This window comes from Pongo abelii, chromosome 22, assembly GCF_028885655.2.
Source record: "Pongo abelii isolate AG06213 chromosome 22, NHGRI_mPonAbe1-v2.0_pri, whole genome shotgun sequence".
NCBI classification, from domain to species: domain Eukaryota; kingdom Metazoa; phylum Chordata; class Mammalia; order Primates; family Hominidae; genus Pongo; species Pongo abelii.
This window is the reverse complement of record NC_072007.2, coordinates 23423273-23487896: the sequence shown is the minus strand read 5'-3', so window position 1 is coordinate 23487896 and position 64624 is coordinate 23423273. Positions and strand designations below refer to the sequence as shown.

At 42.5% G+C, this 64624-nt stretch overlaps 2 protein-coding genes and 1 pseudogene across 5 annotated transcripts; 2 read left to right on the top strand and 1 right to left on the bottom strand.

Moving 5' to 3' along the window:
* Window positions 1–20122: 20122 nt before the first annotated feature.
* Window positions 20123–24370, top strand: LOC134759349 (uncharacterized). Of its 4 annotated transcripts, none has more exons than XM_063720853.1 (4): window positions 20123–21035; window positions 21201–21341; window positions 23338–23469; window positions 23587–24370. In XM_063720853.1, exon 1 carries the CDS (start codon window positions 20212–20214, stop codon window positions 20815–20817), a length of 606 nt encoding a protein of 201 aa, XP_063576923.1. In that variant the 5' UTR covers window positions 20123–20211; the 3' UTR covers window positions 20818–21035; window positions 21201–21341; window positions 23338–23469; window positions 23587–24370. The 4 variants fall into 4 exon arrangements, with proteins under 4 accessions (XP_063576923.1, XP_063576921.1, XP_063576922.1 ...); XM_063720851.1 differs by having other exon boundaries at window positions 23584–24370; XM_063720852.1 differs by having other exon boundaries at window positions 21172–21341.
* A 3712-nt stretch (window positions 24371–28082) lies between these two features.
* On the bottom strand, window positions 28083–57556 carry LOC100431411 (general transcription factor II-I-like; annotated as a pseudogene).
* On the top strand, window positions 49832–50237 carry LOC112130512 (cytochrome c oxidase subunit 6C-like). The gene has a single exon (XM_054542819.2). It carries the CDS (start codon window positions 49879–49881, stop codon window positions 50104–50106), a length of 228 nt encoding a protein of 75 aa, XP_054398794.1. The 5' UTR covers window positions 49832–49878; the 3' UTR covers window positions 50107–50237.
* Window positions 57557–64624: the final 7068 nt, after the last annotated feature.

The following is a 64624-nucleotide window of genomic DNA, read 5'->3' as shown; positions in this document are numbered from 1 at the left end:
TTATTCACAATAGCAAAGACTTGGAACCAACCCAAATGTCCAACAATGATAGACTAGATTAAGAAAATGTGGCAAATATACACCATGGAATACTATGCAGCCATAAAAAATGATGAGTTCATGTCCTTTGTAGGGACATGGATGAAATTGGAAATCATCATTCTCAGTAAACTATCGCAGGGACAAAAAACTAAACACCGCATGTTCTCACTCATAAGTGGGAATTGAACAATGAGAACACATGGACACAGGAAGGGGAACATCACACTCTGGGGACTGTTGTGGGGTGGGGGGAGGGGGGAGGGATAGCATTAGGAGATATACCTAATGCTAAATGGCGAGTTAATATGTGTAGCACACCAGCATGGCACATGTATACATGTGTAACTAACCTGCACATTGTGCACATGTACCCTAAAACTTAAAGTATAGTAATAAAAAAAAAGAACTAATATTCAGAATATATAAAGAACACCTACTAACCAGTAAGAAAAGTGTAGAGTACCCAATGGGGAAAAAAAAATAGGCAAAAGACCTGTACAGGTACTACGCCAATAGAAAGAGCAGCAAGTTCAGGCCAGAAGGCCAGAATGTTAGGAGGCAGAAGGCCAGGCCAGAGGGCTGAACACCAAAAAGACAGAATGCCAGAAGGCCAGAGAGGGCCAGAAGGAAAAAAATAGAAGGCCTGGAGGGAGAAGGCGAGAAGGCCAGAGGACAGAAGGCAGACGGCTAGAAGGCAGAAGGCAAGGAGAGAAGGCAGAAGGCAAAAGACAGAAAGGCAGATAGCCAGAGGGACAGAAGACAGAGGACAGAAGGAAAAAGACCAGGATGGAAAGCCAGAATGCAAAAGCCCAAGATAGAAGGCCAGAAAGTAGAGGGGCAGAGGGCCAAAAAGCAGAAGGCCTGAAGGGAGAAGTCAAGGCCAATGCACAGAAAACCAGAAAGGCAGGCCAGAGGCCGGAAGGGAGAAGCCCAGGCCATAAGGGAGAATTCCAGGAGTCCAGAAGTAAGAAAGCCAGAAAGGCAGAGGCAAAAAAGGCAGAAAGCCAAAGGGAGAAAAAGCAATGACCAGAAGGCAAGGCCAGAAGGCAGAAGGTAAGGGTAGAAAGTGGGGTGAAGTGGAGTCAGAAAGAGACCAGCCTGGAAAGACTTGGGGCAGCCTCATAGAGAGGGCTTAGTGTTCTTTCTCCCCAAAGGGATATAGCCTGGGGATGGGGTGTGGGGACACATTCATGGATGATGTATCTTTAAAGGTAATGCCACAGCCCTCTCTAGCCCTGACTCAGTCTAGAAAGGTCAGAAAGAAGAAGGCCTGAGGCCAGAAGGGCAGAAAGAAAGAACAGAAGGACAGAAGGCAGAAGGCCAGACCAGAAGGTAGAATACCAGAAAAAAAGAAGACCAGGCCAGAGCACCAGAAAGCCAGAAGGCCAGAGGGATAAGCCAGAATGCAGAAGGCCAAAAGACAGAAGGCCAGCAGGAAAGAAGGCAGAAGACCAGGCCAGAGGCCAGAAGGCAGCAAGTGCAGAAGGCCAGATGGCAGAAGACAAGAATAGAAGGCAAAAGGCCAGATGGCAGAAAGCCATGCTAGAAGGCAGAATGCTAGGCCAGATGGCCAGAACGCACAAGGCCAGGCCAGAAGGCTTGGCAAGAAGGCCAGAAGGCAGAAAGCCAGGAGGCCAGGCCAGAATAGGGCCAGAAAACAATAGGTCAGACCAGAAGGCCAGAATGCCAGAAGGCCAAACCAGAAGCCAGAAGGCCAGAAGATCAGCAAGCAGAAGGACGGGAAGGAAGGAAGCAAAAAGGCCAAAGGCCTGGCTAGATAGCCAGAAAAATGAAGGCAGAAGGCCTCATGGCCAGAAGGCAGAAGACCAGGACAGAACGCCAAAAAGCAGAAGGCCAAGTCAGAAGGCAAGACTGCAGAAGGCCGGGCCACATGGCCAGAAGGCCAGAAGACAGAAGGCAAGGCAAGAAAGCAGAAAGTCAGGCAAGAACAGAAAGCAGAAAGAGGACAGAACACCGAACAAAAGAACGCCTGGAGTTCCAGAAAGCCAGGAGGCCAGAAGGCAGAAGGCCAGAAGAAAGAAAAACAGGCCAGAGAGCCAGAAAGAAGAACAGGCCAGAGAGCCAGAAAGCCAGAGGCAAGAAGACAGGAGACCAAAGTCAGAAGGCCAGGCCAAATGTGCAGAAGGCCAGGCCAAATGTGCAGAAGGCCAGAATGCAGGAGGCCAGGTCAGAAAGCAGAAAGGCAAATAATAAGAAGGCAGAGGACCAGGGAATAAGGCAGAAGACCAGGACACAAGGCCAGAAGGCAGCAGGCCAGATGCCCAGAAAGCAGAAGGCCAGGCCAGAAGGCAGAAGACCAGAAGAAAGAAGGCCAGGCCAGAAAGTCAGAAAGGCAAAGGCAAGAAGATAGAAGTCCAGAAGGCAAAAGTCAGAAGGTCAGAGGGCAGAAGCCCAGGCCAGAGAAAAAGGCCAGAAGGCAAGAGGCCAGATGACCAGCAAGCAGAGACCAGGAAGGAAGGAAGTGAGAAGGCCAAAGTCCCAGCCAGATAGCCAGAAGGCAGAAGACCAGGGAAGAAGGCCAGGACGCCAGAAAACAGAAGGCCAGGCAAGAAGGGTGAAAGCTAGGCCAGAAAACAAAATGCTGAAAGGAAGAAGGCCAAGCTGGAGTGCCAGAAAGCCTGAAGGCCAGAAGTAAGAAGGACAGAAGAACAAAAGGCAGCAGGCCAGAAGGCCAGAAAACAGAGGGCCAGGCCAGGAAACAGCAGGCCAGATGACCAGAAAGCAAAAGAGAAGCAAGAAGGCAGAAGAACAAGAGGAGGAGGCCAGGCCAGAGCACCATTAAGCCAGAGGCCAAAAGGAAGAAGGCAGAGGCCAGGAGGCAGAAGGTCAGGCCAGATGGCCAGAAAGCAGAAGAAGGCCAAAGACAGAAGAAAGCCAAAGCCAGAAGGCCAGAAGGCAGAAGGCCAGGCCACATGAGCAGAAGGCCAGAAGCCCGAAGGCCAGGGGTCAGGCCAGAGAGAAGAGGACCAGAACAAAAGGCCAAAGGCCCAGGAGGCAGAAAGCCAGAAGGCAAGAAGGCAGAAGGCCAAGAAGGCAGAAGACCAGGAGAGAAGACAGAGGCCAGAATGGCAGATGGCAGAAAGCCATGCTAGAAGACAGAATGCCAGGCCAGATGCCCAGAAGGCAGAAAGCCAGAAGGCCAGGCCAGAGGGAAGAGGTCCAGAAAAGGAAAGGCCATGGAGAAGGCCGGAAGGTAGAAAGCTAGAAGACCAGCAAGCAGAAGGGCAGAAAGGAAGCAAGAAGGTGAGCAGGCTGGAGGCCTGGCCAGACAGCCAGAAGGCAAAATATCAGGCCAGAAGGCCAGAACGCAGAAGGCCAGGGAAGAAGGCCAGAAGGTCAGTAGGCAGCAGGCCAGAAGGCCAGAAAACAGAACACCAGGAAAGAATGCAGAAGGCCAGGGAAGAAGGCCAGAAAAAAGTAGACAGGGGAAGAAAGCCAGAAAACAGAAAGCGAGGCAAGAAGGCAGAAGGCCAGACCACAAGGGAGAACACCAAAAGGAAGAAGGCCAAGCCAGAGTGCCAAAAAACCAGAAGGCCAGAAGGTTAGAAGGAGGAAGGCCAGAAGAAAGAAGGACAGAAGGCTGAAGGCCAAGCCAGATGAGCAGAAGGCCAGAGGCAGAAAGCCAGAAAGATGGAAGCCAGAAAACAAAAGACCAGGCCACAAGGCCAGAATGCCAGAAGGCAGAAGACCAAGCCAGAAGACAGAACACTGAAAGGAAGAGGGCCATGCCAGAGCACCAAGAAGCAAGAAGGCCAGAAGACAGAAGGCCAGAAGACCAGCAAGCAGAAGACCAGAAGACCAGCAAGCAGAAAGCCAGGAAGGAAGCAAGAAGGTGAGATGGCCAAAGGCCTGGTCAGACTTCCAGAGGGCAGAAAACCAAGACAGAATGTAAGATGGCAGAAGGCCAGAGGGTAGAAGGCCAGGCTACGTGGTCAGAAGGCCAGCAGGCAGAAAGCCAGGGAAGAAGTCTAGAAGGTCAGTAGGTAGCAGGCCAGAAGGCCAGGAAACAGAAGGCCAGGCCAGAAGGCAGAAGACCAGAAGGCCAGCGAAAAAGACCAGAAGCAAGAAGACAAAGGAAAAAATCCAGAAGGCCAAGAGAGAAGGTCAGAAGGTCAGAAGACAGCAGGTCAGAGGCCAGAAAACAAAAGACAAGAAGGCAAAAGGCCAGGCCAGATGGACAGAAGGCCAGAAGGCAGAAGGCCAGAGAGAAGAGAGCCAGAAAACATAAGGCCAGTCCCAAAGCTCAGAATTCCTGAAGGCGCAAGGCCAGAAGGCCAGAAAGCAAAGGCCAGGCAAGAAGGCAGAAGCCCAAGCCAGATGGACAGAGGTGAGCAGGCTGAAAGTCAGAAGGCTAGAAGGGCAGAACACAGAACGCCAAGCTATAGAAAAGAAAGCCAGGAAAGCAAAAGCCAGGCCAGAAAAGGCCAGAAGGCAGAAAGAAGGCAAGACCAGAAAAACAGACTAGAGGGCAGAAGGCCAGAAGACAGCCAGCAGAAGGCCACGAAGGAAATAAGAAGGTGAGAAGGCCAAAGGCCTGGCCAGATATCCAGAAGGCGGAAGGCCAGATCTCAGAAGGCAAAGACCAGGACAGAAGGCCAAAAGGCAGAAGGCCAGAGGGCAGAAGGCCAGGCCACAAGGTCAGAAGGCAAAAGGCCAGAAAGCCAGGGATGAAGGCCAGAAAGTCAGTAGGCAGCAACAAAATACAGAAGACCAGGCAAGAATACAGAAGACGAGACAAAAAGCCAGAACACCAACAGAAAGATAGTAGATGGTCAGGCCGGAGCGCCAGAAAGCCAGAAGGCCAGGCCAGATAAGCGGAAGGCAGCAGGCTGGAAAGCCAGGCCAGGCCAGAAGGCAGAAGGCTACGAGGCCCAAAAAAAGAAGACCAGAGGGTAGAAGGCCATAAACCAGGAGGCCAGAATGCAGAAGGCCAGGTCAGGTGCAGAAGGGCAAATGACAAAAGAGCAGAAGGCCAGAAGGCAGAGGGCCAGAAGGCAAAAGGACAGAAGGCAGAAGGACAGAAAACAGAAGGCCAGGCAAGAAAGCAGAAGACCAGAAGGAGGAAGGCCAGGCCAGAAGACCAGAGGGCAGAAGGTAAAAGACCAGGGAACAAGACCAGAAGATCAGTAGGCCAGAAAACAGAACTCCAGGCAAAAATGCAGAAGGTAGAGGGCAGAACACCAAAGGAGGAACACAAGAAAGGAGGATGCCCAAGCTGGAGTGGCAGAAAGCAAGGCTAGGAAGTTAGAAAGAAAGACAGGAGGACAGAAGGCCAAAGGCCAGGCCAGATGGGCAGAAAGCCAGAAGGCAGAAAACCAGAGGCCAGGCCAGAGAGAAGACAGCCAGAAAACAAAAGGCCAGGCCAGGGGGCCAGAATGCCGGAAGGCAGAAGTCCAGGCCAGAAGACAGAACACCAAAAGGAAGACATTATGCCAGAGCTCCAGAAAGCTAAAAGGCAAGAATGCAGAAGGCCAGGCCAGATGGCTGTAGGCCACATGGCCAGAAAGCAGAAGGCCAGAGGCCAGAAGGCAGAAGGCCAATATGACCAGAGGCCAGAATGCAGAAGGCCAGGCCAGAAGGCAGAAAGTCAGATGGCAGACAGCCAGATCAGATCATCAGAAGGCAGAAGGCCAGAAGGCACAAGACCAGAAGGCAGAAAGCCAAGTCAGATGGTCAGAAAGCAGAAGTAAAGAAAGCCAGAAGGCCAAATGCAGAAGGTGCAAAGGCAAGAAGGCAAGGCCAGAAGGCAGAAGGCCAGGCCAGATGGCAGCAGCCAGAAAGGAACAAAGTAGAAGGTCAGAAGGCCAGAAAGGCTGGAAAGCAAAAGGCTGGAAGCCCAGAAAGGAGTGAGGCAGAGTTAGAAGACAAGAAGGCAGCAAGTGAGGCCAGAAGGCAGAAAAATGAAGGCCAGGCCAGAAGGCAGCAAAATGAAGGCCAGGCCAGAAGGACAGAAGTTTGGGTTGTATGTGAAATCTTCCCCAGGCTCATTACATTAAAAAAGCTCCTCTCTGGTAAGAAATCTCTGCTCTTGGCATGGAAGGAAGAGGTTGTGGGAGGCTTGCTCATGTACATTCCTTCATTCATTCCTTTGCATATTACTTCTGAGTTGGCCCTTCAGTGATCCTCTCCAGCTTAAGTCTCCCTGAGTCAGTTATATTCAAAGGGAGTGTTACTTTCTTACATTCGCATAGAGTTTCTAAACTTCAGCCCATCACCTGCATTGCTTTCCGGTTAAGTTTTAGGTCTTGTTTATGTTCCAAATGCTATATATGTGACGTATGATTAAGCAGCCTCCATTTCATAAAAACTCAGATTAAAGTTTGACTTTAGGCCAATTTCATTCCAAAATTCAAATTATGCAAAATTTGCTGCTGGGGCAGCGCCTATGTTCATCTCTATTTTCAGGCAGGTGGTTGTGCTGGGTTTCTAACGCATCCCATTCCCAGGTCCCTTAGGTGGACAGGCAGGGTCATTCCCTGAGACTTAAAACTGAAGCGTGGATGAATGGGAATTTCCTGAAGATATCCTGTGTGACTATCATTTCATGCTTTTTAAGTTCACTGTCCATACCTGAGAAGATGTGAAAAGATGTTTCTTTAAGAAAAGAAACAGCTACAGTGGCATTAGCGGAAGGAAAATTTTATAAAAGCAAGCAAAACATGCGTGGGTATGTTTCAAATACTGATCTTTAACAAAGAGTAAAGAGATGAAATAAAGGAATATACCAGCGATCAGAAGAATATTATAGGACATCAACAACTAGAGAATACTATTAAGACTAAAATGAGAGGGAAAATTAAAAGATAGGATGTTGGGGAGATTAAGACAGGGGAAATCAACAAAGGGAGGGCCAAAAACAAAGGGTGCTGTGTAAAGTTTAACTCCAGTCATAGAAGAAAGATGCCTCCCTCTGAGGCCAAGGAACATGCTGAAGGTTAGATTAAGAGAGAGGGAAATGTTTGAAGAATTATGACACTACTGGACAGGCATTTTTACATTGGCCTCAATATGACATTGGAAAAGCCACTCCCTCAAGGACACCTGAAGTTGACATGGCCCCGGTCCTATCCCTCCTGGGCAGCTCTTCACACCAGCTCACAGGACCTGGAGCTCACCTGCACTCGGGATGGGGGCAGCCTCCTCCTTCCCTCCGCTTCTCCTCTCCTGGCTCTGAGCACTCACGTCTGATTTGGAGAGCTGATAACCTGTTTGCAGAAAACACGTGCCTGAATGGTTCATTCTGTGCTGAGATCTGTGCCTGATCTTCAAGGGCAGGGAAGAAAGGAGCACAGCACACATGAAAGGGCAATGCCAGGAAGAGCGCCCTGAATACCAGAGATGTGGGTGGCCCCTCCCAGAGCAGGAAGGGCACCTGGCCTTGAGCTCAGAGACTGGAGGGCTGTTTGCTAATGCCCATGCCCAGGGCTAAAGACAGACTGCATGGCCAAGCATGGTGGCCCCTGCCTGTAACTGCAGCACTTTGGGAGATTGTGACTTGAAGCCAGGAGTTCTAAGGCCTGTCTGGGCAACATAGAGACCTTGTCTCTGAAAGAATAAAAAATTAGTTAGGCATAGTGGTATATGTCTGCAGTCCCAGCTACTCAGGAAGCTGAGGCAGGAGGATCAGTTGAGCCCAGAAATTTGAGGCTGCAGTGAGCTGATTGTGCCACTGCCCTCCAGCCTGGGTGACAGAATGGGATGCAGTCTCTTGACAGGCTGCTAAACCTTCTCTTTTTTACAACCAGGATGGGATTTTTTTCCACAGTGGATTGGATCTTATTTTCAAAAGATGTCCAATAGGCATAAGCTCAGTTAGAACCCTGAGAGGTCTATTTTAGAGAACATTCTCTGCTATGTTTACTACTGGGGTGTCAAACTCCACCACGGTTCACAGAGCAGAACAGTTGTTAGTAAATACTTAACAGTTTTTCCTCCTTTTAACAAATACCCATTGAGTGTCCAGCATGGTTCTGGGTGTTAGATATGGAGTAGCAAAAAAACCCATAAATCCGTGGTCAGGAAGTGGGCATTCTCATGAGATGACAAACTACACATAAGTAAATAATTCAGCAAATTCTGTCCAATTAGCTCTAAGTGCTATAGGGGTGCAAAGTGGTCCTCCCTCAGCTAAGGTGTTGCTTTTGTGGCTTCAGTTACCTGCAGTCAACAGTGGTCTGGAAATTAAGTATCATGCAATAAGATATTTTAAGAGACCACATTTACATAAGTTTTCTTACAGGGTATTTTTATCTTATTTGTATTACTAATTTTTATTGTTAATCTCTTGCGTGTGCCTAATTTAAACCTTATCATAGGTATGAATGTACAGGAAAAAACAGCATAAAAAAGGTTCGATACTCTCTCATTTCAGGCATCCACTGAGGATCTGGGAACATATTTAAAGCAGATAAGGTGGGGACTACTGCATAGGAGCCAGGGCAGAGATGGAGTGGAATATGGGGAAGCTTTTCTGGGTAGCATTTGATGAAGTAAATGAATGTTGACAGATTCCCACAGGTGCCATAGGACTCAAGATCTCCAGCATCATGTCTCTGTGCTTCCTCAGGGCTGTGTCCAGCAGGGCCCACTCCTCCCTGGTGATGTTCATAGCCAGATCTTTGAAGGGCACCGACTTTTTGAAGGACATGGTGGTTCAGACTGTGCTACTCCCCATCAACATCCACAGGCTGCACCAGTCAAGGATGACATCCCTGAGAAAGCATGTATGAAAAGCTCAAACTGACTGGGCACAGTGGCTCAAGCCTATAATCCTCAAACTTTGGGAGGCTGAGGAGAGTGAATCGCTTGAGCTCAGAAGTTCAAATCTAGCCTGGGCAACATAGTGAAACCCCCATCTCTCAAAAAATACAAAAAAAAAATTAGCTTGGTGTGGTGGCAGGCATCTGTAGTCCCAGCTACTCAGGAGGCTGAGATGGGAGGATGGCTTGAGCCTGGGAGGCAGAGGTTGCAGTGAGCCATGATTGCACCACTGCACTCCAGCCTAGGTGACAGAACCAGACTTGAGGCACAGGGATAGAGACAGGGAAAGGGACAGGGACAGGGAGGAGAGGGAGAGGACGAGAAAAAGAAAAGGAAAGTGACAAGAGGAGATGAGATGAGAAGAGAAAATGTCAAACCCCATCAGAGACCAGGCCATGGTTTGGTTCCTCTGGGCTGCCTCGGCAGATGTCTTTTTGATACATCCAGAGATATACTCTTATTTTATTTTATTTTATTTTATTATTATACTTTAAATTTTAGGGTACATGTGCACAATGGGCAGGTTAGTTACATATGTATACATGTGCCATGCTGGTATGCTGCACCCATTAACTCGTCATTTAGCATTAGTTGTATCTCCTAATGCTATCCCTCCCTCTTAGCCCCACCCCACAATAGTCCCCAGAGTGTGATGTTCCCCTTCCTGTGTACATGTGTTCTCATCGTTCAATTCCCACCTATGAGGGAGAACATGCAGTGTGGTTTTTTTGTCCTTGCGATAGTTTACTGAGAATGATGATTTCCAATTTCATCCATGTCCCTACAAAGGACATGAACTCATCATTTTTTATGGCTGCATAGTATTCCATGGTGTATATGTGCCACATTTTCTTAATCTAGTCTATCATTGTTGGACATTTGGGTTGGTTCCAAGTCTTTGCTATTGTGAATAGTGCCGCAATAAACATACGTGTGCATGTGTCTTTATAACAGCATGATTTATAGTACTTTGGGTATATACCCAGTAATGGGATGGCTGGGTCAAATGGTATTTCTAGTTCTAGATCCCTGAGGAATCGCCACACTGACTTCCACAATAGTTGAACTAGTTTCCAGTCCCACCAACAGCGTAAAAGTGTTCCTATTTCTCCACACCCTTTCCAGCACTTGTTGTTTCCTGACTTTTTAATGATCGCCATTCTAACTGGTGTGAGATGGTATCTCATTGTGGTTTTGATTTGCATTTCTCTGATGGCCAGTGATGATGAGCATTTTTTCATGTTTTTTGGCTGCATAAATGTCTTCTTTTGAGAAGTGTCTGTTCATATCCTTTGTACACTTTTGATGGGGTTGTTTTTTTCTTGTAAATTTGTTTGAGTTCATTGTAGATTCTGGATATTAGCCCTTTGTCAGATGAGTAGGTTGTGAAAATTTTCTCCCATTTTGTAGGTTGCCTGTTCACTCTGATGGTAGTTTCTTTTGCTGTGCAGAAGCTCTTTAGTTTAATTAGATCCCATTTGTCAATTTTGGTTTTTGATGCCATTGCTTTTGGTGTTTTAGACATGAAGTCCTTGCCCATGCCTATGTCCTGAATAGTAATGCCTAGGTTTTCTTCTATGGTTTTTATGGTTTTAGGTCTAACATGTAAGTCTTTAATCCATCTTGAATTGATTTTTGTATAAGGTGTAAGGAAGGAATCCAGTTTCAGCTTTCTACATATGGCTAGCCAGTTTTCCAAGCACCATTTATTAAATAGGGAATCTTTTCCCCATTGCTTGTTTTTCTCAGGTTTGTCAAAGATCAGATAGTTGCAGATACGCAGCATTATTTCTGAGGACTCTGTTCTGTTCCATTGATCTATATCTCTGTTTTGGTACCAGTACCATGCTGTTTTGGTTACTGTAGCCTTGTAGTATAGTTTGAAGTCAGGTAGAGTGATGCCTCCAGCTTTGTTCTTTTGGCTTAGGATTGACTTGGCGATGCGGGCTCTTCTTTGGTTCCATATGAACTTTAAAGTAGTTTTTTCCAATTCTGTGAAGAAAGTCATTGGTAGCTTGATGGGGATGGCATTGAATCCATAAATTACCTTGGGCAGTATGGCCATTTTCATGATATTGATTCTTCCTACCCATGAGCATGGAATGTTCTTCCATTTGTTTGTATCCTCTTTTATTTCATTGAGCAGTAGTTTGTAGTTCCCCTTGAAAAAGTCCTTCACATCCCTCGTAAGTTGGATTCCTAGGTATTTTATTCTCTTTGAAGCAATTGTGAATGGGAGTTCACTCATGATTTGGCTCTCTGTTTGTTATTGGTGTATAAGAATGCTTGTGATTTTTGTACATTGATTTTGTATCCTGAGACTTTGCTGAAGTTGCTTATCAGCTTAAGGAGATTTTGAGCTGAGACAATGGGGTTTTCTAGGTATTTCTAGATATACAATCATGTCATCTGCAAACAGGGACAATTTGACTTCCTCTTTTCCTAACTGAATACCCTTTATTTCCTTCTCCTGCCTAATTGCCCTGGCCAGAACTTCCAACACTCTGTTGAATAGGAGTGGTGAGAGAGGGCATCCCTGTCTTGTGCCAGTTTTCAAAGGGAATGTTTCCAGTTTTTGCCCATTCAGTATGATATTGGCTGCAGGTTTGTCATAGACAGCTCTTATTATTTTGAGATACATCCCATCAATACCTAATTTATTGAGAGTTTTTAGCATGAAGGGTTGTTGAATTTTGTCAAAGGCCTCTTCTGCATCTATTGAGATAATCATGTGGTTTTTGTCTTTGGTTCTCTTTACATGCTGGATTACATTTATTGATTTGTGTATATTGAACCAGCCTTGCATCCCAGGGATGAAGCCCACTTGATCATGGAGGATAAACTTTTTGATGTGCTGCTGGATTTGGTTTGCCAGTATTTTATTGAGGATTTTTGCATCAATGTTCATCAAGGATATTGGTCTAAAATTGTCTTTTTTTGTTGTGTCTCTGCCCGGCTTTGGTATCAGGATGATGCTGGCCTCATAAAATGAGTTAGGGAGGATTCCCTCTTTTTCTATTGATTGGAATAGTCAGAAGGAATGGTACCAGTTCCTCCTTGTACCTCTGGTAATAACAACTTCATTATAAGGTCATGCCACAGGAGGTGCAGTGTGAAATAACCTGGCAACTCCACAATAAAGTACCAATTCTACTTCCTAGTGATCAAAAAATTTGTACTAGGAAGCTTATAAATAAATTCTAGTCCCCTCCAATTTTAACGAAATCTACAGGCTAACCAATAGAAGGAACACCCATGTTCTGCCACTTATCCACTTTGGTGATGGGCAAATTATTCCCTGATATGAATCTCTCCATTCTCATCAGTGAAATGGTTTAACAACTTGTAATAGTCTGTTCTCATGCTGCTAATAAAGACCTACCTGAGACTGGGTAATTTATAAAGAAAAAGAGGTTTAACAGACTCACATTTCCACATGGCTTGGAAGGCCTCACAATCATGGTGGAAGGTGAAAGGCACTTCTATTTTTTTTTTTTTTTTTTTGAGATGGAGTCTCGTTCTGTTGCCCAGGCTGGAGTGGAGTGGCAGAATCTCGGCTCACTGCAACCTCTGCCTCCCAGGTTCAAGTGATTCTCCTGCCTCAGGCTCCTGAGTACCTGGGATTACAGCCACCCACCACAGTGCTCAGCTAATTTTTTGTGACTTTAGTAGAGACAGGGTTTCATCATGTTGGCTAGGCTGGTCTCAAATTCTTTTTTTTTTTTTTTTTTTTTTTTTGAGACGGAGTCTCACTCTGTCGCCCAGGCTGGAGTGCAGTGGTGCAATCTTGGCTCACTGCAAGCTCCACCTCCTGGGTTCATGCCATTCTCCTACCTCAGCCTCCCAAGTAGCTGGGACAACAGGCACCCACCACCATGCCCAGCTAATGTTTTGTATTTTTTAGTAGAGACGGGGTTTCACCATGTTAGCCAGGATGGTCTTGATCTCCTGACCTCATGATCCACCTGCCTCGGCCTCCCAAAGTGGTGGAATTACAGGCGTGAGCCACAGCACCTGGCCATGAAAGGCACTTTTTACATGGCAGCAGGCAAGAAAGCATGGGAGTGAAGTGAAAGGGGAAACAGCTTATAAAACCATCAATCTCATGAGACTTATTCACTACCAGGAGAACAGTATGGGAAAAACCACCCCCATGATTCAATTAGCTCCCACCGGGTCACTCCCACAACACATGGGAATCATGGAAGCTACAATTCAAGATGAGATTTGGGTGGGGACACAGCCAAACCATATCATTTCACCCCTGGCGCTTCCCAAATATCATGTCCTCACATGTCAAAACTAATCATGCCTTCCCAACAGTCCACCAAAGTCTTAACTCATTTTAGCATTAACTCAAAAGTCCACAGTCCAAAGTCTTATCTGAGACAAGGCAAGCCCCTTCCACCTATCAGCCTGTAAAATCAAAAGCAAGTTAGTTACTTCTTAGATACCATGGGGGTATAGGCATTGGGAAAATACCCCCTTTCCAAATGGGAGAAATTGGCCAAAACAAGGGGCTACAGGCCCCATGCAAGTCCAAAATCCAGTGGGGCATTCAAATCTTAAAGATTCAAAATGATATCCTTTGACTGCATGTGTCACATCCAGGTCACACTGATGCAAGAGTTGCCATGGTCTTGGGAAGCTCTGGCCCTGCGGCTTTGCAGGGTACAGCCTCCCTCCCAGCTGCTTTTATGGGTTGGTGTTGAGTGTCTGCAGCTTTTCCAGGCACACAGGGCATGCTGTTGGGAGATGTACCATTCTAGGCTCTGGAGGATGGTGGCCTTCTTCTCACAGTTCCACTAAGCAGTGCCCCAGTGGGGACTATTTGTGGGTGCTTCAACCCCGTATTTCCCTTCCACACTGCCTTAGCAGAGGTTCTCAATGAGGGCCCTGCCCCGGCAGCAAACCTCTGCCTAGACAACCAGGTGTTTCCATACATCCTCTAAAACCTAGGAGGAGGTTCCCAAACCTCAATTCTTGACTCTAGCCTGGGTGACAAAGTGAGACCCTGTCTCAAAAAACAAAAACGTTCAGTGAGTTGGAGGTCCCAGTGAAGCGAGAGCAGTTAAGTGATTATACTCTAAGGACACGAGGTGAGGGTCAGAGAAGACCATGTCTGCACCAGTGATTTCAGAAGTGAGATAATTCTTGAGGAATGAAAGGGACTAGAATGTAGGTGATGAACTTTGGTGACAAAACGCAAACCATGCATATAACAAAGAAGAATAATGCTCCGAATATATGAGAAAAATTTCACAATAACTCTGAGAAAATACTTTATGTTTTCACTACAAGGAAACACTGAGGTGAGAGGTCTGCTAAATAGCAGATTTGACTATGGTGCAATGCACACATGTAAAGAAATATCACACTGTATCCTATAAATATGCACAATTATTACATATCAATTAAAAGCAACCTTAAAAATACAGAATACTTTTTTTTTTTTTACTTTAAGTTCTGGGATACATGTGCAGAACATGCAGGTTTGTTACGTAAGTATACATGTGCCATGGTGATTTGCTGAACCTATCAATCTGTCATCTACATTCTAAGCCCTGCATTCACTAGGTATTTGTCCTAATGCTCTCCCTCCCCTTGCCCCCCAACCCGCAACAGGCCCCGGTGTGTGATGATCCCCTCCCTGTGTCCGTGTGTTCTCATTGTTCAACTCCCACTTATGAGTGAGGACGTGCCCAGTGTTTGATTTCCTGTTCCTGTGTTAGTTTCTTGAGGACGTGAATTCATTCTTTTTTATGGCTGCACAGTATTCCATGGTGTATATATGCCATATGTTATTTATCCAGTCTATCATTGATAGGTATTTGGTTGGTTCCAAGTCTTTGCTATTGTAAATAGTGCTGCAGTAAACATATGTGTGCATGTGTCTTTTTAGAAGAATGACTTATAATCCTTTGGGTATATACCCAGTAATGGGATTGCTGAGTCAAATGGTATTTGTGGTTCTAGATCCTTGAGGAATCGCCCCACTGTCTTCCACAATGGTTGAACTAATTTACACTCACATCAACAGTGTAAAAGCGTTTCTTTATCTCTGCAGCCTCATCAGCATCTGTTGTTTCCTGACTTTTTAATGATCGCTATTCTATGGTGTGAGATGGTATCTCACTGTGGTTTTGATTTGCATTTCTCTTTTGACCAGTGATGATGAGCTTGTTTTCACATGTTTGTTGGCCATATAAATGTCTTCTTTTGAGAATTGTCTGTTGATATCCTTCACTCACTTTTTGATAGGGCTTTTGTTTTTTTCTTGTAAATTTGTTTAAGTTCCTTGTAGATTCTGGATACTAGGCCTTTGTCAGATAGGGAGATTGCAAAAAAATTTCCCCCATTCTGTAGGCTGCCTGTTCACTCTGATGATAGTTTCTTTTGCTGTACAGAAGCTCATTAGTTTTATTAGATCCCATTTGCCAATTTTGGCTTTTGTTGCAATTGCTTTTGGTGTTTTAGTCATGAAGTCTTTGCCCATGCCTATGCCCTGAATGGTATTGCCTAGGTTTTCCTCTAGGGTCCCTTTTTTTTTTTTTTTTTTGGTTTTGGATCTTACATTTAAGTCTTTAATCCATCTTGAGTTAATTTCTGTATAAGGTGTAAGGAAGTAGTCCAGTTTCTGTTTTCTGCCTATGGCTGGCCAGTTTTCCCACCACCATTTATTAAATAGGGAATTCTTTCCACATTGCTTGTTTTTGTCAGGTTTGTTGAAGATCAGATGGTTATAGATGTGTGGTGTTATTTCTGAGGTCTCTGTTTTGTTCCATTGGTCTATGTATCTGTTTTGGTACCAGTACCATGCTGCTTTGGTTACTGTAGCCTTGTAGTATAGTTTGAAATCAGCTAGTGCAATGCCTTCAGCTTTGTTCTTTTTGCTTAGGACTGTCTTGGCTATATGAGCTCTTTTTTGGTTCCATATGAAATTTAAAGTAGTTTTTTCCAATTCTGTGAAGAAAGTCATTGGCAGCTTAATGGGAATAGCATTGAATTTATAAATTACTTTAGGCAGTATGGCCATTTTCATGATATTGATTCTTCCTATCCATGAGCATGGAATGTTTTTCCATTTGTTTATGTCCTCTTTTATTTACTTTAGCAGTTGTTTGTAGTTCTCCTTGAAGAGGTGCTTCATGTCCCTTGTTAAGTTGTATTCCTAGGAATTCTATTCTCTTTGTACCAATTACGAATGGGAGTTCACTCATAATTTGGCTCTCTGCTTGTCTATTATTGGGGTATAGGAATGCTTGAGACTTTTGCATATTGATTTTGTGAGACTTTGCTGAAGTTGCTTATCAGCTTAAGGAGTTTTTGGGCTGAGATGATGACGTTTTCTAAATATATAATCATGTCATCTGCAAACAGAGACAATTTGACTTCCTCTCCTCCTATTTGAATACCCTTTATTTCTTTCTCTTGCCTGACTGCCTGGGCCAGGACTTCCAATTGCATGGTGAACAGGGGTGATGAGAGAGGATATCTCAATATCTTCTGTGTGATATTGGTTATGGGTTTGTTTTAAATAGCTCTTGTTATTTTGAGATATGTTTCATCAATACCTAGTTTACTGAGGGTTTTTAACACGAGAGAATGTTGAATTTTATCAAAGGCCTTTTCTGCATCTATTGAGATAATCATGTGGTTTTTGTCATTGGTTCTGTTTATGTGATGGATTACGTTTATTGATTTGCATATAATGAACCAGCCTTGCATCCCAGGTATGAGGCCAACTTCATCATGGTGGATAAGCTTTTTGATGTGCTGCTGGATTCATTTTGGCAGTATTTTATTGGGAATTTTTGCATCAGTATTCATCAGGGATATCGGCCTGAGATTTTCTTTTTTTGTTGTGTCTCTGACAGATTTTGGTATCAGGATGATGCTGGCCCCATAAAATGGTTAGGGAGGAGTCCTTCTTTTTCTATTGTTTGGAATAGTTTCACAAGGAATGGTACCAGCTCCTCTTTGTAACTCTGGTAGAATTTGGCTGTAAATCTGACTGGTCCTGGGCTTTTTTTCATTTCTAGGATATTAATTACAGCCTCAATTTCAGAACTTGTTATTTGTCTATTCAGGGATTCACCTTCTCCCTGGTTATGTCTTGGGAGGGTGTATGTGTACAGGAATTTATCCATTTCTTCTAGATTTTCCAGTTTATTTGTAGTGAGGTGTTTATAGTATTCTCTGATGGTGGTTTGTATTTCTGTGGGATCGGTGGTGATATCCCCTTTATCATTTTTTTCTTGTGTCTATTTGATTAATCTCTCTTTTCTTATTAGTCTAGCTAGCAGTCTATTTTATTAATCTTTTCAACATACCAGTTCCTGGATTCATAGATTTTTTTTGAAGGGTTTTTCATGTCTCTATCTCCTTCAATTCTGCTCTGATCTTAGTTATTTCTTGTCTTCTGCTAGCTTTTGAATTTGTTTGCTCTTGCTTCTCCAGTTCTTTTAATTGTGAGGTTAGGGTGTCAGTATCAGATCTTTCCAGCTTTCTGATTTCTCTCTTAACACTGCTTTAGTTGTGTCCCAGACATTCTGGTACACTGTCTGTTCTCACTGGTTTCAAATAACTTCTTTATTTCTGTCTTAATTTTGTTATTTATGCAGTAGTCATTCCAGAGCAGGTTGTGGTTTTGAGTGAGTTTCTTAACCCTGAGTTCTAATTTGATTCCACTGTGGTCTGAGAGACTGTGTATGATTTCTGTTCATTTGCTGAAGAGTGTTTTACTTCCAATTATGTGGTCAATTTTAGAATAAGTCTATGCAGCGCTGTGAAGAAGGTATATTCTGTTGATCTGGGGTGGAGAGTTCTGTAGATGTCTATTAGGTCTGCTTAGTTCAGAGCTGAGTTCAAGTCCTGAATATCCTTGTTAATATTCTGTCTCCCTGATCTGCCTAATATTGACATTGGGGTGTTAAAGCCTCCCACTGTTATTATGTGGGAGTCTAAGTCTCTCTGTAGGTCTCTAAGAACTTCTTTTATGAAGCTGAGTGCTCCTGTATTGGGTGGGTGCATATATATTTAAGATAGTTACCTCTTCTTGTTTCATTCTTCTCTTTACAATTATGTAATGACTTTGTCTTTTTTGATCTTTGTTGGTTTAAAGTCTATTTTAGCAGAGACTAGGATTGCAACTCCTGCTTTTTTTTTTGCTTTCCATTTGCTTGGTAAATATTCCCTGATCCCTTTCTTTTGAGCCTATGTGTGTCTTTGTACGTGAGATGGTCTCCTGAATGAATACAACATACCGATGGGTCTTGATCCTTTACCCAATTTGCTAGTCTGTATCTTTTAATTGGGGCACTTGGCACATTTACATTTAAGGTTAATATTGTCATGTGTGAATCTGATCCTGACATCATGATGGTAGCTGGTTATTTTGAACATTAGTTGATGTAGTTTCTTCATAGTTTCCTTGGTCTTCATATTTTGGTGTGTTTCTGCAGTGGCTGGTACCAGTTTTTCCCTTCTATATTTAGTGCTTTCTTACAAGAACTTTTAGTCCAGCTTCATGCCTTATTTCAATAAGTTGATATTCAATCACTGATATCGTTTCTTCCTCTTGATGGATTTGGCTATTGGTACTTGTGTATGCTTCATGAAGTTCCTGTGCTGGGTTTTTTCAGCTCCATCAGGTCATTTATGTTCCTCTATAAACTGGTTATTCTAGATTTCAGTTCCTGTAACCTTTTATCAAGGTTCTTAGGTTCTTAGCTTCCTTGCGTTTGGTTAGTACATGCTCCTTTAGCACGGCGGAGTCTGTTATTTCCCACCTTCTGAAGCCTACTTCTGTCAATTAGTCAATCTCATTCTCTGTCCAGTTTTGTGCCTTTGCTGGAGAGGAATTGCAATCATTTGAGGAGAAGAGGCATTCTGGTTTTGGAATTTTCGGTGTTTTTGTGCTGTTTTATCCTCATCTTCGTGGATTTAATCTACCTTTGATCTTTGAGGCTGATGGCCTTTGGATGAGGTTTCTGTGTGGGGTTTTTTGTTGTTGTTGTTGATTTTGATATTGTTGCTTTCTTTTTCTTAGTTCTTCTTCTAACAGGCCCCTCTTCTGCAGGTCTGCTGCAGTTTGCTGGAGGTCCACTCTAGACCCTGTCCACCTGGGTATCAACGATGGAGGCTGCAGAACAGCAAAGATTGCTGCCTGCTCCTTCCTCTGGATGCTTCATCTCAGAGGAGCGCTGGCCTGATGCCAGCCAGAGCTCTCCTGTATGGAGTGTCTGTCGACCCCTGTTGGGAGGTCTCTCCCAGTCAGGAGGCCCCAGGGGACCCACTTGAGGAGGCAGTCTGTCCCATAGCAGAGCTGGTGCACTGTGCTGGGAGAATCCCACTTGTCAGGATCAGCTGCTCTCTTCAGAGCTGGCAGGCAGTAAAGTTTAAATCCACTGAAGCTGCGCCCACAGCTGCTCCTTCCCCCAGGTGCTCTGTCCTAGGAAGATGAGTTTTACCTGTAAGCCCCTGACTGGGGCCTTTCCTTCAGAGATGCCCTGTCCAGTGAGAAGTAATCTAGAGAAGTAGTCTGGCCACAGCCGCTTTGCCATACTGGGGTGAATTCCGCCCAGTCCAGACCTCCCAGCCTCCTTAGAACTATGTGTATGGTTCCCATTAAGAGTAAGGCATAAAACCACAGGGACACAGGGATCAAGAGGTTACTACGAAAAGTAAAGTTGTGCTCTGAAGCACCCCCTGCAGGTAGGATCCTGTCGAGAGAGCCAGGAGGAGGGGAGGCCACTGGTCAGCATTCTGGGCTATTTTTGGTTCCCTCCCACCTGCCCCTCCTTTTGGCCCAAGTTCTAGTCTCACTTGCTTTGTCACCCACTGCCTGTTTATGGCAGCTTCCTCTCTGGTCTTCAATGTCCTCACTGATCCAATGAATACAGCATTGCTCCTCTAATCACACATATTCATGCAGCAGTATAAATGATACGAAAGTGCTTTGAAAATCATAGTAAGTGAAAGACTGAGGCACTGACTTCTTCCCATTTTCCCAAGTCCTGCTTCAGAACCACTCTCCTAGACCCCAGCCCCTAACTCCATCTTGGCCCTTTGATCAAACTTTGCCTACTGAGGGGCATAACTACACGGTATCCCCAGAAAAGGGACAAATATTACAGCCCCTATTTCTTCTCTTTGCTATTACCCATGATCACTCTTACATCTATAAACTTGGACCCTTTCTCTGGTTGGTGGGGCCCTCTCCCTAGACCAAAAGGCAGGGGCACATAGGCATCATAATGGGCATTCAGACATGGTATGATGCAAGGGGTGGGCATGTTGTAAATGCTTGGGTAGGTCTGGGCACATCCCAGTTACTCATTTGGACTCACTGGGAGAAGTGATTCACTAGAACTCTCATTGGAAGAAATGACAGGAAAGCTCCCTCCAATATCTCAATTTCCACCCCACCCAGTACCTGGTTCTATGATTCCACACCCTCCTAATCCATCCTGCCCTCCTAATCCATCCCACTCTCGTAAGCCATCCCATTCTCATGCCCGCAAATCCCTCCCTCTTCTTCAATCTGCCAAGCCCCTTCCTCCTCTCCAGAAGTATGTGGATTTTTCAGTTTTCTGCCCTAACTGTTATCCCACTGTGGCTCATACCTGCCCTCCCCACTACCCTACCCTAATACTCTACCTGCCCTGCTCTTCTGCTATTCGTTACAAACCATCCATTTGTCAATGCCCTGCACCCAGAACTCTTTCTGGTAACTCCTTTATTGATCACCCTAGCCCTCCTCCTAGCCCTACTGGTCAATGCTTAGGTCCCAGAACTCTTCCCTGTGATTCCCTTATCCATTCCCCTATTCCTCCTCCTAACCCTCCTTGCCAACTCTCTGGTCCCAGAACTCTTTTCTGTGACTCCACTGTCTGTCCCCCTACTCCTCCTCCTAGCCCTGCTTGCAAATGCTGTCGTCCCAGAGCTGTTTCCTGGGACTCCTCTACCTATGCCTCTACCCCTCCTCCTTAGCCCTACTTCTTTCTAGTACCCTTTACTCTAGTCCCCAGGCCCCAGCCCTGCCATCCCCAACCAGACCTAACGGTTCACAAGTCTCATCTTGGAGGTGGTTTCCCTGCTCCTCGGGCAGTTCTGGAACAGTTCAGGATGGCCAGGACTGTGGATTCCCAGCAGTCTGACCTGGTGGACAAACGAAATGCAAGACAATGGCAAACCAGCATTCAGCCTCAGTAAGTCACAAGAGCCCTTTTCCATGGCCAGGTCCCCTGGTCACCCTACTGTCATCTGTATTTTGCCTTTATTCTCATCCTGTTAATCCTCTTCAGAGAGCAGAGATACCTCTAACAATTTTCTCTCTCTAAACAGTCTTCTCCTTTCCTCCCCTGCCTCATCAGCCAGCCTGCATGAGCCACTACATTTGTTCCTGGCTTCTTCATGGAACTTGGTCTACAGCCACAAAGCAAACCACAGGGCCAGTGACAGAGAAGGCAGAGGGGAGTGTGGAGTGGGAAGCACCTAACCTGTTCTCAAGGAGGGTAAGTCCTGCCCTGGGTTCAAGTGAGTGCAAGAACAATGACTCCCTGAGAGCTCACAGGGCACAAGGCCCCCACTACCGGTGGAAACTCAGTTATGGTTTTGTTTATGTTTTTGCTGCCTGGCTTATCCCAGAATTTATTTGTCTTCACCCTAGGATTCTAGAACCATGGTAGGGACATTCTGTCTTTGAGAAATGTCTCCTGCAGTAGCGGGTGGGGCCCTCCACTGTGCTCTTATCACAGCACTAAGGGCTGAGCCTCTTTCATCAGCTGCTTCTACCTCACAATGGGGAGGGGAGCAGAGTCTGCAAAGCAAGAGCACATCCAGATCCCACTCAGGTGCCTGCAGCACATGAACTGATGATGCTTTAAAAAGGCCCTTCTTCCATTCGGTTATCTAGATTCAACATCTAGAATCTCAATCAAAATTCCACTATATTTTTGAAAACTTGACAATTGACATTTATATGGAAATGCAAAAAGCCAAGGTTAGCCAACACTCTCCTAAAAAGACATTTTTTCCCTACCAGATAATCAGAACTTATCATGAAAATTATAGTAATTAAGATAGCATAGGAGTGGTGAAAGCATAGACAAGTAGACAAATGGCACAGAATTGAGATGAGAAAGAGACTCACACACATGTGGACACTTTCTTTAAGACTCCTGCAGCAGACAGAACAGTGGGGACAAGATTGTCTCTTTAAGCAATTGGTGCTGGGTCAGTTGGATACTAATTTGGAAAAAAAAAAAAAAAAATCAAGCGAGATTCCCGCTTCACACTACACTCAAAGATCAGTTAGGTAGAACACAGGTCCAACATGAAACAATAAAAGCAATAAATATTCTATAATTGCTCTGCCCATTCATGGTTACTGAATATTTGAGATGTGCCAATAAGCGTAAAACTTGCATTGGAATGTAAACAGCAGGAAAAACCAATGTTAAATATCTCAGTAATTTTTATATTGAAAGTTTGAAATTATAATAATTTGTATATACTGAGTTAAATAAAACATTATTAAACTTAGCTTTATTGGATTCCCTTTTCTCTCTCAATGCGGATACTAGATAATACTTCGTCTAGATAATATGTGTCTCACTTCATAATTTTTCTTAGATGGCAGTGATCTAGAAGGTAACACAGAAATATATCTTCAGGACATTAGGAAAAGATGTCATGAATGGCATTTACGAAACAATAACCATAAAGGGAAAGACTAATATATTAGACCGCACTTAAATTTTTGGTCTCAAGAAGACAGCATTAAGAGACTAAAAAGGCAAGCCACAAAGAGAGAAAAGATGTTTGTAGCACACACAATTCTCAAAATAATAAACTCCAACAAACTAATAGAGAATAGACACCCAATCAATAGTAAAACACATTCAACACTGTCTCCCAGACACCCAAACGCATCCTGAAGCACCCTGTGTCCCGAATGAATGAATGAACACATGGAGGGGAAGAGCACAGGCTTTAAAGTCAGTGTTTAGGAGCTCGCTAAATCCAGGGGGTGGCTAATTTCTCAAGGCTAGGCATACTTTTGGTTCTTTTAAAGTAAACTGTATTACATGAAGCATCTAGAAGAGTCATTCATAGGAACAAAAGGTAAAATGGTGGCTGCCAGGGGCTGGAGAGACAGGGAAATGGAGAGTTGTTCAATGTGTGTGAAAGAAAACATTCTGGAGACTGGTTTCACACAATGTGAATATACTTAACACTACCGTACTATATACTTAAGAATGCCTAAGAGGGTACATTTTATGTGTAGTTTACAACAAACATTTAAAAACCTCTAAAGTCACTATGTTACTTAGAATGGGAGAGAGCTGTTCTATCTATATTATCACATTGGTGATAGCTGCCACATTGGCCAGAATCTTCTCTGATACAGAAAACCTCCAGTTTTCTGAGATACACACAGAGTTTGGATTCTGGACATCTGCTTTTAAGTGGGGAGAGGTTTCTGACCCCTTACAAAATCTCTTTTAGGGAATGATTGGCCAAGATGAGCTTCAATCGTATGTCCACTACCTCCTGGCCTGACACTTGGCTGTGAGTCCTTTCTGGGCAGTGTCCAGGGGCGGTTCCAGTGACCAGGCAGGTGCTGAGAAGCACAGGCAGGTGAGTTAAGCATTGGAAGGAGGTGGGTGTGAAATAAGATCCTGAGAGGTGGAGGGGACTAGGCAGGGTGGGTGGCGGCAGGGGAATGGGTGACAACACCAAGATCTACTCCAGCAGGATGAGGGGACACTTGCCAGGAGACAGCGTGGGATGCCATTGCCTAGAGTTGGCAGAAGGACCAGGAGCAGGCAGGCAGCGAGAGGGCACCCAGAGTGCTCCTGATCGGACCAAGCTGCATGGAGGCCACAGTGGGACACCTGAGGGAAAAGGTGACCCCAGATGAGGTTCATCAGAACCAGATATTGTGTGAACTGTCAAACTAGACCAAGAAGCATGGAGGCTACAGAGGGACACCCCAGGGAGGTGACCCTGGATGAGATTCATCAGAACTAGATCTTGTGAGAACTGCCTGACCAGACCAAGCAGCACGGAGGCCACGGTGAGACACATGAGGGAGAAGGCGAACCCAGATAAGGTTCATCGGGAACAGATCTTGTGGGAACTGCAGAAGGTGACCACAGATGAGGCTCATCAGGAACAGATCTTGTGGGAACCGGAGAGGACAACCCCAGATGAGGTCCATCAGAACCAGATCTTGAGGAAACTGCACTTCAAAGTGCTACAGACCCACAAACAGTACATGCAGTATCACATGAATGCCCTCTGCAAGGGTGAGAGGCCTGGCAGGATGGAGGAAATACCAGAGATGGGGGATGCGCCCTGAAAAAAAGGAGAGCCCTGGGGACTGTGGAAAGTGGGGTGTGGGGCTCATTAAAGGAGAAGATACCTTCTCACACCCTACCCCTTTTATAGACTTTAGGAGCAATGTCTTTGGAGGGGGCCTCACCTACATCACATCAGATGCATTAAATATATTAAAAAGCATTCAAATCTCATGAAACATTTTCACTGTAGAAATGAGAGTTTGAGTAGCATTTTCTAATTTTGCTTTTGAAATATAACTGTATTTTGCAGGATTGTTATGTTATGGTTTTGTTGGTATTTTGATTTCTAACAAGCTAAAGGTTTCTACTCAGGCTTCTGATCTCATACACCTTTGGAAAACTCAGGGTTGTAGAAGCCTCTGGGCCCATGGTGTTCCCCTGATGAGGCAGCACTGCCCTCCTTTCTCATCACTGCACACGCTCCATGGGTGGTCACATCCGGGCCTGTCACATCAGCTCCTTAAATGAAGCTTCAGAACCACGCACAAAACCACCTCCCATATCCCTTCCCTGGACAACCCACAGGCACCTCACACTCACTAGGTGGAAAGCCAGGTTACCCTGTACCTTCTTCTGCACTCTCTGCTACTCTAGAAGGTCTTGTGTCTCAGCACAAGGCACCACAGTCATCCTCTTGTGGGCAGCGAGCCACCCAGGCGCCGAGGCAAGAGATCGAGGGCACGAGCTGTTCCAGTATAATAAAGAAAATAAATAAAATAAGAATAGTTATACTAGATGTAGATCATAGATATGATTACATATGAATATCATTAATGATTAGTTTGTAGCAAGTACTCTTTATTCCAATATTATAATAATCTTCACTCTACAATCATAACCTAGAAAAAACCAGGCCATACAGAGATAGGAGCTGAAGGCACATGGTGAGAACTGACCAGAAGACAAGAGTGTGAGCCTTCTGTTATGCCCAGATGGGGCCATCAGAGGGCTCCTTGGTCTAGCAGTAACGTCAGCGCCTGGGAAGCTGCCTGTTACCTAGCAGACTGTGGTCTAGCAGTAGCATCAGTGCCAAGGAAAAGTACCTGCTACTTAGCAGACCGGGAAAGGGAGTCTCCCTTTCCCCGGAGGAGTTAGAGAAGACTCTGCTCCACCACATCCTGTGGAGGGCCTGACATCACTCAGGCCCGCCTGCAGTTATCCAGAGGCCGAACCGTCTCCCTGTGATGCTGTGCTTCAGCGGTCACCCTCCTGTTTCACTTTCATGTTCCACTCTGTACACCTGGCTCTGCCCTCTAGATAGCAGTAGCAAAATTAGTGAAAGTATTAAAGTCTTTGATCTTTCTGAGAAGAGCATAGAAGAAATAATGACGTAAGCTGTCCTCTCCGCCTCGGCTACCTAACAGGGAAGGGCCCCCTGTGCGGTGGACATGTGACTCAAGTGATCTTATCAGTCATTGGGGATGACTCACAATCTTTACCCTGCCCCTTTTGCTGTGTATCCAATAAATAACAGCACAGCCAGGCATTCGGGGCCACTACAAGTCTCCACATCTTGGTGGTAGTGGTCGCGGGCCCAGCTGTCTTTTCTTCTATCTGTCTTCTGTCTTTATTTCTATGATTTCTAGTCTCCACACACAGGGAAAAAGACCCACAGACCCTGTAGGGCTGTTCCCTACATCCTCTCTCCCACATTAGAAGCCCAGGAGTCATCCCCAAGGTTTCTCCCTCACTCCACACATGCAGGAAGGCACAAGTCCTGTTGACTCTTTCACATTTCTCTCACCTGTTCCTCCCTCAGTGTAAGACTCCACTATGCACATGGAAGCAGCTACGCCTCCACCCACATGGTTTCACATCATTTCACCCTAACCTGCCTCTCTCCCCATCCTCACTCCCAAAGCCTCAGCAAGGCCCTGCTCTCTCCTCCCTGGATTAGTCTGATGGGCTTTTCAACTATTCTCTTTCTCTCCCGCCCATCCCCTCCACCCCTGCTAGTTAGGGCTATGTTAGCAGGTCAACTAGATCACATCAATCCCCATGTAAGGTCTTTCCATGGCCCTCACAGCTCCTGAGTTTAAATCAATCAGCACACATGGCACCTTTAGGTCTGGCTCTGGTTTCTGCCTGGATTCACCCCATACTCCCCTCCACCTTTCCACTCACATCTCTGTTTATTTATCTAAATTATTTTTGAGATAAGGTGTCACTCTGTCACTAAGGCTGGATTGCAGTGGTGTGATCACAGCTCACTGCAGCCTTGAACTCCTGCCCACCTAAGCCTCTGGAGTAGCTGGCACTATAGGCACACACCACCAAAACTGGCTATTTTTTTTCCCAACTCCATCTCCAACTCCTGGCCTCTAGCAGTCCTTCCACCTCAACTTCAGCCTCCCAAAGTGGTGGGATTACAGGTGTGAGCCACTGCACTCAGCCATATATATATATATATTCCTTGCTTCTTGCTTTTGAGCTTTTGTTAGGTAGTGTATAAAGTCTAGACTGGGCATATAGTTCTGAATTTAAATGCATGCTCTATGACACTGGCTGTTCACTTCTTTTCTGAACTGCAGTTTTTCCACCTGAAAAATGGAAATAACAACTTACTACTCCATGAGTCTTTTAAGGATTGAAGATTTGCTTAAAGCATGTAGCTCAGAGGAGGTATACAATAAGTAATGTCTATCATCGCCCTGTTAGTCATTACCCAATGATTATGAGAGTTCACTTGTTCTTCTCACCAGATAAGTTAATTTCATCAATGTATTTCCTTACTGCCTACTCCCCATACCTCTGTTTATTGGTGTCATCTCACATCACACAGCAGCTCAGTGATTGTGCTGGCCAATCTCAAGTGTGTATTCACATCTGTGTCCTTATCACTCCCTGGCACTAGCTCTACAGCTATCTCTGCAGCCTATAACTAATCCAGAAAAAGACCAGCGGGAGTGCCTCTGGATCTACCAGGTATACTCTGACATCAACTTGAATTCTACCCTTTAGAATTTTTCACATGATTCTTACCTGGTATAGTCCAACAGGCATTTTCTCCAAATAGTCCTTCTTCTTGTCTTTAAAATCAGCTTGGTTAGAACAGACATCCAGGCATTATTAGGCCCATGGGACCAAGGAGATGACTGACACAAAATTGCTGGTGAAGATGGAGCTGACTAGACAGGGTTAGAAAACTTTGTCTAGCAGAAAGTGGCTATTGTTTTAGTAGTTTTAAAACTTGCCAAACTCACATGAACAGGGCATTAGACTTAAATTGTTTGATCATGATACAATGTGTATGTGCATCAAAACATCAAACCGTACCTCATCAAGTATATAGAATTATAATGTTTTCATTAAATAATTAAAAAGTATCTTTCAATTAGTTTGGAGAACTGAGTGACATTATAAAAAATTAAAAATTTGCAGGACAAATTTTAACTTAACTGGCATATGGGATTTAAAACTGAGTACCATAACTTAGAAAGCAGGAAAACAAATTCTTCCTACATGTTACTGTGAGGTATCTTTTCCAGCCATTACGACCTCAAGAGCAGTGAAATAAACTCATTTTAGAGCCACACATTCAAAGTCTTATAGTAATTATTGAACAAAGTTTTCAAACTTAATAAACCAGACTTAAACAGAGTTTTACATGAAAAAGTAAATTATATACTTTCCTGATTCAATATATTAAAAGGCAAATTCACTGACAACAGGGTCTTTAAAAAGCAACAACATTCTGAGAGTGTTGACACAGTGCTATGTTTTGGACATGAAGTGTAATTCAATAAATGATGTCAACATGTTCAAAAGAACCTCAAGTGTAAATTTTTTTAAAATCTCAATTCTAGAAGGAACTAACTTATGTGCATGTTTCTAAATACAAAGTAAGTTACTGCCAAGGAAATAATGACCAGGAAGCAATAATAAAGAAAAGGGATTTGTTTATTTTAATTTTAGACTTATTTTAGGAATTTCTATCTAGCTTAGCTAATTATCTTCAAATCCCAAATACTATATTCTCAAATATCACACTAACACCAACTAAATCACAGAGCAAGTTTATGGTATGAAATAAAATAAATCTTCACTAATCCAAAGAGAAGACAGCTGGGAACTGCATCAAGTAAACTTGCTCCCAATTTATTACTAAATAAGATGGCTACAAAGATAAGGAAGTTACATACCTCCCTCACCATTTTCCCTTAGGGAATTTCCTTGTGGGCAAAGGATGAACAGAACACAATGCCATCTCTCTGCTCACCTGAGACAAATGCACATCTGTTTCTTCTGCTCTATCACTTCACTAAGCCAGACTAAGGCATAAGTGAAGATTCTTTTACCCTCCTCTCACATGTAAATTGTGTATTCAGAAAAAGGCTAATCAGAGACTCAAGAGAATGCAACCATTTGTCTTAATCTGCTTATGACCTGGAAGCCCCCTCCCATGCTTCCAGTTTGCCCACCTTTCTGGACAAAACCAATGTACATCTTAAACATATTGATTGATGTCTCACAATTCCCAACAATGTATAAAAGCAAACTGTACCCCAACCATCTTGGGTACATGTCCTCAGGAACGCCATAGGCTGTGTCACGTTCATAACCTTGGCAAAATAAACTTTCCAAACATTGAGACCTGTCTCAGATATTTTGTATTCACAATTGAAAAGAAAGAGAAGTCCTCAGCTTCCTGCTGTACAAAGCTGACTCGAGTCTTCTTTGGTGATCCCCGGCATTCTCATCAGATCCCCCTGGTGGAAGAGCATGCAGGCATTATATCACTGACATACACAGGTGTAGGTATTTGCTTTACAGCACAGCCTTAAGAAGTCTAATGAAAACATTTTCTCATCTTGACAATCTAAAACAAAGGGTCCACTAATCCAGCAAGTAACTACTCTGTAAATGTGTTAAATGCCAAGTGTAAGTAAAATGAGGGTCTTTTTAGGTTACCGCTTAGAGTGGAAGTTAGGGGACCTCAGTTCTGGCAATAAAATCAATCCCCCTCATTTGGAGGTTGATATTAGGGTGAATTCTGGCAATGATACTTTATTTAACCCTTAAAAATTAGCATTGAATACATGACTATAGTGGCATAATATAGAACTCTAATATAGTGAATCTAATACAGGTAGAAATTTCTAAATGCCCCTAGAATAACTCAAAATTATTTGCTAAGAAATGCTAAGATCTCTGCAAAATGGCTTTCAAATAGCTAATTGTGGTTGGGTTTTTGATGTACTTTCCCTGATACATTTTTTTTTTTTGTCCTGGAAGTGGGGGGATTGGAGATAAAGACTGCTTTACCACACTAATGAATATGGTGTTAAAAGTACAGGTGTTAAAAATATGTTCTCTAATTAATTATGCTCCTATATAAGTGAAAAGGACATTTGAAAATTTTAGTGGACAACCACTTCTGAAACTATTTTTAAGGTTAGATTTCTTTATTTATTAGTGTCTCTTTGATATTCATTTCATCCCCTTCCAGTATACCTCCCCTCCCCCACCTACTCATGGTTCTATAGCTACAGCAGCACTACTAGAAAAAGTCTATTCTATTTTTAATTTAAAGAATCCTACTTCCAATTTTGTAGAAAACTCAATTAAAAACCAAAATTGATGGAAACTATCCATTTGTATATCCTTACCTTGATCATAAATTTTTGGTCTATATTCTTCACCGAAGGTTTCACACTCCAGCATCTCATTATTTAGATCAAATTCTTCTGTCACTGTGTCATTTACTTTCTACCACTTTCCTTTTCCACAACCCCTAGAACTCACAGATCACACAAACACATTAAGGTTAAAAACAAACACCCTCGTCCCCAGCATTTATCTCTATGCAATGTCTATAAATAAAGCAGGTGACCACAATCTTAAACATCTAAGAAAAATGTGGCAATAATGATTTCAATTTCTAAAATAACTTTTCAAATTGAAGGGGTAAACCCAGTTACATTAAGCTTTAAAACTTCAGAATGAAATGAGGTCAAAGAACAAAGCCAACGTGTCCTGCGCCATGAAGGTGAGTGTGGATGACAAGGGAGGCAGAGAGAGCAGGGGAGAGGCTGGTGGCCAGTGAGCAAGCACCACCTCCAGAGACCCTCCCAACCTGTCCTTCATAAAGGAATAGCAGGGGCCTGTGTGTGCTGCCCATTGTATATGATGACACTAAGTGCACAGTCTTCTGTGAGGGCACTTTTTTTTTTTGTGGGGACCCTCCACCTTCCTGGATCTGTACTTCACCCATCTTCACCAATTCCCAAAGAGAAATTCTGCCAAGCCATTCTAGAAACTGTAAGCCTCCATGCTCAGCAACCAGGGAAAATATGTTAATGGAAAAAGACCATATTAATGTGGATTAGTTAAGTTAGACAGAATTCAGATGATGTAATTTCCTAGTTTAAGCCCAGAGTAACTGCCTCTTCAATTTAATTACAAAATCTAAGAAAGGGCAATTCTGGGAAAGCCTAAGTAGCCCCTGATTTGAGCATTAGGCATTTTCCTTCACAGCAATGACAAGACTGCTCTCTAGAAATGAGTGCTCCTGTGTAGAGATCTGCCTGTTCCAGGAGCAGCAGCTGCTTCAAAACAAGGGGCTCCTCATAACACTGGGGACACAGCCTTTCACATGGTAAATGAAACATGAAAACTGAAAAAATTATTGAGTGAGGAAAAGTGTTTTTAGAAATTTCAGAAGGAGAAAAGTTACCTTTATTTGTTCATCATATTTAGTGGAGCAGCCAAATCCAAAGCTCATTAGGTCAATTACTAAGATACTAGGTCAAAACTTAATACAGGTCATTTCCACCAAACAGAATTCACAGACACAAGCAAATACAAAGAAATGATAAATCTGACTATGAAAAAAAAATCCAGCTTGCTACAAAGTAGTTATCCAATTTTTATTCTGTTTTTTTCCCTATAATTTAAAATTGACCCATCTGATAGAAACTTGGGGTTAGTGACTGGAGTCTAGTCAATCAGCTGGGCTAAGCAACAGTAAAGGTGTGGGAACGAATAGTGGGGAAATCTGATCTCTAGTCCTGGCTCGCTACTCATCACAGTGTTTCCCAAAAAAAGAATAAAATATTTAGGAATTAATTTGACCAAGGAGGTGAAAGACTTGTATAATGAACACTATAAAGAAGACATGAGTAAATGGAGACATAACCCACGTTCACGGATTGGAAGACAATATTGTTACGATGTCAATACTACCCAAAGCAATCTACAGATTTACACAATTCCCATCAAAATCACAATGGTTTTTTGCAGAAATAGAAATATCTATTCTAAAATTCTTAAGTAATCTCGAGGAGCCCCAAATAACCACAACAATCTTGCAAAAAAAAAAAAACAAAGCTGGAAGATTCACACTTCCTGATTTCAAAACTTACTACAGAGTTATAATAATCAAAACAGTGTGATGCTGGCATAAAGACAGACATACAGACCAATGAAATAGAACAGAAAGCCCAGAAATGTATACTTACATATATGGTCAAATGACTTTCAACAAGAATGCCAAGACCATATAAATAGGGAAAAAGTCATTTTTTCAACATATGGCATTGGGAAAACTAAATATCAACATGAATAAAATTGGATCTTTACCTAATACCACTTACAAAGTTAAAATGGATCAAAGACTTAAATGTCAAAGCTATAAGTATGAAACTCTTAGAAGAAAAGATAAGGCAAAAACTTTACAACATTGCATTTGGCAATGATTTCTTGAATATGACACCAAAAACACAGGCAACAAAATTTTAAAAATAGACAAACTGGACTTCATGAAAATTACAAATTTTGTGCATCTAAATACATTATCAACAAAGTAAAAATGCCACCCACAGAATGGGAGAAAATATTTGGAAATAAAGTGATTAATATCCAGAATATATAAAGAACTTCTAAAACTCAACAACAAACAACAATTTAATTCAAAAATAAGCAAAAGTCTTAAAGGAACATTTCTTCAGAGAAGACAGAAAATGGCCAATAAGCACCAGAAGATACTCATTATCACTAGTCATTAGGGAAATGCGAATCAAAACTGCATTGAGATACCACTCCAGACCCATTAGGATGACATCTATAAAATAAAATAAAAATAGAAAATAGCAAGTGTTGGCAAGGATGTGGAGAAATTGGAACCCTTCTGCATGGTTAGTGGGAATGTCAAATGGTACAGCTACTGTAGAAAACAGTATGTTGTTTCCTGAACAAATTAAAAATAGAATTACCATGTGATCCAGTAATTGCACTTCTCAGTATATACTCAAAAGAATTGAAAACAGGGTCTTCAAGAGATTATTTGTACACCCTCATTTATAGCTGTATTACTCCCAATATCTAAAATGTAGAAGCAATCCAAGCGTCCATTGACAGATGAATGGATAAGCAAAATGTGGTCTACACAGACAATGGATTGTCCGTCCTAAAAAGAAAGAAAACCCCATCACATCTACAACATGGATGAAAATTGAGGACATTATGCGGAGTAAAAGAAGCCAATCACAAAAAATGAATGCTTTATGATTCCATTTATATTAGATACTTAAAACAATAGTCAAAATCAGAGACAGAGGCTGGGGGAGAAGGGAATGGGAAGTTATTGTTTAATGGGTACAGAGTTTCAGTTTTGCAAAATGAAAAGAGATACGGAGATAGATGATGGTGATGGCTGTGCAACATTATACATGTATTTATTGTTAGTTTACCACTGAATGGTAAACTAAAAATGGCTAAGATAATATATTTTATGTTATATATATTTTTACCACAATTAAAAAATTGTGGTGGTGGGGGGGAAAGGTCCTGGGTACACAGTCTTCACTCTTCTAACAGGAAAAAAAACCAAAAAACAAAAACAAAACTCCTGTTTGTTGAACATTTTTCTCCTTTGATTATATTTTTTAGCAGAAAATGAGAACATATACTTTTACTTTTCAAAATAACTAACACCATGTCACTCATTTCCATAAGCCCCTTACAATTTTTAACCAGAATACAATATCTTCTCTCCACCTAAGATGCCAAGTTGCTCTGCTCTTTTATAATTAATCACTTAAAATTTACAGGAAATGCTTAAGCTTGCTTACTAAACTCTGAGAGCCAAGCTTCTATGCAATGTTTATATCTGGTAGCTAACTCCACTCGCATTAGGAAGGGAGCTTTTGGTGATGACCTAGCAAGACTTGCTTTAAATGGTGTTTTTTGTTTTGTTTTTTTTGGGGGGTGGGGACAAAGCCTTGAAACAAAGATAAACAGTATATTCTCCACATCTAAGTTTAACACCTGAAAAGACATGACCTCACACTTAACACTTTGCAGTAGCTGTGTTTAAATCTGAAAGTAGTCTGTTGCTAAAAGGGTAATATTTCCCTCTTTAAAGTGCTTTGATTTACTGTTCTACTGCATTTCAGACAAAACTCTTAGTAGATGATGTTTATCGAGGGAGAGGAAGATAAGCAGGGGTTTACCTTGCTTGCTGTCTACTCTATTAGGAATATCATTAGTTTCCATTAAGTTTGATTCTCTCAGCTACAGCCTAGGACTGAATTTAGCACTTTGGGAAATTACTTTTACTCTCACAAGCAACTAAGGCACTATTTAGTCAATTACTAATCCAAAGCAATAATGTTAGCTCATAATAGTTTCCAAAATTCACCAGAACAATGAAGTTCTTCCCAAGTTGAAATCTGCATATATACTCCTCTCATTTATCACCACAGGTGTCCCCTTATTCCCATCCTCATCCTGCAATAGCTTGTATTCTAAACTAAGAGAGAAACAACCTCGAAATCTAACATGTACTAAATTCTGAGCACTTAATCATAACCTGACACAAAGAAAGCTCAGAAAACAAAATGTCAGGCCAGGTGCGGTGGTTCATGCCTATAATCCTAGCACTTTGGGAGGCCAAGGCAGGTGGATCACTAGGTTGGTACAAGACCAACCTAACCAACATGGTGAAGCCTTGTCTATACTAAAAATAAAAAAATTAGCCAGGCATGGTGAGGTGCACCTGTAACCTCAGCTACTCAGGAGGCTGAAGCAGGAGAATCGCTTGAAACCAGGAGATGGAGGCTGCAGTGAACTGAAATTATGCCACTGAACTCCAGCCTGGGCAACACAGACTCCATCTCAAAAGAAAAGAAAACAGAAGAGGAGGGGAGGAAAGGAGAGGGCGGGGGGGCGGGGGAGGGGAGGGAAGGGGAGGGGAGTAAAAGAGAAGAGAAAAAAAGGAAGCGTCAAATGAATTAGTACAAGTTACTGTCCCAGACACAGCAAAGGAGGAGGCTGGAGGCAAAGGCAGGAATGTTGGAGACAAAAAGCATTAAATTGGGTCTCTGCTGTCAAGGAGCTTGTAATCTGATTCAGATAACAAATCATACACGTAAAAATTAATTAATTTGTGTCATATTTTCTCTGTAATCCTCCTCTAGTCCCAAAGAATGAGAATAGCCTCACATATTTAGAAAACAGAAAGAAAATCACTGAGCCTGGCTACAACATAGTGCGGAAGCTGAGGGTAGGAGGCAGGGAGCAAATGAAGGGTCACAGATGGCAAGGAGCCTATTCATTCTGACAGTCAGAATCCTCTGATAGGTTTTAGGAGGCAAATGAAAGCTTGAAAAGTCACTGTAGTTGACAGTGGAAGAATGACAGGAATGGGTGAAAAAGGAAGCAGAGACACCCTTGAGGAAGCTATTGCCTCACACCAGATTAAAAAAAGCAAAAGGCAATCTGGTCTACAATAACAAAAACGGAGAAAGCCAATGCAAAGGTGATCTATACTGGAGATGAAGCTCCGACTGCATTTTCAGATATCGGATAGTCAAAGTAAGGTAAATATATCAAGTTAAGAGTGTTCTGTAAATGTTTAGATGGTAACTTGTCACCTCTCTACTTAAACTCCAAATAGCACTTCAGAAAAATGGCACCCATGAACTTCATTTGGACAAATCAATTTTGAGATCTTTATTCATTCAAGTGGTGTTTTCAAGTAAGTAGCTGGACATATGAGTCAAAATTCAGTTTAGTGGTCAGGACTGGAATTAGTAGCATCCAGGAGATTTTCACATTAATGGAACAATTAAAAGAATAAATGAAGATACAGATGAAGTGAGATCTCAGGTCAAAGGCCTGGGACACCCCAACCTTTATGATGCAGGCAGTTTAGGAGAAGCCTACAAAGAGGACTGAGGAGAAAAGGGCAGAGAAGTAGCAGAAACCCTACTGGAAGCCAAGACTGAGAAGACTTTCAAGGAAGGAACTATGTCAGATACTGCTTAGCTTCCACAGAAGAGGAATAATAAAATGTCAGCTTTGGAAAGATTGAGGTTATGGATAAATTTGACAAGACTGGTTTCTATGCAGTGACAGAAACAGAAGCTACATGGCAATGTTTGTAATAAAATTCCAAATCCTACACCACAGCCTGCATGAAAGTGTGACACCCTCTCTCACATGCACATTTTTTTAAATCATCAATCAATTAGGGACTTATATTGAGAATATGTAAAAAACTCTTATGACTCAATAATAAAAAGACAAACCCAATTTTAGAATGGGAAGAGGATCTAAATAGACATTACTCCAAAAAACATATGTAAATGACCAATAAGCACATTGAAAGATAACACAAACCTGTAATCCAAGCACTTTGGGAAGCCTAGGAAGGTGGATTGCTTGAGCCCAGGAGTTTGACACCAGCCTGGGCAATGTGAGGAAACTCCATCTCTACCAAAAAAAAAAAAATTCAAAAATGAGCCAGGTATGATGGCGCACACCTGTACTCCCAGCTACTCAAGACCTGAGGGAGGAGGATCACTTCAGCCAGGAAGACTGAGGTTGCACTGAGCCCAGATCGTGCCACTGGACTCTAACCTGAGTGACAGAGTAAGACTCTGTCTCAAAAAAAAAAAAAAAAAAAATTTTAAAAGGTAACACAAGTCACTAGAGAAATATAAAACAAAACAAAAAAATACCAAAATGAGATACCACTTCACACCTATTACGATGGGTAACATCAAGAAGACAGTAAGTTGGCAGCAATGTGGAGAATTTAAACGCTCATAATGTGCTGCTGGAATATAAAATGGTACAGCTACTTGGGAAAACAACTGGTCAGTTTCTTAAAAGTTCAGTGTAAATGTACCCTATTCCTAGTAATTATACTCCTAGGTATATATACAATGTATGAGATATTAAGGTATATGTCCAGACAAAAACTTGCTCAAGTATGGTCACTGTAGCATTATTCATAACAGCAAAAAATGAAAACAATAAAATCATCAAGTAAGGATTAAACAGGTCGTATGTTCACAGAATACTTAACGCTCAGCAATAAAAAGGAGCTACTGATACACTCAACAAGCTCAATGAGCCTGAGGTGAATTATGCTCAGTGAAAAAAACTAATTTCAATAGGAAACACACTATATACTCAATTTCTATATCATAATTCAGAGATAGGGGTAATAAAAGCATCCTAAAATTTGATTGTGATGACAGTTATAAAATCATTTAAAAAAATTTAAGACTGTAAATTTACTATCAGTGAATTAAATACTTCCAACAGGTGTATTTTATGGTGCATCAATTATATCTCAGTAAAGCTGCTAAAAATTAACCTTTTCACTACAATGAGAATAAAACAAAGGTTAACAGAAAACAAAATGTGTGTGTTCATGTACATATTGTTTTCCCTTTTATCCTTACATTGTGAAGAGTATTCCAATGATATTTGTTATTTCCTTTCAAAAGTCTAAAAAAAAAATTGGCTCCAAAGGGTATCACTCTTTATCATTTTTTCTCTTCAAATGAAATGGCTAAACTTCCCTAAAGGAAGTTGAAATCCTTCTCACTCTCCAAGAGCTCATGTAAATGCCCTCTTCCTCATGAAATTCTTCCTGAACTATAAAGGAATCCAACCCCTAATGAACATTCGCAGCACTTTCTCTGAACCATTCTTACAGCAGGGATGTGAGGGTCTTGCCATGGTCATTTTACAAACTTTTCTCCCTTCCATGAGACTCCGAGCACTCCAGAGCCATAATGCTTACACACAGTTGTGTATCCCCTCCCCACCAATGCTGTGCCCAAAAATGCCGGCCTATTCAGTGACATTAGGTCAATTAATCCTACTCATAATGCTTGGAAATGGGGGCAGATCTACGATCTTACACAGAAAACAAGTAGCTGATCTGAAAACAAAAAACAAGTCTCTACTTTTTCTGCTCAATGAACTTTTCTTGGATTATATAAATATCTAAGCAGCCCATCTGAAAATGTCTTACATCATATTCTCAAAGAAAATAAAAGAGAAACCATTAAAGTGTATTAAATTTAGCAAAACAGGATTAGGAAGCCAGCCAGCTATCAAGAAAGCAAAGCAATCACTAATCTAGATGCTTCTCTGGCTCTAAGAAAGATCTGCAATAAAACAAAACTAATAAAACTACACATGAATACACAAAATTAATGACAGCATAAATTTAAATGAATTCTGTTAACCAAGAATTTTTAAAACGTATTAACATAAGCTGAATATTCAAATTTATATGAATAAACCATTGATGGGCACGAAGGGAGAAAGCACCTCACCTCTTAATAATAAATGAAATCCCAGCTGTGTTCTCCAAAATCCATTTCAGGGTTGCAAGATCATAATTCTCAGGGTGTTTAAAGGCAACACCTTCTGGAAGCCCCTGTACTATCAAAGCTGACTGGTCTTGTAGCATCTTCTCATATGGTACACGTACCTCTGTGGGTTTTTGTAAAGCTTTCCCTGGGGGAGGTAAAAAGCAGATAAATGTCATTAAATTGTAAGATTAAAAAACAAAATCATCACCACCTTATTGTGGCTTAATAAAGGCATACATGATCTTTTGTAATATGTGACCTTAAAATTACTTAATACTACAGCACCCTATTCACATGTAAGAACTTCTAAACCCGACACAAATCCAAAGGGCCAAAATGAAAAGTAGATTAAATATATGACTTTAAAAACTACACAAAAGGACAGAGAAATGTCTGATTTCTTGCATTATTTTCTTTAAAGTGGTCCTACCCTGGAGTATTTCTTGGGTTCCTCCTAAAAGGAAGTGGAAAGTAAGGTTATTCCTCATCCATTCACTTTGTGAAAATGTGTTATATAACAAGTCAGTAGCATAACACAGTCTACCCTTTAGAAAACTCTATTATATCATCTATGTTTTATAAAATTTAAGTGTATTGCTTTTAAGATAGCAAAAGCAGAAAACAGTCCAACTGTTTTTCTGAGTGTTGCCATTTCTACAGCATCTACACTCATGTGATTCACCTGGGTGTAGACTTTATTTTATGCATCTCTGCAACCTTTTCTTCTTCTTCAACACCTGTAAAAAATAATAAAAAGGTGCATATCTATTATCTTAATATTTGGCTTTTAGTAAAAATAGTTTTTCCCGTATTCCAATATTTGTGATTTGTTATACAAACAAAAAATAGGTCGAGGTGGCTCACACTTTAATCCCACCACTTTGGGAGGCTGAGGCAGAATTGCTTGAGCCCAGCATTTCAAGATCAGTTTGAGCAACATAGAAACAACCCATCCCTACAAAAAAAAGATAAAATTAGGTGTGGTGGTGCACATCTGTAGTCCTAGCTACTCTGGAGGCTGAAGCAAGACGATTGCTTGAGTCCAGGAATTTAAGGTTATGATGAGCTATAATTATACCACTACACTCCAGTCTGGGTCACAGAAAGATACCCCGTCTTTAAAAAAAAAAAAAAAAAAGGCAGAGGGAAAATTTTGAAGGGGACTTTTAAAATAAAAATCTAAAATAAGGGTAATTTATTGGCTATAAATTTAAATATGGGAAGATCATCATCAGGAAACAAATCCTAGGCTTTTACAAAGTCCAGCACAACTTCTAGACACATGTGCCACTTGCAATGTGGCCAGTCCAAATTCAGATGCTCTGTAAGTGAACAATACACATTGACTTTTGAAAACTCAGCACAAAAAGTATTCCAAATATCCCATTAATAATTTCTATATTGATTACACATTGAAATATTTTAAAGTATTGCCACTAAAATGATTTTCACTTGTTTCCGTGTATTTTTTTTTCTTTTTATTATTATTATTATTATTATTATTATACTTTAGGCTCTATGGTACATGTGCGCAACGTGCAGGTAAGTTACATATGTATACATGTGCCATGCTGGTGCGCTGCACCCACCAACTCGCCATCTAGCATTAGGTATATCTCCCAATGCTATCCCTCCCCCTCCCCCCACCCCACAACAGTCCCCGAAGTGTGATGTTCCCCTTCCTGTGTCCATGTGTTCTCATTGTTCAATTCCCACCTATGAGTGAGAATATGCGGTGTTTGGTTTTTTGTTCTTGCGATAGTTTACTGAGAATGATGATTTCCAATTTCATCCATTTCCCTACAAAGGACATGAACTCATCCTTTTTTATGGCTGCATAGTATTCCATGGTGTATATGTGCCACATTTTCTTAATCCAGTCTATCGTTGTTGGACATTTGGGTTGGTTCCAAGTCTCTGCTATTGTGAAAAATGCCGCAATAAACATACGTGTGCATGTGTCTTTATAGCAGCATGACTTATAGTCCTTTGGGTATATACCCAGTAACGGGATGGCTGGGTCAAATGGTATTTCTAGTTCTAGATCCCTGAGGAATCGCCACACTGACTTCCACAAGGGTTGAACTAGTTTACAGTCCCACCAACAGTGTAAAAGTGTTCCTATTTCTCCACATCCTCTCCAGCACCTGTTGTTTCCTGACTTTTTAATGATTGCCATTCTAACTGGTATGAGATGATATCTCACTGTGGTTTTGATTTGCATTTCTCTGATGGCCAGTGATGGTGAGCATTTTTTCATGTGTTTTTTGGCTGCACAAATGTTTTCTTTTGAGAAGTGTCTGTTCATGTCCTTCACCCACTTTTTGATGGGGTTGTTTGTTTTTTTCTTGTAAATTTGTTGGAGTTCATTGTAGATTCTGGATATTAGCCCTTTGTCAGATGAGTAGGTTGTGAAAATTTTCTCCCATTTTGTAGGTTGCCTGTTCACTCTGATGGTAGTTTCCTTTGCTGTGCAGAAGCTCTTTAGTTTAATGAGATCCCATTTGTCAATTTTGGCTTTTGTTGCCATTGCTTTTGGTGTTTTAGACATGAAGTCCTTGCCCATGCCTATGTCCTGAATGGTAATGCCTAGGTTTTCTTCTAGGGTTTTTATGGTTTTAGGTCTAACATTTAAGTCTTTAATCCATCTTGAATTGATTTTTGTATAAGGTGTAAGGAAGGGATCCAGTTTCAGCTTTCTACATATGGCTAGCCAGTTTTCCCAGCACCATTTATTAAATAGGAAATCCTTTCCCCATTTCTTGTTTTTGTCAGGTTTGTCAAAGATCAGATAGTTGTAGATATGTGGCATTATTTCTGACGGCTCTGTTCTGTTCCATTGATCTATATCTCTGTTTTGGTACCAGTACCATGCTGTTTTGGTTACTGTAGCCTTCTAGTATAGTTTGAAGTCAGGTAGTGTGATGCCTCCAGCTTTGTTCTTTTGGCTTAGGGTTGACTTGGCGATGCGGGCTCTTTTTTGGTTCCATATGAACTTTAAAGTAGTTTTCTCCAATTCTGTGAAGAAAGTCATTGGTAACTTGATGGGGATGGCATTGAATCTGTAAATTACCTTCGGAAGGATGGCCATTTTCATGATATTGATTCTTCCTACCCATGAGCATGGAATGTTCTTCCATTTGTTTGTATCCTCTTTTATTTCCTTGAGCAGTGGTTTGTAGTTCTCCTTGAAGAGGTCCTTCACATCCCTTGTAAGTTGGATTCCTAGGTATTTTATTCTCTTTGAAGCAATTGTGAATGGGAGTTCACTCATGATTTGGCTCTCTGTTTGTCTGTTATTGATGTATAAGAATGCTTGTGATTTTTGTACATTGATTTTGTATCCTGAGACTTTGCTGAAGTTGCTTATCAGCTTAAGGAGATTTTGACCTGAGACAATGGGGTTTTCTAGATATACTATCATGTCATCTGCAAACAGGGACAATTTGACTTCCTCTTTTCCTAATTGAATACCCTTGATTTCCTTCTCTTGCCTAATTGCCCTGGCCAGAACTTCCAACACTATGTTGAGTAGAAGTGGTGAGAGAGGGCATCCCTGTCTTGTGCCAGTTTTCAAAGGGAATGCTTCCAGTTTTTGCCCATTCAGTATGATATTGGCTGTGGGTTTGTCACAGATAGCTCTTATTATTTTGAGATACGTCCCATCAATACCTAATTTATTGAGAGTTTTTAGCATGAAGTGTTATTGAATTTTGTCAAAGGCCTTTTCTGCATCTATTGAGATAATCATGTGGTTTTTGTCTTTGGTTCTGTTTATATGCTGGATTACATTTATTGATTTGCGTATATTGAACCAGCCTTGCATCCCAGGGATGAAACCCACTTGATCATGGTGGATAAGCTTTTTGATGTGCTGCTGGATTCTGTTTGCCAGTATTTTATTGAGGATTTTTGCATCAATGTTCATCAAGGATATTGGTCTAAAATTCTCTTTTTTTGTTGTGTCTCTGCCAGGCTTTGGTATCAGGATGATGCTGGCCTCATAAAATGAGTTAGGGAGGATTCCCTCTTTTTCTATTGATTGGAATAGTTTCAGAAGGAATGGTACCAGCTCCTCCTTATACCTCTGGTAGAATTCGGCTGTGAACCCATCTGGTCCTGGACTTTTTTTGGTTGGTAAGCTATTGATTATTGCCACAATTTCAGCTCCTGTTATTGGTCTATTCAGAGATTCAACTTCTTCCTGGTTTAGTCTTGGGAGGGTGTATGTGTTGAGGAATTTATCCATTTCTTCTAGATTTTCTAGTTTATTTGCGTAGAGGTTTTTGTAATATTCTCTGATGGTAGTTTGTATTTCTGTGGGATCGGTGGTGATATCCCCTTTATCATTTTTTATTGTATCTATTTGATTCTTCTCTCTTTTTTTCTTTATTAATCTTGCTAGCAGTCTATCAATTTTGTTGATCCTTTCAAAAAACCAGCTCCTGGATTCATTTATTTTTTGAAGGGTTTTTTGTGTCTCTATTTCCTTCAGTTCTGCTCTGATTTTGGTTATTTCTTGCCTTCTGCTAGCTTTTGCATGTGTTTGCTCTTGCTTTTCTAGTTCTTTTAATTGTGATGTTAGGGTGTCAATTTTGGATCTTTCCTGCTTTCTCTTGTGGGCATTTAGTGCTATAAATTTCCCTCTACACACTGCTTTGAATGCATCCCAGAGATTCTGGTATGTTGTGTCTTGGTTCTCGTTGGTTTCAAAGAACATCTTTATTTCTGCCTTCATTTCATTATGTACCCAGTAGTCATTCAGGAACAGATTGTTCAGTTTCCACGTAGTTGAGCGGTTTTGAGTGAGATTCTTAATCCTGAGTTCTAGCTTGATTGCACTGTGATCTGAGAGATAGTTTGTTATAATTTCTGTTCTTTTACATTTATTGAGGAGAGCTTTACTTCCAAGTATATGGTCAATTTTGGAATAGGTGTGGTGTGGTGCTGAAAAAAATGTATATTCTGTTGATTTGGGGTGGAGAGTTCTGTAGATATCTAGTAGGTCCGCTTGGTGCAGAGCTGAGTTCAATTCCTGGGTATCCTTGTTGACTTTCTGTCTCGTTGATCTGTCTAATGTTGACAGTGGGGTGTTAAAGTCTCCCATTATTAATGTGTGGGAGTCTAAGTCTCTTTGTAGGTCACTCAGAACTTGCTTTATGAATCTGGGTGCTCCTGTATTGGGTGCATATATATTTAGGATAGTTAGCTCTTCTTGTTGAATTAATCCCTTTACCATTATGTAATGGCCTTCTTTGTCTCTTTTGATCTTTGTTGGTTTAAAGTCTGTTTTATCAGAGACTAGGATTGCAACCCCTGCCTTTTTTTGTTTTCCATTTGCTTGGTAGATCTTCCTCCATCCTTTTATTCTGAGCCTATGTGTGTCTCTGCACGTGAGATGGGTTTCCTGAATACAGCACACTGATGGGTCTTGAGTCTTTATCCAATTTGCCAGTCTGTGTCTTTTAATTGGAGCATTTAGTCCATTTACATTTAAAGTTAATATTGTTATGTGTGAATCTGATCCTGTCATTATGATGTTAGCTGGTTATTTTGCTCGTTAGTTGATGCAGTCTCTTCCTAGTCTCGATGGTCTTTACATTTTAGCATGATTTTGCAGTGGCTGGTACTGGTTGTGCCTTTCCATGTTTAGCGCTTCCTTCAGGAGCTCTTTTAGGGCAGGCCTGGTGGTGACAGAATCTCTCAGCATTTGCTTGTCTGTAAAGGATTTTATTTTATTTCTCCTTCACTTATGAAGCTTAGTTTGGCTGGATATGAAATTCTCGGTTGAAAATTCTTTCTTTAAGAATGTTGAATATTGGCCCCCACTCTCTTCTGGCTTGTAGGGTTTCTGTCGAGAGATCAGCTGTTAGTCTTTGAGGGTAACCCGACCTTTCTCTCTGTCTGTCCTTAACATTTTTTCCTTCATTTCAACTTTGGTGAATCTGACAATTATGTGTCTTGGAGTTGCTCTTCTCGAGGAGAATCTTTGTGGCGTTCTCTGTATTTCCTGAATCTGAATGTTGGCCTGCCTTGCTAGATTGGGGAAGTTCTTCTGGATAATATCCTGCAGAGTGTTTTCCAACTTGGTTCCATTCTCCCCGTCACTTTGAGGTACACCAATCAGACATAGATTTCGTCTTTTCACACAGTCCCACATTTCTTGGAGGTTTTGCTCGTTTCTTTTTATTCTTTTTTCTCTAAACTTCCCTTCTCGCTTAATTTCATTCATTTCATCTTCCAGGGCTGATACCCTTTCTTCCATTTGATCGCATCAGCTCCTGAGGCTTCTGCATTCTTCATGTAGTTCTCGAGCCTTGGTTTTCAGCTCCATCAGCTCCTTTAAGCACTTCTCTGTATTGGTTATTCTAGTTATACATTCTTCTAAATTTTTTTCAAAGTTTTCAACTTCTTTGCCTTTGGTTTGAATATCCTCCCGTAGCTCGGAGTAATTTGATAGTCTGAAGCCTTCTTCTCTCAGCTCGTCAAAGTCATTCTCCATCCAGCTTTGTTCCATTGCTGTTGAGGAACTGCATTCCTTTGGAGGAGGAGAGGTACTCTGCTTTTTAGAGTTTCCAGTTTTTTTGCTCTGTTTTTTCCCCATCTTTGTGGTTTTATCTACTTTTGGTCTTTGATGACGGTGATGTACAGATGGGTTTTTGGTGTGGATGTCCTTTCTGTTAGTTTTCCTTCTAACAGACAGGACCCTCAGCTGCAGGTCTGTTGGAGTACCTGGCCGGCCGTGTGAGGTGTCAGTCTGCCCCTGCTGGGGGGTGCCTCCCAGTTAGGCTGCTCGGGGGTCAGGGGTCAGGGACCCACTTGAGGAGGCAGTCAGCCCGTTCTCAGATCTCCAGCTGCGTGCTGGGAGAACCACTGCTCTCCTCAGAGCTGTCAGACAGGGACATTTAAGTCTGCAGAGGTTACTGCTGTCTTTTTGTTTGTCTGTGCCCTGCCCCCAGAGGTGGAGCCTACAGAGGCAGGCAGGCCTCCTTGAGCTGTGGTGGGCTCCACCCAGTTCAAGCTTCCAGGCTGCTTTGTTTACCTAAGGGAGCCTGGGCAATGGCGGGCGCCCCTCCCCCAGCCTGGCTGCCGCCTTGCTGTTTGATCTCAGACTGCTGTGCTAGCAATCAGCGAGACTCCGTGGGCGTAGGACCCTCTAAGCCAGGTGCGGGCTATACTTTCCTGGGGCACCGTTTCCTAAGCCCGTCGGAAAAGCACAGTATTCGGGTGGGAGTGGGCCGATTTTCCAGGTGCCGTCTGTCACCCCTGGAAAGGGAACTCCCTGACCCCTTGCGCTTCCCGAGTGAGGCAATGCCTCGCCCCTGCTTCGGCTGGCGCACGGTGCGCTCACCCACTGACCTGCGCCCACTGTCTGGCACTCCCTAGTGAGGTGAACACGGTACCTCAGATGGAAATGCAGAAATCACCCGTCTTCTGCGTTGCTCGCGCTTGGAGCTGTAGACCGGAGCTGTTCCTATTCCGCTATCTTGGCTCCTCCCCCCCGTTTCCCTTTATTTTTTAATGTTATAACTAGAAAGTTTTAAATCATGTGAATGACTCGCTTTATATTTAGTTCTATTTAATAACACTTTACTAAATCCCAGAAAAGGGCTCAGAATTCTACTGAAGAATTTCTACAACTTCCTCATGAACCTATTGATTAAGTTTCAGAAGAACACTATTGCAAACAAATAAAAGGTACTTGAGAATTAGGTACAAAAACCATTCTCCATGGTATCACATTAGTAGCAATGTAAACAAACTACAAATATCAATAGGCAGGGACTACAACTTGCCACTGAGGACCACTCCCTAATGCTTAGTTCGCATCACTGGAGAACCATGTAAGCCATAGAGCACAGGGAGGGGACAATAAACACATCTGCCCGTGAGACTGTGGTGTTTGTGGGTCAGAGGGCAGGTGATACACACACAATCAAAACAGCATTAGTATAAACAAACATACAATCAAGGACTTAACATTTCTCAAAATTATAATATTGGCAAAATTTTAAAAATAAGTTACTACCATAAAGCTTGGAAGATTATAACACAGATGGTGAAGGGAGGGATACAGTGGGGAGGACAGTTTTTTTAAGGAACTAAAAATACTACTTGGAATAGGAATTAGCAAATTAGAAAAATTTTTAATTCACTAGTAATCTGCTCAATTGAACATGAATTGAATCTAATCTGACAATGCAAATTTAAGTTTAAACCTTAGTGGCATACAGACATCCGTGGGAGATACTGTAGGTTCAATTCCAGACCACCACAATCATGGAAGTGTAAAGTGAAGTTACACAAATGTCTTCGTTTCCCAATGCATTTAAAAGTTATGTTGAATCTTTCTTTCACAAAAGATCTCTGGGATGTATGATGCTATTGGATAGCATTTTACACACAGTGGAACTTCTTTCCAAATCGGAGTCAATCCTCTGAAAGCCTGCCATTGCTTTATGAAGTAAATTTATGGAATATTCTAAATCTTTTGTCATTTCAACAATATTCACGACATCTACACCAGGAGTAGATTCCATTTCAGAGACGACTTTCTTTGCTCATTGTAAGAAGCAACTCCTTACCCATTCACATTTGATTATGAAATTGCAGCAGTTCAGTCCCATATGCAGGCTCCACTTTTTTTTTTTTTTTGAGACAGAGTTTCACTCTTGTTGCCCTGGCTGGAGTGCAATGACAGGATCTCCACTCACTGCAACCTCTGCCCCCTGGGTTCAAGTAATTCTCCTGCCCCAGCCTCACAAGTAGCTGGGATTACAGGCGTGCACCACCATGCCTGGCTAATTTTGTATTTTTAGTAGAGATGGGCTTTCTCCGTGTTGGTCAGGCTGGTCTCAAACTCCCGAACTCAGGTGATCCCACCTCGACCTCCCAAAGTGCTGGGATTATAGGCATGAACCACTCTGCCCAGCCAGCAGGCTCCACTTCTAATTCTAGTTCACTTGCTATTTCCACCACATCTGCAGTTCCTTCGTCCTCTAAAATCTTGAACCCCTTAAAGTCACCTAGGAGAGATGGAATCAACTTCTTCCACAGTCCTGTTAATGTTAATTTTGTTCTCTTCCCGTGAATCACAAATGTTCTTAATGGCACCTGGAACAGTAAATTTTTCCCAGAAGGTTTTTAATTTACTTTGCCCAGATCCATCAGAGGAATCACTATCTCTGGCAGCTATGGCCTTACAAAATGTATTTCTTTCTTTTTTTGAGACGGAGTCTTGCTCTGTTGCCAGGCTGGAGTGCAGTGGTGTGATCTCGGCTCACTGGAACCTATGACTTTCTGGTTCAAGTGATTCTCCTGCCTCAGACACCCGAGTAGCTGGGATTACAGGCACACACCACCACGCCCAGCTAATTTTTGTGTTTTTAGTAGAGATAGGGGTTTCACCATGTTGATCAGGCTGGTCTTCATCTCCTGACCTCGTGATCTGCCTGCCTTGGCCTCCCAAATTGCTGGGATTACAGGCATGAGACACCGCGCCTGGCGTACAAAATATATTTCTTAAAGAATAAAACTTCCTCTCCCTCTCCCCTTTCTTCGGTCTCCCTCTCCTTCTTTTTTCCTCTCCCCTTTCTTCGGTCTCCCTCTCCTTTTTTCAGTCTCCCTCTGTTGCCGAAGCTGGACTGTACTGCCATGATCTCGGCTCGCTGCAACCTCCCTGCCTCGGGCTCCTGTGATTCTCCTGCCTCGGCCTGCCGAGTGCCTGGGATTGCAGGCGCGCGCCGCCACGCCTGACTGGTTTTTGTATTTTTGGTGGAGATGGGGTTTCGCCGTGTTGACCGGGCTGGTCTCCAGCTCCTGGCCTCAAGTGATCTGTCCGCCTCGGCCTCCCGAGGTGCTGGGATTGCAGACGGAGTCTCGCTCACTGAATGCTGAATGTTGCTCAGGCTGGAGTGCAGTGGCATGATCTCCGCTCACTACAACCTCCACCTCCCAACTGCCTGCCTTGGCCTCCTAAAGTGCTAAGATTACAGCCTCTGCCCTGCCGCCACCCCGTCTAGGAAGTGAGGAACATCTCTGCCTGGCCACCCATCGTCTGGGATGTGAGGAGCTCCTCTGCCCGGCCGCCCCGTCTGAGAAGTGAGGAGCGCCTCTGCCCGGCCGCCACCCCGTCTGGGAGGAAGTGAGGAGTGCCTCTGCCCGGCCACCCCGTCTGGGAAGTGAGGAGCGCCTCTGCCCGGCCGCCCCGTCTGGGAGATGAGGAGCGCCTCTGCCCGGCCGCCACCCCGTCTGGAAGGAAGTGAGGAGCGTCTCTGCCAGGCCACCCCGTCTGGGAGCTGAGGAGCACCTCTGCCCGGCCGCCCTGTCTGGGAGGTGAGCAGCGCCTCTGCCCGGCCGCCATCCCGTATAGGAAATGAAGAGCGTCTCTGCCCGGCCGCCCATCATCTGGGATTTGAGGAGCGCCTCTGCCCGGCCACCCTATCTGGGAAGTGAAGAGCGTCTCTGCCCAGCCACCACCCCGTCTGGGAGGAAGTGAGGAGCGCCTCTGCCCGGCCGCCCCGTCTGGGAAGTGAGGAGCGCCTCTGCCCAGCCGCCCCATCTGGGAGATGAGGAGCACCTCTGCCCAGCCACCCAACATCTGGGAAGTGAGGAGCGCCTCTGCCCGGCCGCCCCGTCTGAGAGGTGAGAGTTCCTCTGCCCGGCCGCCACCCCATCTGGGAGGAAGTGAGGAGAACCTCTGCCCAGCCGCCTCGTCTGGGAGATGAGGAGCACCTCTGCCCGGCCACCCCGTCTGGGAAGTGAGGAGTGCCTCTGCCTGGCCGCCCCATCTGGGAGGTGAGGAGCGCCTCTGCCCGGCTGCCCATCGTCTGGGAAGTGAGGAGCGCCTCTGCCCGGCCGCCCCATCTGGGAGGTGAGGAGCGCCTCTGCCAGGCCGCCCCATCTGGGAGGTGAGAAACGCCTCTGCCCGGCCGCCACCCCGTCTGGGAGGAAGTAAGGGGCGCCTCTGCCCAGCCACCCCGTCTGGGAGGAAGTGAGGAGGACCTCTGCCCGGCCGCCCCATCTGGGAGGTGAGGAGCGCCTCTGCCCGGCCGCCCCATCTGGGAAGTGAGGAGCGCCTCTGCCCGGCCGCCCCCTCTGGGAGGTGAGGAGCGCCTCTGCCCGGCCGCCCCCTCTGGGAGGTGAGGAGCGCCTCTGCCCGGCCGCCCCCTCTGGGAGTTGAGGAGCGCCTCTGCCCGGCCGCCCCCTCTGGGAGGTGACGAGCACCCCTGCCCGGCTGCCACCCCGTCTGGGAGGAAGTGAGGAGTGCCTCTGCCCGGCCACCCTGTCTGGGAGGTGAGGAGCGCCTCTGCCCGGCCGCCCTGTCGGGGAGGTGTACCCAACAGCTCTGAAGAAACAGCGACCATCGGGAGCAGGCCATGAGGACGATGGCGGTTTTGTTGAAAAGAAGGGGGGAAGTGTGGGGAAAGGAAGGAGAGATCAGATTGTTGCTGTGTCTGTGTAGAAAGAGGTGGGCATAGGAGACTCCATTTTGTTCTGACTAGGAGAAATTCTTCTGCCTTGGGATGCTGTTGATCTATGGCCTTTCCCCCAGCCCCGCGCTCTCTGAAACATGTGCTGTGTCAACTCAGGGTTAAATGGATTAAGGGCGGTGCAAGATGTGCTTTGTTAAACAGATGCTTGAAGGCAGCATGCTCTTTAAGAGTCATCACCACTCCCTAATCTCAAGTACCCAGGGACACAAACACTGCAGAAGGCCGCAGGGACCTCTGCCTAGGAAAACCAGAGACCTTTGTTCATGTGTTTATCTCCTGACCTTCTCTCCACTATTATCCTATGACCCTGCCATATCCCCCTCTCCGAGAAACACCCAAGAATGATCAATAAATAATTTAAAAAAAAAAGAATAAAACTTGAAGGCTGAGTGCAGTGGCTCACACCTGTAATCCCAAGCTCTAAAGAAGGCCAAGGTGGGCAGACTGCTTGAGCCCAGAAGTTTGAAACCAGCCTAGGCAACATGGAAACAAAACATCTCTACAAAAAACCCACAAAAAGGAAGGACGTTGGTATTGAGGTTGGCATACGTATCAAGGACAGTAACTACCATGGCTCCCGAAGTTTTGCCAAAACCTCAGATGCGTGGCCTTCTGGCCAGGCGTCTGCGAAATCATATGGCTGTAGCATTCATGCTATCCCTGGGGGTTGCAGCTTTGTATAAGTTTCGTGTGGCTGATCAAAGAAAGAAGGCATACGCAGATTTCTACAGAAACTATGATGTCATGAAAGATTTTGAGGAGATGAGGAAGGCTGGTATCTTTCAGAGTGTAAAGTAATCTTGGAATATAAAGAATTTCTTCAGGTTGAATTACCTAGAAGTTTGTCACTGACTTCTGTTCCTGAACTATGACACATGAATGTGTGGGCTAAGAAATATTTCCTCTTGATAAATAAACAATTAACCAAAAAAAAAAAAAACACACAAAAATTAGCCGGGCATGTTGGTGCACCACCTGTGGTCCCAGCTATTCAGCAGGCTGAAGTGGGAGGATCACCTGAGCCTGAGAAGACTGAGGCTGCAGTGGGCTGTGATTGCGCCATTACACTCCAGCCTGAGCAACAGTGAGATGACCTTCTCAAAAAAGAAAATAATAATAATCATAAGACTTGAAATTACTCCTAGATCCATGGGCTGCAGAATGGATGTTGTATTAGCAGGCATGAAAATGACATTCATCTATTTGTACACCTCCATCAGGGCTCTCAGAGGGACTGGGTGCAGTGTTAATGAGCAGTAATATTTTGAAAGGAACTTTTTTTTCTGGGCAGTCGGTCTCAAAAGTAGGCTTAAAATATTCAGTGAACAATGCTATAAAGAGATATGCCATCATCCAGGCTTTATTGTTGCATTGATAGAGCACATGCAGAGCAGATTTAGCATAGCTCTTAGGGGCCCTAGAATTTTTGGAATGGTAAACGAGCACTGGCTTCAATTAAAGTCACCAGATGCATTAGCCTCTAACAAGAGTCTCAGCCTCTCCTTTGAAGCTTTGAAGCCAGTAATGGAATTCTCTCTATCTAGCAAAGTCCTAAATGGCATCTTCCAATATAAGGCTGTTTTGTCTACATTAAAAATCTGTTTTTTTGAGTCTAGCCATCTTCATGAATTATCTCGGCGAGATCTTCTGAAGAACTCAGTTCTTACATCAAGTACTCGCTGCTTCAACTTGCACTTTTTTATTATAGAGACTATGTCTTTCTTTAAACCTCATGAGCCAACCTCTGCTAGCTTTCAGCTTTTCTTTTGCAGCTTACCCACCTCCTCTCAGCCATCACAGAATTGAAGAGCGTTAGGGCCTTCTTCTGGATTAAGCTTTGACTTACAGGAATGTTGTGGCTGGTTTGATCTTCTATCCAGACCACTCAAAGTTTCTCCGTATCAGCAATAAGGCTGTTTTGCTTTTTTATCTTTTGTGGGTTCACTGGAGCAGCACTTCTCATTTCCTTCGATAACTTTTCCTGCACATTCACCACCTGGCAAACTGTTTGGCCTAGCTTTCAGCTGCCAACATGTCTTCCTCACTAAGCTTCATCATTTTTAACTTGATTTAAATTGAGCAGACTGCAACTCTTTCTTTTACATGAACACTTGGAGGCCACTGGAGGGCTATTAACTGGCCTCATTTCAATATTGTGTCTCAGGGACTAGGGAGGCGTTAGGAGAGGAAGAGATGGGAAACCACCTGATTGGTGGACCAGTCAGAGCCACAACATTTGCCAATGAGGTTTGCCATCTTATACGGGTGCATTCATGGAGTCCAAAACAATTACAACAGTAACATCAAAGCTCACTGATCTCAGGTCACCACAGCACATATAATAATCATGAAAAAGTTTGAAATATTCTAAGAGTAACCAAATGTGACACAGAGAACCAAAGAGAACACATGCTGTTGGAAAAATGGAACAACAGACTTGCTTGACACAAGATTGCCACAAATCTTCAATTTGTAAAAACTGCAGTATCTGCAGGGCCCAAAAAAATGAGTTATGCCTATATGTATTCTGTGCCTACAGATGCCCTGCCTTTTTTTGTTCCCTTTCAGTGTTTCACTCAGTTAACATGAAACCTATCAATAGTGTTAGGTTACACACAGATATGAAAATTGTCATACTGTGAGTGGCCATAAGTATTAACACCATATAGTAAATTTTAATACTGTGTTCCAATGTCAAATAAGCTCACTGCTCTAAACAAGAATTACAAAACCCACTGAAGATTCAGATAAGGTGATTCCACTGAGCGAGTTGAGGAGAACTGTTTAATTCTGCATCATGCTTAAACAAACTCCTTTGCACAGTGAATTTCTTGTTTTCAGTTCACCATCTTTATCTAGAAATTCTTATCTGAGTAAGAACTTTTAATCTATTCAGAATTTCTCTCCCTTCATTACTTTCTCTCTAATGCATCTCATTAATCCAGAGTGAAGCCAAGCAAGGAGCCCCGTACAATCAACACTTGCCATTGTTCTTAACTCTTCAGTACCTACCCTGACATATTACCACTTCGGTGATTCCTTTTGAGCATTTTGAAATGTCTTCATAAACATTTCAGAAAATCATTCATAGTTTAGGCTGTGCACAGTGGCTTACACCTGTAATCCCAGCACTTTGAGAGGCTGAGGTGAGTGGATCATTTGAAGTCAGGAGTTCAGTACCAGCTTCACCAACATGGTGAAACCTCATCTCTACTAAAAATACAAAAAAAAAATTAGCTGGGTGTGGTGCCCCATGCCTGTAATCCCAGATACTCAAGAGGCTGAGGCAGGGGATTTGCTTGAACTCAGGAAGCAGAGGTTACAGTGAGCCAAGACCTCGCCACTGCACTCCAGCCTAGACAACAGAATGAGACTCCAACTCAAAACAAAATTTTTTTAATATACTTTAAACATCATTCTGCTTTAGAAGAAAATATGACTAGTGTTATCTATAAATATTTAGGTTTAAAATCAATGAAATAAAAATGGTAACAATACAATGCTTACAATATTTTACAAAATCTGTTTGAAAATCCTTTCTGGTACTGAAAAAATTATGTCCTCTGTCCTTCAGTTCTGAAGGCAGAGATCTGCTTTATACTCTGTGATGCAGGCCACTTTGGCCTTAAACTTGGCCACTTCTTTAAACTATAATAAGAACAGCAAATATTATGTTAAAGGCAGACATTTAAAAGCACCATTTCTGCCAGATAATTTAAAAAAATCTAACACGAGGCTGGGCACAGCACTTCACACCTGTAGTTCCAGCACTTTGGGAGGCCGAGGCGGACGGATCACGAGGTCAGGCGTTTGAGACCAGGCTGGCCAACATAGTGAAACCCCGTCTCTACTAAAAATGTAAATAATAATAATAATAATAATGATAATAAATAAATAAAAGGCCGGGCGTGATGGCTCATGCCTGTAATCCCAGCTACTTGGGAGGCTGAGGCAGGAGAATCGCTTGAACCTGGGAGGCAGAGGTTGCAGTGAGTCGAGATCATGCCAATGCACTCCAGACTGGGCAACAGCAAAAGACTCTGTCTCAAAAAAAAAAAAAAAAAACTAACACCATTTTTTAAACTTACTACTCTTTCTAAATAGATTTTTGCCTGATTTTAAGCAAAAGACAACACAAAACTTGTAAGAAAAAAATGCAGAAATCCCTTGTAATCTATTATAGGTCAGATTCTTCAAGAAAGAGACTGAGATTTCACACAGGCTTGCTGGGGAGCACTGTCAATAACAGCACCCAGGAGGTGGGAGGCAGGCATGGCTGAACAGTCAAAGTGCTGAACAGGGATGCAGCTGCACCAAGAGCTTCTTCAGAAGCCAGTGTGGCCCTTCCCAAGGAAAAGGCAGACAAGGTGACTCGAACACTCACAGCAGCTGGGGAAATTAGTGCCATCAGTATTGAAAGAAGGGACTGAAATCCACACTACAGCGTTCAGTACATAATCCCCTCCTCCAGAAGTATCCCCCCATCTACACATAGCCAGAATCAAATTTAGGTGATTACTTACTGACTTTCACTAAGTATATTTCTATGAGAGTCAAATTTTTAAAAACATTATAGAGTAGATAGTATTCCATTTTATGGATACACCATAATTCATTTAGTGCTAACACCATTTCAAAGGTCAGTGATTCCAATTTTCCCTCCTAAAAATAACACTACTGTAAATAACCTTGGAAGAAAATATTTATGTACATCTTTAATGACTTTCTCAAAAAAGACATGAGAGTCAAGAAAAATAACCATTGAGAGTCAATACTCCAAATACTCAAAATCTACTAAAATTTGCTTTCTAATAAGGTTTATAATATCCTAGCAAATGTTACCATGTGACTTTTCCAGAAACCTTGAAAAAGGGTATCTTAGTATCATAAACATACTCCACTGATTGGTGTTTAAATTAAAGAGTATCATAGCATAATTTTCTGCACATTACCATATCCTTTGTCTATTTATCAAATGTGTTAGTGTATCTCCGACTGACCCATAAAAGTACGTCACTTATTTTAGGCATAGAAAAGCCATTTATGGAATTGAATAATTATATAATAATTACATATGTTTTATTTTGGTTTTAAAATTTGTCTCAGTATAACTATTTTTACTTATCTAGAATTTAACTTGTCACATGATGAAGACTATACATTGAAGCTTGTTTTTACCAAAATTTTTACTTTTTACCAAATAGCCTATATTCTCAGTATCATTTGTTGAAAACTATAAGCTCTCCAGTCTTTGTTTTTGATTTGCACAATAAACGCCCTCTAATTTCTTAAATGGAGATTATTTCTGCATAATATTGCTTTAAAATGTTATCTTCAGTAACTAATTTAGCAGCTAGTGAGGTGATCAGAAATCTTTTGAGCTATAATAAAGCTATGGTACAGAACTTCTGAGCTGGAGGTGGGCCGACAGCTGCCCTAGCGTGAAGAATGATGGGCGTCAGTAATGGGCGTCAGTAATTTCCTTCCATTGCACTTACATGACATGTGCTGTGGCTACTCTCCTGTAAGGAACTATTATTTACTTACCTTGCGGTAAATGAGGGTACATTCTTGCTTCACTGTCCACACTCTAAAACAATCCTGTCAACAAAGGCAATGTTTATGAAAGAGTAAGCAAGATTCATGTACTATCCACAGATTAGGTAAAAGAAGTCTACCAGCCAAGGAAGGGATAAAGTCAGCCTGGATCTGCTTTGCACCCTGACAAGCCACTGAAGAACTCAGCAGTTTCTACACTTTTAATTATACTGTGTAATATACAACTAGGAATAGGAGGAGAAATGGTCTTACTAAGGCTGGGGAGGAAGAAATGAAGGCTGAGAATAGTGAAATGACTATGCCAAAGATGAGGGAACTGTAAAGAAATTCTAAGGATGTGAATGGGTCTTACGTGGCCTTATAGTACTCTTTGCAGAGATCAATATTTAAAGAAATTATTTTATTATCAACAGAACAGCATCTCATCTCTAAATTTTTATTTAACATTAACAGTCACAAATTTTGGCTGGTTTTATGATCACAAGGCAGAAACAAGTCATTCATAAAATAACAATATATAACCACCAACCATTCTAAAATGTCTTTAAGGAGATAATTTTATAAAGTTCTTGAAACATTTTTTTAACTGCCCTATTTATAAGAAAACAAAAAAGATGGCTAGGCACAGTTGCTCAAGCCTATAATCTGAGCACTTTGGGAGGCTGAGGCAGGAAGGTCACTTGAACCCAAGAGGTCAAGGGTGCACCGAGCTATGATCATGCCACTGCCCTCCATCCTAAAAGAGTCAGATCCTGTCTCAAAAAAAATGAAATAAAAGCATCCACAAACTATGTCACACAGAGCTCTGTGAGGTTAAGCACTACCTAATACTTTTCAACCACTTAAGGGGAAGAAAATGCATAGCTCTTCCTGCTTAAAATATTTAAATTTAATATGTCAGAAAACACCTAAGGCCATGCATGGTGGCTCATACTTGTAATTCCAACACTTTGGGAAGCCAAGGCAGGACAATTGCTTGAGCCCAGGAGTTGGAGACAAACCTGGGCAACATAAAGAAACCCTGTCTCTACAAAAAAGCTTAAAAATTAGCTAGGCCAGGAACAGTGGCTCATGCCTGTAATCTCAGGACTTTGAAAGGCAGAGGCAGAATTGATTGAGCTCAAGAGTTAAGAGACCAGCCTGGGCAATATATGAAGACCTCATCTCCACTAAAAAGCAAAACAAAGTAGTCAGATGTGGTAGCACATGCCTACAGTCCCAGCTACTCTGACCACCTGAACCCAGGATGCGCAGGCTGCAGTGAGCCATGATTACACCACTGCATTCCAATCTGGACAACAAAGTAAGACCCTTTCTCAAAAAAAAAAAGTTAAAAGAAAAAAAAGAAAATACCTAAGCTTGATACTTTTTTTTGAGACGGAGTCTTGCTCTGTCACCCGGGCTGGAGTGCGGTGGCGCAATCTCGGCTCACTGCAAGCTCCAACTTCTGGGTTCATACCATTCTCCTGCCTCAGCCTCCTGAGTAGCTGGGACTACAAGCACCCACCACCACATCAGGCTAATTTTTTTGTATTTTTAGTAAAGACGGGGTTTCACCCTGTTAGCCAGGATGGTCTCAATCTCTTGACCTCGTGATCTGCCTGCCTTGGCCTCCCAAAGTGCTGGGATTACAGGCGTGAGCCACCATGCCTGGCCACCTGATACTTTTTATAATAAATACTATTTCCGGCTACTTACCCATAAAAATATAAATTAATTGTGTAACTACCATGATAGTAATATAAAAATACAAAACTACATAATCAGTACTCAATATTTCACTGTAATTATGCATATGACAGGCTTTTTTTTTTTTTTTTTTTTAAGTAAAGAGCTGGTCAGGTGCGGTGGCTCTCACCTGCAATCCCAGCAATTTGGGAGGCCCAGGCAGACAGATCATTTGAGCTCAGGACTTTTAAGACAAAACTTGCCAACATTATGAAACCCTATCTTTAGCAAAAATACAAAAATTAGCTGAGTGTGGTGGCACACATCTGCAGTCCCAGCTACTAGAAAGGCTGTCAGGAGAATCACTTGAGCCTGGGAGGCAGAGGCTGCAGTAAGCTAAGATCATACCACTGCACTCCACCCTGGGTGACAGAGTGAGACTCCATCTAAACAAAAAAAAAGCATAAACAGCTAACACTAAACAATTTAGAAAGAGGTGGTTAATGCAATAGTGAATGTGTAAGCAGAAGAAATATAGACACACAATAGTAAAGATGCCCTCATTACCCGGAATTCTGGGAATCTTCTACATATCGATACAATAAAACTTCAGCCCCATATTCCAGCATACAAACTCATTCTGAGTAACCACAAATATTACACATAATTTCAAAGTTCACACTTGCAAACAAATGATTGCCTAAAATAATGGTAGAAAATTATTTGAGATTCAATGTAAAAATTAAACATTCTGAAGCATGTTAATAAAATGTATTTTGAAAGGCATAACTACTCTTCAAGAAAAAAAAACTACTACTTAAAACTAAAAAAAAAATAAAATTGTATCTTCTACAAAAACAAATCAACCTTATCTACAGCGCAGTTCTACCCAACTATGGAATGTCAGAATAGAAGGTCTCACTATGGACTCAAGAGCTGACATGAGGAATGTCACCACCATCCTGCTCTCTGAGGACTCCTCATCTTCAATGGCCAGGGTGGACATTGTTACTTGGGCCATGATCTTTGTGCAGGACAAGTAATAAGAAAGTGAGTGGTAGAAATCTGGTGTTCCAAACCCACATTCAGAGCTCTGAGGTTCTCCCACTGGCTGCCTAATTTACTGTTTTCTTGCCTAAGAGAAAAAACAATACTCAAAAACTAAGTATGTGATTTGCCCAAAACTCTCATCAGATAGAGTATCTATCCCCTAACTTTCTATCTAGTGTTATTTCAATAAAATTGGGTTAATATCACACCCAAAATAAATGCAGATGGCACTCAGAATAGTGAAATTTCTCCCAAGGAGGAGGAGGAGAGGTGCTTTACAACCCAGTGATGGACTACAACAGACCAGTGCAGGACAGAGCTGCCAAGCTCCCTCTCCCCCACACATACGGACACAGCCAAGGGACTGAGTGCAGTGAACCGAGGCTGGGTGGAGAGAAGCTTCTCTTCTTACTGAGAAAATAGATCACAGACATCAAGAAGCAAGTAAGATGATTTATATTACAGCATATTGCTCTATTTGAAAAAATTTTTGTAATATTTTGGTAACAACAAAGACCCTTAAATGAATTTCAAACACTACAAATATCCAACACATAAACAGAAAATATTAAATGTCAGCAAGGATATCGAAAAACTGGACCCTTTATGCACTTCTTTTTGGAATGTAAACTGGTGCAGCCACTGTGGAAAATGGTTTGGCAGCTCCTTAAAATATTAAGCAAAGAATTATCACATAATCCAACAACTCCCTTTCGGTATGTACCCAAAAGAACTGAGAGCAAGCACTCAAACAGGTATTTGTACATTCACGTTCATAGCAACATTATTCATCATGGCCAAAAGGTACAACCAACCCTAATGTCCATCGATAGGTAAATGGAGAAGCAAAGTGTGATATACACACATACATGGAATATTATTCAGCTCTATAAAGAAAAAACAACTCTGGCCAGGTTCAGTGACTTACCCCTGTAATCTCAGCACTTTGGGAGGCTGAGGCAGGCAGATCACTTGAGCCCAGGAATTTGCAGATCAGCCTGGGCAAAATAGCAAGATCTCATCTCTCTGTTTTTTTTTAAAAATTCTGATAATGAACCTTGATAGCACTATGCAATCTATGCATGTAACAATATTGCACTTATACTCCACAAATGTATGTAAAGTTGTTTTAAAATGGGGAATTCATCAAGGAAGAAATGTGATCCACAGAGAGGAGTGAGACAGAAAAGCCACCCACCCAGAATCGGTGTGGAGCCCAGGGGGGCTCCCCACGGCAGGAAAATAGTGAGTAAGCAAGAGCCACTGGTGACTCACCCTTCTGCCACCGACTTTTGAAATCCTGGGCACAGAAAATCCCCCGACACCCTCCCCACAGGGCTCCCCAACTGACACAGAGAGCTGCATGGAGTCTGGGCAGAGCCTCCAGTCAGGCCCACATGGAACCCTAAGGGCCTTGGACCACTGAGCACCACAGTGCCAGCTGCTATAGCTCTGCCACTAGAAGAGGCCAGACTCTCTCACATGCCCCCAGGATAGGGGTCATATCTACAGTGCTGAGGAGCAGATAGACTCACCTCCTGTCTCTACTCTACCTCCCGTAGAGGCCTCACCTCCATTACACCTTGCCTGGTAATGCCCACTGGCCTGGGTCCCAATGCAGCCACTTACCCTCTGCCTGAGCACTCAGGCTAATTGCAACTCTGAAGACAGACCTCCCAGAGGTAACTGTCAGGCCTACTGTTTTTGCAACTGCCATGGTCCCTGCCTCTACCTCTCTTAGGCTAGGGAGGGACTGAAGAGCCCAAGAACTATCATAGGCTTCTTAGCACACCACAGCTGCCTTACAGAAAGTGGGCAAACTGTTTCCACATGGGTCCCCCTCCCTGCTATGCCTCACTGGGTAGCGTCTCCTGACCTGGGCCCCCAGCACAGCCATCCTGCACCCCTACCCTGAAGGACTGCTTCAGTCAGTGGCATCTCTGCATCTCTCTGAGATGGAGCTTTCAGGGGTAACCCACAGGCTCTCTGCCATTGCCACTGTAGCAGTACCACCATTGCTGCCCTTGATCTAGGGAAAGAATAAAGACCCTGATTGCTTTGCCAGCACCTCCAGCATGCCACAGCCACCAGATGGAGAGAAGCCCAGTTTCTCTTCTCTGTGAGCTTCTGGCAACCTGCTCTTCACCAGAAGGAGGCCCAGGTTTAAGCCCACAGTTCAGCCACCTTACTCTTGGCTGAACATTCTCATTGGCAGTGGCTCTACATCTCTCTGGGGTGGAGTTCCTGGAGGCAACTGAAAGCCCTTCTGCCATTACTGCTGCAGTGATACTGCCCTTGCTGCCCTCAGGCTGGGGAAGAAACAAAGTGCCTGAGTGCTTTGCTCACACCTCCAGCAGGCCACAGCCAACATATGGGGGGAAGCCCAGTCTCTCTTCCCTGTTGGCCCCAAATCCCCTGCTCTTAACCAGGCAAGGGTCCCAGCTTGGGCCCACAATGCAGCTGCTGCATTTCTGACTGATCATTCTGATTGGCAGAGCTCTGCACGTCTCTGAGGTGGTACCCCAAGATACAAGTGAAAGGCTTTCTGCCACTGCCATTGCCAAGGTCCCCAACCCTGCTGCTCCCAAGCTGGGGAGAGAATGAAAAGCCTGAGTTCACCCCAGAGCTATGGTGCACAGGGCTATGGGATGGGAGTGCCAAGCCAAGACCTATGGCTAGTACTCAAGTGGAGGACCAGCATAAAATCACTGAAATGACAGAGAATTCAGCACCTGGATGCCAATGAAGATCATCAAAATTCAGAAGAAAGTTGAAACCCATTTCAAGAAATCTAAAAAATTCAGTAAAACTATTCAAGAGGTGAGAGATGACATAGCCTTCTTAAGAAGGAACAAAACTTGATCTGATAAAGCTGAAAAACTCACAAAAATAATTTTGTAATACAATCAGAAATATTAACAGCAGACGAGACCAAGCTGAGGGAAGAATCTCAGAGCTCAAAGACCAGTTCTTTGAATTAATTCAGTCAGACAAAAATAACTGAAAAAGATTGTTTTTCATGAACAAAACCTTTGAGAAATATGGGATTATGTTAAGATACCAAATACACAACTCATTGGCATCTCTAAAAGAAAGGAAGACAGAACAAGTAACTTGGAAAACATTTTTTAGGATACTGTCCATAAGAATTTTCTTAACTTTCCTAGAAAGGTTGAAATTCAAATTCGGAAAATTCAGGGGACCCCTGGGAGATAGTACACAAGATAACCATCCCCAAGACATGTAGTCATCAGATTCTCCAAGGTCTGTGTGAAAGAAAAAATATTAAAGTCAGCTAGACACAAGGGGCAGGTCACTTATAAAGGGAACTCCATTAGGCTATCCACAGACCTTCCAGCAGAAACCGTACAAGACAAAAGCAATGGGGGGGGGGGGGCCTATATTCAGCATTCTCAAAGAAAACAAACTCCAACCAAGAATCTAATCACACTGAACTAAGCTTCATAAACAAAAGATAAAAGATGTCCTTTCAGACAAGCAAATGCTAAGGGAATTCATTACCACCAAACCTGCCTTAAAAGAGGTTCTTAAGGGTGTGTTAAACATGGAAAAGAAAGACTATTACTGGCCACCACAAAAAAACACACTGAAGTACATGGGCTATTTATACTATAATGTAAATACATAATCAAGTTTACATAAGAAACAGCTAACAACACAATGTCAGGATCAAATCTGCACATATCAATATTAACCTCGAAAAAGAAAGTTCTAAATACCCCACTGAAAAGGTGCAGAGTGGCAAGTTAAATAAAGAAGCAAGACCCAACTGTATGCTGTCTTCAAGAGACCCATTTCACATGCAAGGACATCCACAGGCTCAAAGAAAACAGATGGAGAAAGGTCTACCAACCAAATAGAAAACAAAAAAAGAGCAGAAGTTACTATTCTTTTTTCAGACAAAACAGACTTTAATAATGATCACAAAAGACAAAGAAGGGCATTTCATGATAACAGGTTCAATTCAGTAAGAAGACTTAACTATCCTAAACGGTAATTCTATGCACCCAACACTGGAGCACCCAGATTCATAAATCAAGTTCCTAGAGACTTATGAAGAGACTTAGATAACCACACAATAATACTGGGAGACTTTAAAACTCCACTGAAACTACTGGACAGATCACCAAGGCAGAATACTTACAAAGATATTTAGGACCTAAACTTGACACTTAGCAAAATGGACCTAACAGTCATCTACAGAATGCTCCAGTCAGCAAAACCAGAATATACATTCTTCTCACCTGCACACGACCCATACTCTACAGCTGACCACCACACACTTGCAACTTGCAATATATTCTACAGAATCAAAATCACACCAACGACACTATCCATCGGACCACAGTGCAATAAAAACAGATTTCAATACCAAGAAAATCTCTCAAAACCATACAATTTAATAAAAAATTAAATAAGCAGCTCCTGGTGACTTTTGAGTAAAGAATAAAATTAAGGCTGGAATCAATAAGTTCTGTGAAACTAACAGAAACAAAGATACAACATACCTAAATCACTGAGAAACTCTTAAAAAAAAGTGTTAAAGGGAAAGTTTGTAGCACTAAACACCCATATTAAACAGAAAGATATCAAATTAAGAACCTAATATTGTATCTTTTTTATTTTATTTATTTATTTTTGAGATAGAATCTTGCCCTGTCACACAGGCTGGAGTGCAGTGGAGCAATCTCAGCTCACTGCAACCTCCATCTCTCAGGTTCAAGCAACTCTCTTGTCTCAGCCTAGCTGAGACTATGGGCGTGTGCCACCATGCACAGCTAATTATTTTATTTTTAGTACAGATGGGGTTTTACCATATTGGTCAGGCTGGTCTCAAACTCCTGACCTCAGGTGATCCACCCACCTCAGCCTCTCAAAATGCTGGGATTACAGGCATGAGCCACTGTGCCAGGCAATATCTAGAGGAAACAGAAATGTAAAAGCAAATCAACCCCAAAGCTAGAAGACAAGAAATATCAAAGCTGAACTGAATGAAACGGAGATTAAAAAAAAAAAAAAACTGTAAAAAATCCAGTGAAACTTACTTCTGAAAGAATAAGATTGATAGACTGCTAGCTAAAGAAAAAAAAGATGATCTACCTAAACATGATAAAAAGTGACAAAGGAAATATTATCACTGATGCCACAGAAATACATGAAACAATTAGAGACTATTATGAACATCTTTATGCACACAAACTAGAAGACACAGAAGAAATGGATAAATACCTGGAAACATATAAACTCCCAAGACTGAATCAGAAGAAATTAAAATCCTGAACAGACCAATACTGACTTCTGAAATTGAATCAATAATAAAAAGCTTACCAGAAAAAACTCTGGACCAGATGGATTCACAGCCAAATTCTACCACACATATAAAGAAGACCTGGTACCAGTTTTACTGAAACTATTCCAAAAAAAGGAGGAGGGGCGACTTCTTCCTAACTCATTCTATGAGGCCAATATCATTCTGAAACCAAAACTTAGCAGATATGGGGAAAAAGAAGAGAAAAAAAAAAAAAGCAAATTGGGCTGGGTGTGGTGGCTCACGCCTATAATCCCAGCACTTTGGGAGGCAGAGGCGGGCAGATCACCTTAGGTCAGGAGTTCGAGACCAGCCCGGCTAACATGATGAAACTCCGTTTCTACTAAAAATACAAAAAATTAGCTGGGCTTGGTGGCTCAGGGCTGTAGTCCCAGCTACTTGGGAGGATGAGACAGGAGAATCCCTTGAACACAGGAGATGGAGGTTACAGTGAGCCAAGATCACGCCATTGCACTCCAGCCTGGGCAACAAGAGTGAAACTCTATCTCAAAAATAATAAAAATATATATATATTTATATATTATACATATAATATATTATATATCTATATAAATTATATATAACTTACAAATTATATATATTTTTATATAAATATATATCAGAAAAGCTAATCCACCATGATCAGGTAGGCTTTATTCCTGGGATGCATGGTTAAACACCCTCAAAAACTAGGCATCAAAGGTACGTACCTCAAGATAATAATAGCCAGCTATAACAAACCACAGTCAAGATTATACTGAAAGGGCAAAAGCTTGAAACATTCCTTTTGAGAACCAGAACAAAACAAGGATACCCACTCTCACTATTCCTATTAAATAAAATACTGGAAGTCCCAGCCAAAGCAATCAGGCAGTGGAAATAAATAAAAGGCATCCAAATAGGGGGAGTGGAAGTCAAATGATTTCATTTCACAGATGATATAATTCTATACTTAGAAAAGCCCACAGTCTCTGCCCAAAGGCTCCCAGATCTGAAAAAGAAATTCAGTAAAGTTTCAGCATACAAAATAAATGTATGAAAATCAATAACATTTCTACACACCAATAACATCCAACTGAAAATACAATTCTATTCACAATAGCCACCAAAATAAAAAAAATACCTGGAAACACAGCTAACCAGGAGGGCAAATGTTCTCTACAATGAGAATTACGAACTATTGTTTAAAAAAAATTAGAAATGACAAAAACAAACAGAAAAACATTCCATGCTCATGGATAGGATCAATATTGCTAAAATGGCCATACTACTGAAAGAAATTTACTTTTGAATTAAATGTTATTCCTATCAAACTACCAACAACATTTTTTGCAGAATTTTTTAAAAATGAAAAAACTTATTTGAAACAAAAAAAGAGCCTGAATACTCAAATCTATTCTATGCAAAGGAACAAAGCTAGAGTCATCATACTACCCAACTTCAAACTACACTACAAGACAACAATACCTAAAAGAGTGTGGGTACTGGTACAAAAATAGACAAATAGACCAAAGGAACAGGCTAGAGAACCCAGAAATAAAGCCACGCATCTAAAATCGTCTGATTTTTTCACAAAGCCGACAATAACATACAATAAGGAAAGGACTCCCCATCAGGCACGGTGGCTCATGCCTGTAATCCCAGCATTTTGGGAGGCCAAGGCAGGTAGATCACCTGAGGTCAGGAGTTTGAGACCAGCCTGGCCAATAC

Coding starts and splice junctions, on each gene's coding strand:
- LOC134759349 (XM_063720853.1), top strand. CDS start 20,212: ATGACAGGAAAGCTCCCTCCAATATCTCAATTTCCACCCCACCCAGTA.
- LOC112130512 (XM_054542819.2), top strand. CDS start 49,879: ATGGCTCCCGAAGTTTTGCCAAAACCTCAGATGCGTGGCCTTCTGGCC.